At 36.9% G+C, this 72089-nt stretch overlaps 1 protein-coding gene and 1 pseudogene across 1 annotated transcript in view; one reads left to right on the top strand and one right to left on the bottom strand.

Annotated features, from left to right (window-relative positions):
* Positions 1–310, top strand: part of LOC131150324 (probable WRKY transcription factor 17) — a 2454-nt gene extending 2144 nt beyond the window's left edge. Inside the window, exon 3 of the mRNA XM_058100963.1 lies at positions 1–310. This exon is cut by the window's left edge and continues 18 nt beyond it. Within this exon, the coding sequence (XP_057956946.1) occupies positions 1–160 (160 nt within the window). The 3' untranslated portion in view covers positions 161–310.
* Positions 311–28710: 28400 nt separating this feature from the next.
* On the bottom strand, positions 28711–56610 carry LOC131151489 (uncharacterized; annotated as a pseudogene).
* Between the last annotated feature and the right edge of the window lie 15479 nt (positions 56611–72089).

The raw sequence follows: 72089 nt of genomic DNA, 5'->3' as shown, positions 1-72089 counted from the left end.
CAGCGTGAGGGGGTGCCCGGCAAGGAAACACGTAGAGCGGGCCCCGGACGACCCGACGATGCTGATCGTGACTTACGAAGGGGAGCACCGGCACTCGCAGGCCGCCATGCAGGATAATGTTGCCGCCAGGGTGGGCCTCATGTTCGAGTCGTCAAATTGAGACTTGGAGAGGGGTTTAATTGAAAATATGGAAGAGAAAGAGAAAAGAAATAAAAAAAAATGTAGACTTTTGTAGTATTGAGATAGTTTAGGGGTGTTGGATGTAAATTTCGAAAGAAATAGAATGAAGATCCTACAATCTTTTGTTAAATTAATTCTCATTTTATTTTTATTCTTATTACTAGTAGTCTTTTATTTCTTAATTATTAATGACTGATTTGAGTAGTAATGATATTTAATTAGAATTAATGAGCTGGTTTTAAGAGAGGGTTAGATGGGGTTGTTAGGATAAAGGCAGGTGGACAGCTTGTCTTTGTTATTATAATATATATATATATATATATTTTAAAATACATATATAATTTTTTGTCATTCATGCTTTGGTGATTGAATTTGGAGATTTTTTTTAATTTGTTAAAATTGAAGCCGAAAATTTTTCATGGGTTTGAAGGAGATAGCATTTCGATGCTATACTAAATTTGAATAAAATAAATGAAACACAAATACACATACCATGATAGTATGAGTCTTAGTTTTCTTTGTACATTTATGCTTAGAAAAAAGATTTGCTCATAAATATTTAGAATGCTCGGGAAAAGAATTTTATTTATTTATTTAATGTGCTATTGATATTGAATGTAAGAATTTTTTAACTTGGTATATTTTTTCAAATGGTATTATTAATACGTGCATGTATTTATCGAATGTTTTTTTTTTAATATAAATAAATTCTCTTGAAAAACTTCTAATACATGGATAGAAAGTCTCGAGGACCTGATACAAAAAAAAGAGTTTTTTTTTTTCTTTTCTAATGACTCGAGGACTCTAACCACCATTGCGCCACATTAGACATCTTAATGCGACACCAAATTCAGAGATATTTAGCAGACCTCACCACCAACATCCTGTTAATATCTTGAGTATGATCTCAGAGACAGCGAGCTTGAACCATCGACATGTGGTAGACAAGACTCTCACCTTACCACCTGAGCAACCCCAAAGGGGTTTACATACAGGGACTAATTTATGTTTCGAAAATGAGGATACTTAAATTTACATTTCAAGTTGTGAAAAATGATAAAATTATTTTTTAAATAAAATAAATAACTTAAACAATTCCAAATTTGCATGTCATGTTAGCAAGGAACATGTTTTCTAAATTTTAAAGAGCAATTGAATCTACAAATTTAGCTAATGTACACAGAAAAAAAATAGTCAAAACATGACTCTTTTAATCAACAATACAAATACTTCTTTCATTATCTTTGGTATTCCCTTCCACTCCCTATTCATTTTCCATCCATTATCTTTCTTCCTAGCAAGTGCTATTACATCATTGGAAAAAAAAAGAAAGTACACACAACATTACTTCATTGCAAAGAAACTTAACCTTTAAAATAAAGAAATATACTTGGCCCATGCTCACTAGTGGCTCACCATAAATCCATTTGAAAAAGGATTTCTTAAAATAATCATAGTGTTCATGCAATGAAATCATAAGAAGAAAAAATATAGTGAATTTGACCAATTTCCCCCATCAACTTCTCTTTTTCAAAAATAAAGATGAATATAACATGTTTGGTAAGTAATTTATTTATTTTTTTAATTTTAGACAACGTTTAAAAATTATAGATTTTAATATTTTAAAAGGTAAAAATTAACTTTTTTCCCAACCAATTATTATATTTCATTATCATCCTTAATTTCTTTTTAAAAATATTAGTAAATTATCAATGCATTAGTTATATTTTTTGAAAATATAGATTTATTTTTAGTTATTTTAGATGCTTATAGATTTCTTGTAACTTTTTTATCCAATACTTAAAGCCAACTTTTTCATTCTTCAACTCCTTGTTTATAGGGGAACCAACCAAACAATTTTTAAAATAATATTAATAAGTTCTTTTTCATAAGTTCCTTTTAAAAGATCCCTTTAAAAAACTCATAGCGGGGCCAAATCAAATGCTTTTGAACTGTCCAAATAATATAAGTTTAAATTTTCATTTAAAAAATCAGATTGATGAATCTTGTGTTTCAGAGTATGAATTTTGGATTTTAAATTGAAACTTACGTGAATTTAGATCAAGATACGACACAAAAGTATAATGAGTTTTGTTTAAATTTCATACAAATTTAAATTTGAGATATGAAATCTATGCTCTCAATACAACTTAAATGAAGAAGAAGAAGAAGAAGAAGAAGAAGTTGGGTTATGGATTATTTGCTTTGATTGTTTGGTGCCTCTTGATGACCACCCCTTGTGGTGTTGACGTATTTTAATTTCATCACTATCTCTCTTCAATTCTGCCTCAATCACATTTATTGATAGGCCTTAGTGGTTTGATCAAGGATTAGTCTCACAACAAGAATTTTAATTTTTAACAACCAATATTTAAGGATGAAAGCAAAATATCGTTGTAAAAAATTATAAATAATGACGGTATTTTTGAATGGTTGTTAAATAATATCCTATTAACGAGGACTCTAAAAACTCATCGTTAAAAATATATAAATCTCATCATTAAAAGAAATAAAAAATGAGGGTGGATTTCCCTTTAATTGTTAGCTCCTAAAATTTGGGTGCCCTAGAATTAGCACACAGTTGCACGCAAGAGGTCGTACATGCGTTGGAAAGCCACAACAGGAAGGGGTATACACAACTAGTGAGCAAAGGGGGATCCCCAGCTAGCGTTGAGCGGACACAATATGGGGCTACGTGATCGTCACCCAAGGATCGATCATTGGAGATCATTGTAGAGTGTCAAGAGCTAAACATTTCACACCTTTGTGAAATGACTATGCGGCACTAGCTAAAGTCCTCTTATTTAACCAGCCAACCTAGAGTTTACCATAATTCACCAACAAAATACTTTCATTGTCATTCAAGAAGATATAAGCAAAAACAATAAGCAACTTATGAAAGCAGTGACACTTAAAGCAGTAAACACTAAGTAAAGTAATTCATTATCAATACCTCCATTAACAATGTGTGTCTAGCAAGGGAGACAAGTAGGCTAAACACATTGACAATAGCTAATGAGTTTATAAATTGATGAATACTCACCCTCCCCTAAAGAGCTTTCTATGCTATTACTCTAGCACTAGGAAACATCAATATGACGGAGGAGTCGTACTCCCCCTTTTAGCCTAAGAAAAAACTATTTCTGAAAAATAACCCTACACTAGGTATTTACATGATGAAAACCCATCCCAAATGCACGAGACAAGCAGTCATAGGCAAGCATAATGCCCTGAACAAACTCGATTTGAGACGCTCCCCCACCTATGTGGTAGATGTCCTCATAAACTTTGACGCTAGGTACACTTCAAATTTGTCCACAAAAGATTGCATATCTTTTGCAGAAACCCAACTGATTTCATTGTCGTCAAGGCCTTTTGATGGGGATCAAAAATCCCCAAACATAACATTCGCTGAGATGGTGTCACGTGGATACATTCGTTGGGATGAAGGCAACTGCGCACCTTTACAAAAAAAATGCATAACTTCATCTACAGAGGCCCAAATAACCCGATTACAATTGGGCTGGAAAGAAGACTCCCATACCATTCTTTGGGTATAGGGAAAACCATGAGGTTCAAATTGTGCGTGACTTGGCAACCCAATAATAGTAGTCATTCGTCCAGAAATTTTGCATCACATGGACAATTGTACACCTTCACCAAATAAGCTCTAACTTTCTCAAAAAAAATCTAAATGGAATGGTTCAAAGTGTGTTGCAAATAAGACTTCCATATCTTTAATTTTATATATGGTAGGTGAGCTAATTCAAAGTATTGAACATTTGGAAGGCCAAGGAATGAGACTATTTGTTTTGAAATTTCTACATTTTTGACTTTTTGGTTTCACTTTATCATTTTCCATTCAAAGCTTGTTATATTTTATTTACTTATGGTTGGAGGGTTGTTCCAACATCTCTATATATAGCTGGGCATGTAAGTTATTAGGAACATCAAGTATTTTGAATTGAATCAAGAGTTATTACCTTGTTCTTAAGCTTTAAGCTTGTTCCCTCTTTGTGAGTGAGTGGTGAGAGACCACATCCCTTCTCCTTTGGAGATTGAGTGGTAAGAGGCCACAAGATTACCATTCTTCATCTTACCATTCCAGTAGCTATTGTGTGAGATTATTACTTCAACAATCAAGCAGATCAATCATAACCTCAAGTAGCACAGAGAATCATCATTCGGGATATCGAGCAAGGTTCGAGTGTGTTGTGTTCATCATTCCGAATAATTTCAGTAAGCTCATTTCAAACACTTCCAAAATACAGCCTAAATAGTTAATATAATATTCATCTTCCAGTAGGCTTTTCAGAATATCCATTGCATGTCTTTGAACAATCCCTACAGACAAACTCTTCAAAGTTAAGAAGATTTTCATACTTGAATGCTTGATTGTGTCTTATTCTAAGGATATATAATTTGCACGTTTAGGCTTAATTCTAAGGCTTGAATCTACCATCTTTCAAGTGATTATCTTATCCTACTTGATTAGGTCCTTAAGGACAAGTTTACATGTGTAATGACCCGAAGAATAATAGTATTTAAATAATAATTAAGAAGGTGGAAAATGGAAACAAGAAGAGAAGGAGGCAGTAGGCCACGTCGACGAACGTAAAGTGTTCTTCGACGAAATTGTAATTGGGCTTGTCGATGAGGTGACATGTCTCATTGACGAGGAAATACCGAGAGAGGTTTTGGATAGTTTGAATTTCATCGACGAGGAGTGGGATTCGTCGACGAAATTATTAAAGGACTCGTTGACGAGATGACATTGCTCGTCGATGAATCCAGCCCTATAAATAGTGAAAAACTTGGATTTTTGATGAAATTCAGCGCAAAAGCTCCCTCTCCTTCTCTCTTCGATTTCGGGCCAGATTTTTGTCGGTTTGACTATCTGAAGTCACTACGACGCTCCTACAGAAGTTCTCTCCATATTTTCCGGAGCGGATCGTTAGTGGAGCTGGGTTGAAATTCGTCCCTAAGTTGAGGTAAGAATTTTTATGTCAAATTTGGTTTTACCATAGTTGTAGGAAATGATATTTATAAAGAAATACTGATGTTTAATTCTGGGGGTTGTCATTTTTAGGGCATTGATCAGGAAACCCTGCGGGTGTTAGATCGAGATTTTTAGGGGCTTTCTCAGTAGTCAAGTAAGGGAATAAACTAAAACAGTTATTTTTCACGCAAATTACTATTATTTATGAGCAAATTGATTTTCTGAAAAATATGTACGATATTTGAATATTATGGAATAAATGTATATTTGGGAAAATACTGCTGTCGTACGGGAATTATGATTTTAGAATGAAATGTATGATTTACCCAGCTTTGTATGGCATGAATGTTATTTTTCATGAAAAGTATTATAATATAAAAGATTTTATGAGTAAAGCATGTTTTCAGGAATTATGAAATAATGCAGTACATTATAGTTTTGAAAACACATGATAATTGATTTATTTATGAAATGTTCGGCACGATGCCGTACTTATGAAATGTTCGGCGCGGGATCGTATTTTTGAAATGTTTGGTGCGAGGCCGTATTTATGAAATGTTCGGCGAGAGGCCGTATTTATGAAATGTTCGGCGCGAGGCCATATTTATGAAATGTTCGGCGCGAGACCGTATTTATGAAATGATTTCGGCGCAAGACCGTATTTATGAAATTATGAAAGATGCTATAATATCATGTATTATATCTTATCAGAACCTGGATGTTAGTTTAGTTCAGTTCAGGAGCATGGTACCGTAGCTTATAGATCAAATATTTATAATCAGATTGTTGCTAACCACCCCACGAGGGGGTGAGAGATGGATAGTCGATGTGGCTTTTAGTAGAGTATGGACGTCCGCCTGGCAGTCCGAACCAGGGTGTGGCGGGCCCATTGTACTTATAAACATTTTTTACTCCGCAGTGGTCGGCCAGCCATTGTTGGGTCCCGCCTTCAGGCTGCACAACCCGTCATAGGGGGTAATACATGACATCAGTTAACTATTCATCCTGGGTATGTTTTCAGTGTTATCAGATATAATAGACAATTTATGAATGATATGAGTTACTAAAAAAATATGAAAGTATATGATTATTCAGTATGTTATGACGAATGTTTACAGATATATGAAATATATTGTATATGTATAACTGCATTATATATTCATGTTGCCACACAGTTGCATTTAATTTATTTTCCCTTACTGAGATGTGTCTCACCCCTGAACTTAATTAATTTTCAAGAGACCCTGAGAGACCGGCGGGTTGTGGTTGCCGTTGAATGAGCAAGCTTCGTTGCTAGAAGGGTAAGCTTTGATCTAAGATCAGGAGATTTTTGTTGTAAGATCCTAGGTCTATTTTGATGTTTTGGAGATTGTATTCAAATACTGTATTTTGGGAATGTAGTAGACTCTGGTATTATGTAATTAATGGTTTGATGGATGTAAATTAAATTTACTACTGCTTAGGTTTCCGCTGTTTATGTCAGGCTATTCCCCGCTACCCACGGGTTCAGGTTATTGTTATTATTATTTATGTTTATTATGTAATAAGTTAAGCAGGTCGTTACAACATGAATTTTGTAACTTTTTGAATTTTCCACAACCTGTAGTTTTCACATATAATTTATATTGTTCATTGTGGTTAATTAAATTCTCATCTTAAAGTGTATCTAGTGTGTGCACATTTGTGAGAGGGTCTTTGGTAGGACTAGGGTTCCTAGAATTGTCCTACATCATATTGGTATCAGAGCCTAGGTTTGGCTAGGTTGGCTAGTTTACATAGCTCGACTAGTGGATTGACTCTCCTTTTCACTTTAGCCGAATGCCCCATTGGGTGTTCCTTGTGTTGGCCTAATACCTATTAATAGTAGTCATTCGTCCAGAAATTTTGCATCACATGGACAATTGTACACCTTCACCAAATAAGCTCTAACTTTCTCAAAAAAAATCTAAATGGAATGGTTCAAAGTGTGTTGCAAATAAGACTTCCATATCTTTAATTTTATATATGGTAGGTGAGCTAATTCAAAGTATTGAACATTTGGAAGGCCGAGGAATGAGATTATTTGTTTTGAAATTTCTACATTTTTGACTTTTTGGTTTCACTTTATCATTTTCCATTCAAAGCTTGTTATATTTTATTTACTTATGGTTGGAGGGTTGTTCCAACATCTCTATATATAGCTGAGCATGTAAGTTATTAGGAACATCAAGTATTTTGAATTGAATCAAGAGTTATTACCTTGTTCTTAAGCTTTAAGCTTGTTCCCTCTTTGTGAGTGAGTGGTGAGAGACCACATTCCTTCTCCTTTGGAGATTGAGTGGTAAGAGGCCACAAGATTACCATTCTTCATCTTACCATTCCAGTAGCTATTGTGTGAGATTATTACTTCAACAATCAAACAGATCAATCACAACCTCAAGTAGCGCAGAGAATCATCATTCGGGATATCGAGCAAGGTTCGAATGTGTTGTGTTCATCATTGCAAATAATTTCAGTAAGCTCATTTCAAACACTTCCAAAATACACCCTAAATAGTCAATATAATATTCATCTTCCAGTTGCCTTTTCAGAATATCCCTTGCATGTCTTTGAACAATCTCTACAAACAAACTCTTCAAAGTCAAGAAGATTTTCATACTTGAATACTTGATTGTGTCTTATTCTAAGGATATATAATTTTCATTTAGGCTTAATTCTAAGGCTTGAATCTACCATCTTTCAAGTGATTATCTTATCCTACTTGATTAGGTCCTTAAGGACAAGTTTACATGTGTAATGACCCGAAGAATAATAGTATTTAAATAATGATTAAGAGAGTGGAAAATGGAAACAAGAAGAGAAGGAGGCAGTAGGCCACGTTGACGAACGCAAAGCGTTCTTCGACGAAATTGTAATTGGGCTTGTCAACGAGGTGACATGTCTCATTGATGAGGAAATACCGAGAGAGGTTTTGGACAGTTTGAATTTCATTAACGAGGAGTGGGATTCATCGACGAAATTATTAAAGGACTCGTTGACGAGATGACGTGGCTCGTCGACGAATCCAGCCCTATAAATAGTGAAAAACTCGGATTTTTGATGAAATTTAGCGCAGAAGCTCCCTCTCTCTCTCCTCCCTTCGGCTCCCTCTCCTTCTCTCTTCGATTTCGGGCTGGATTTTCGCCGATTCGACGATCTGAAGTCACTACGACGCTCCTAGAGAAGTTCTCTCTATATCTGTCGGAGCGGATCGTTAGTGGAGCTGGGTTGAAATTCATCCCTAAGTTGAGGCAAGAATTTTTATGCCAAATTTGGTCTTACCATAGTTGTAGGAAATGATATTTACGAAGAAATACTAATGTTTAATTTTGGGGGTTGTCGTTTTTAGGGCATTGATCAGGAAACCCTACGGGTGTTAGATTGAGATTTTTAGGGGCTTTTTCAGTAGTCAGGTAAGGGAATAAATTAAAACAGTTATTTTTCACGCAAATTACTATTATTTATGAGCAAATTGATTTTCTGAAAAATATGTACGATATTTGAATATTATGGAATAAATGTATATTTGGGAAAATACTGCTATTGTACGGGAATTATGATTTTAGAATGAAATGTATGATTTACCCAGCTTTGTGTGGCATGAATGTTATTTTTTATGAAAAGTATTATGATATAAAAGATTTTACGAGTAAAGCATGTTTTCAGGAATTATGAAATAATGCAGTACATTATAGTTTTGAAAATACATGATAATTGATTTATTTATGAAATGTTTGGCGTGAGGCCGTATTTATGAAATGTTCAGCGCGAGGCCGTATTTATGAAATGTTCGCTGCAAGACCATATTTATGAAATGTTCGGCGCGAGGCCGTATTTATGAAATGTTCAGCGCGAGGCCGTATTTATGAAATTATGAAAGATGTTATATTATCATATATTATATCTTATCAGAACCGGATATTAGTTTAGTTCAGTTCAGGAGTACGGTACCGTAGCTTATAGATCAAATATTTATGATCATATTGGTCCTAACCACCCCACGAGGGGGTGAGAGATGGATAGTCGATGTGGCTTTCAGTAGAGTATGGACGTCCACCTGGCAGTCCGGATCAGGGTGTGGCGGGCCCATTGTACTTATAGCCATTTTTGACTCGGCAGTGGTCGGCCAGCCATTGTCACGTCCCGCCTTCGGGCTGCACAACCCGTCATAGGGGGTAATACATGACATCAGTTAGCTATTCATCCTGGGTATGTTTTCAGTATTATCAGATATAACAGACAATTTATGAATGATATGAGTTACTAAAAAAATATGAAAGTATATGATTATTCAGTATGTTATGACGAATGTTTACAGATATATGAAATGTATTGTATATGTATAACTACATTATATATTCATGTTGCCACACAGTTGCATTTAGTTTATTTTCCCTTACTGAGATGTGTCTCACCCCTGAACTTAATTAATTTTCAGGAGACCCTGAGAGACCGGCGAGTTGTGGCTGCCGTCGAATGAGCGAGCTTCGTTGCTAGAAGGGTAAATTTTGATCTAGGATCAGGAGATTTTTGTTGTAAAATCCTAGGTCTATTTTGATGTTTTGGAGATTGTATTCAAATACTGTATTTTGGGAATTTAGTAGACTCTGGTATTATGTAATTAATGGTTTGATGGATGTAAATTAATTTTACTGCTGCTTAGGTTTCTGCTGTTTATGTCAGGCTATTCCCCGCTACCCACGGGTTCGGGTTGATGTTATTATTATTTATGTTTATTATGTGATAAGTTAAGCAGGTTGTTACAACATGAATCTTGTAACTTTTTTAATTTTCCACAACCTGTAGGACTAGGGTTCCTAGAATTGTCCTACATCATATTGGCATTAGAGCCTAGGTTTGGCTAGGTTGGCTAGTTTACATAGCTCGACTAGTGGATTGACTCTCCTTTTCACTTTAGCCGAATGCCCCATTGGGTGTTCCTTTTGTTGGCCTGATACCCATTAGAAGGCAACTAGGTCTGGAAATGCATACCGAGGTCATAGATCTGATTATGAACGGGATAACATCCTTGATGACCTCCAAAACAAGTCCTTAGATTGAATAGGGACCTAGAAGAGGCCTTAACTAGAATTGAGAGGTTGGAAACTCAAAACCCACAAGACCCACCTCAAGGAAGCATAGAGCAACCCTTAGAACAAGAAAATGAAAGCCAAGAGAGGCCTCCATCTAGGGAACAACCTCTGCCCCCGAGGATTCGACCTCACTTTCCAAGAGGACGACCTCCTTCTCCACCAAGACGACCTCCTCCACAAGCTAATTATGGGAGATCCCAACATCATGATCTTTATGAACCATACTGGGATGATGAGGAATATGACTTGGATGGATTTCAAGGTCAGAGACCACACCATAGGGACCAACATGATCCTTACGAGGACATGACTAGGAGGGTGAAGATAGAAGCCCCTACATTTGATGGTCAAATGAATCCCAAACTTTTTAAAGATTGGTTAGCTGAGATGGATACCTACTTTGAGTACTACAAGATGATTGGCCCTCATCGGGTCCAATTCACTAAGAGGAGATTGATTGGACAAGAGAAACTCCATTGGATGAATGTGGAGAGGCAAGAGGGTCACCTACGTCATAGGCCTATTAAGCATTGGGATTTGATGAAAGATAGGCTCACTGAGAAGTATGTGCCTATTAGATACCAAGAGCGCCTTATGGATCAACTCTATAGCTTGCGCCATGGTAATATGACTGTTTTTGAGTATATGACCCAATTCGATGAGTTGTCTATTAGGTGTGGAGTTGATGAGACAGAGAGCCAACAAATTGCTAGGTTCTACACTGGGTTTAGGCCTGAATTAAGGAGAGAGATGTTTCCCCATCATATAAAATCTCTTGAACAAGCATTTAATCTAGCTCATGACTTTGAGCAGATGAACAAAGGGCAAATGGGAAGGTGGTATGGCAACCCCTCACATGAAACCTATCCTAGGAAAATCCAGGGCACTGACAAGTCTAAACAAGAATCTGCAGAGCAAGTCACTTCTCGTGGGAGCAACCCTACAATCCAACAACCATTAGACAAAGGGAAAGCCCCGATAACGGGATCCTCTCGCCAAAATTCTAGAATAGAAATACGTTTCAAGTGCCACAAAAAGGGACACTTTGCCAGGCAATGCCCTAATAGGAATTTAGAAATTGAGAAAGAAGATGAAGAGGAAGAAGATGATGCACCATATGATGCTACAAATGAAGCGGGTGAAGATGTGCCAAGTAGTGAGGATGATGAGAATGTATAGCTAAGTGCGATGAGATGTCTTATGGTAATGCCTAGTGGAGAAGATTATTGGCATCGTACTTCTATTTTCTACACTTATATCAAGTGTGGGAGTAAAAGCTGCAAGATGATCATAGATGGTGGGAGCTGTATGAATGAAAAGTCAGCAGTTGAAAAGTTGAGATTAAAAACAGAGCCTCATCCCAACCCATAAAATGTTGCATGGGTCAATGCAACCACCATGCCAGTAAGCCATAGGTGTTTAGTCCCCATTAAGATTAGAGAGTATGAGGACCAAATTTGGTGTGATGTGCTCCCTATAAACGTTGCTCATATTCTATTTGGGAGACCTTGGCTATTCGACATGGATGTCTCACATAATGGGCGTGCTAACACCTACTCTTTTAAGTGTAATGGAAAAAGAATCATTCTGAGTCCACTTGAGTCTAAGAGTGAGAAAAACAAGAAGAAAGAGGAGACGAAAGGAAAACAAGTTGGTTAATCCTTACATATTCTGAACAAGAAGGACTTTGAGTTTGAGAGTCAAGAAACTCAGGTCGTTTATGTGGTTGTTTCCAAGGAAGCCGAGCTAAAGAGTCTTGAGCAGGAGACACCTCCGGAAGTATTCCCCATACTTTCTTAGTTTGAAGACGTCATTTCTGAGCCACCAAGTGAATTGCCTCTAATGAGAGATATTCAATATGTAACGACCTGCTTAATTTCCATGTTTTTTTTTTAAATAACATTTAAAATGCTTTGATACCAAATTGTATCCTCAACCTAAGCAGCAAGAAGCAAAAATCATATAAACATAACCATAAATCATTACATACAATACCAAAGTTCTGAAATGTTTTCCAAAATATACAAATATAACTGTATCCCCAAAATACCCTCAGCTAGCTAGGGCTATACAAAAATACTCCCACAATACTCACTTTACTGTCAGGGCAGTACTGAAACCCCTCTATCTACGAGCTTGGTATGCTCACCTACTTGGATCACCTGAAAAATGGTTCAACACTGGGATGAGCCAACGCTCAATAAGACAAATTATGCTATTACTAGTGTGTGGCAAACAAGCTATAATATTAGGAAAATCAGTTTTCATATAAACATGTATAACTGAATATGTAAATACAGTATAAGTAATAAAATTCACCCCCTTTCCATGTTGCTTAACATAACAGTATTGTAGGTTACTATTCAAAATACTTCTATTATATATAAGTATGTTCCTTGTTTATGTAAATCTGTACATATGTAATCGTAACTGAAAATTTCCCTTGTGGATAACTATGTGTCATGATTTAACCCCTTATGATAGGGTTGTGCGGCCCGTAAGCAGGATTTACATTGGCTGACCGATCAGGGTAAATCACTATACTCCATCTGTCTGATCTGCCCACCTCAGCCCATATCTGATGGGGAGCTTGTCCACGTCAAGGGCCTAGGTGATCAACCTACTACCACGTATTATCTAAATAGGTGGTTGCACTCATAACATAAATATCTGTAGCAACGGTACCATGCTCTGTAACTGCATAGTCCAATAGGGTATGATATTATATAGTATATCTCTATATAACACTATCTGATTTACCATGATACTGCATAAATTGTAACTGTAATACATACGTCATAGTCTGAGAACTGTATAATCATAACACTGATAACTGCATAATCATAGTACTGAAATTCGTATAATCATGGTACTAGAATTTGTATAATCATGGTATTGAAATTCATAAAATCGTGATACCGAAATCCATAAAACATATCTCTGTACTATATTCATATTCTCAAGTCACACCATACTTTAATACATAATTTTCATAATTTAATAAACTGTATAATACTTTAAAATTTCCTTACATAACATATTTCCCTTACCTGACTACAAAAAAGCCCCTATGGTATATTGGCCTAACACCCGCAGGGCCTTCTACATAACACCCTGAAAACAACATTTTTCAAAACAAAATATCAGTATTTCTTCACTTACATCATTTTCTATACTGTTAGAAGGCCAAAAATGGGCTAAAAGGCCTTATCCTGAATTTGAGATGAAATCCAACTTCGTTTCACCAACGATCCGCTCCAACAGACTTGCAGAGAACTTTGCCAGGAGCATCGTGGTGACTTCGGATAGTCGATTCGGCGACTGGTGGGGCCGAAATCGAAGAGAGAAGTGAGAGAGGATGTAGGAGAGAGAGAGAGAAGAGAGAGAAGAGCGCTGAAAGTGAATAAAAATCTGAGTTTTTACTATGTATAGGGCCAGATTCATCAACGAGACACGTCACCTTGTCGATGAGTTCTTCAGTAAATTTTTCGATGAACCCTACCCTTTGTCGACAAAATTCAGAGTTGCCCAAATTCGTCTCTCGGTATTTTCTCATCGACGAAATCTTGCCTTTGTCGACAAGGTCTTGAAGACCTTCGTCAACGAAACCCTATATTCGTTGACGAATTTCCTTATACACTCGTCGACGAACTCTTGTATTCATCAACGAGTCTTGGAAATTCCTTAAAATTATTATTATTATTATTATTATTATTATTATTATCTCCAAAATGTAATGTCGTCGACGAACGCTACTGCCTTCTTCTGTTCCTTTTTCCACTTTCCTCCCTCTTTATTATTAAAATAATACTATTCTTTGGGTCACTACACAACATGCTATTGATCTTGTTCCTGGTTCATCTTTACCTAATTTGCCACATTATAGAATGAACCCAAAGAAACATGACAAGCTAAAGAGGCAAGTAGATGAACTAAGGGAAAAAGGTTTTATTCAGGAGAGCATGAGTCCATGTGCATGTCTTGCCCTTCTCACTCCCAAAAAGGATGGCACCTGGAGGATGTGCATTGATAGTAGAGTTATCAACAAGATCACCGTCAAGTATCGATTTCCCATACCTAGACTTGACGACATGCTTGATTAGATGGTGGGATCCAATATATTTTCCAAGATATATCTTAAAAGTGGATACCATCATATTAGAATCCGACTAGGGGATGAGTGGAAAACTGCTTTCAAGACAAAGGATGGGTTATATGAGTGGTTAGTGATGCCCTTCGACTTAACTAACGCACCAAACACTTTCATGTTTTCATGGGTTAGCCACATTCTGTAGAAGGTTCATTAGAAACTTCAGCACTATTATGACTCCCATTACAAACTCCCTCAAGAAAGGTGATTTTTCATGGTCAAAATCTACAACTAAAGCTTTTTTTGGATATTAAGGATATGATGACCAAAGCACCAGTGTTACGTCTCCTCGATTTTCAAAAACTATTTGAGGTTGCATGTGATGCATTGGGAGTTGGTATAGGAGGAATGCTTAGTCAAGAAGGTCACCCGATTGCATTCTTCAATGAGAAGTTGAATGAGGCAAAACAGAGATATTTCACTTATGACAAAGAGTTTTATGTTATAGTGCAGTCATTGTGACATTGGAGACATTACCTCCTTCCCTAGGAGTTTGTTATATACTCTGACCACCAGGCCCTTAGGTATTTGCATACTCAAAGGAAGTTGGGGCATAGACACATAAAATGGGTCGAGTACATACAACAGTTCACCTTTGTGCTCAAATACCGAGCTGGTGTCGAGAACAAAGCAGCTGATGCTTTGAGCCAAGTCGTAGCCACATTGCAGACACTTCATATTAAGGTTATTGGTTTCGAAAGAATCAAGCATGAATACCCTCAGTGTCATGACTTTTCTAACATATTCTTTGATCTACTTCAGGTTACATCTATTGCTCACCCTGATTTTGTCATTCATGATGGGTTCCTCTTCAAGGGAACGAGATTGTGCATCCCATCCATGTCTCTGCGTGACTAGTTGATTGAAGAGTTACATGCGGGGGGCGCCGCAGGTCTTTTTGGTAGGGACAAACAATTGCTATGGTAGAAGATAGGTTTTATTGGTCTAGTATCAAGAGGGATGTTGCCAGAATTGTTTCCCACTGTCGCACATGTCAGACAGCTAAGGGTAGGAAACAAAACACTGGGTTATACACTCCATTGCTAGTACCACATGTACCTTGGCAAGACATTAGCATGGACTTTGTGCTAGGACTCCCTAGGATTGTGAGGGGAAATGATTCAGTATTTGTTGTTGTGGATAGATTTTCCAAGATGTCACATTTTATTCCATTCAACAAAACACATGATGCATCTAAAATTGCCACCATATTTTTTTCGAGAGGTAGTGAGACTTCATGGTCTTCCTAAGAATGTTGTTTCTGATAGAGATGTTAAATTTGTTAGCTACTTTTGAAAAACTTTGTGGGCAATGCTAGGTACCAAGCTCAAGTTCTCAAGTGCATACCATCGCCAGACCGATGGACAAACTAAAGTAGTAAATATGAGCCTTGGTAACCTACTGCGCTGCTTGGTTGGAGAGCATATCACCACATGGGATTTATGTCTTCCTATGGCAGAGTTTGCATTCAATAGTTCAGTGAATAGGACCACATGACTTAGCTCTTTTCAAATCGTCATTGGTTATAGTCCCAGAAAGCCTATAGACCTTATTCCATTGCCACTAGAGTCTAGAGTTAACGAGTTAGCTGATACTTTTGCAAAACACATACATGACTTACACTCTGAGATTAGAATGAAAATTAATTTGAGCAATGAGCATTATAAATCTATGGCTGACATACATCACAAGTTGCAAGAATTTTCAAAAGATGATATGGTTATGGTTTGGATTCGTCCTGAACGAATTCCTTTAGGAAGGGTAATAAAGCTTCATACTAAAAAGATGGGACCATTTAAAGTCCTAAAGAAAATAAGATCTAATGTATACATGTTAGATATTCCTCTTGATTATGACATAAGCAATGTATTTAATGTTGAGGATCTAACCCCTTTTCTTGAAGCCAATTCTTTTTTAGAGCCTAGCCATACTAACCTTGCAGGTGATCTTTCCCTATTTATAGACACAGATACTATGAAAGAACCAAAATTGCCTTTTCCACCACCATTTATTCCACCCAAGAAACCTGAGCAAATTGAAAAGATTTTGGATGATAAAACAACACACACACACGAGCTGGATCATATAAAAAATTCTTGGTCAAATGGAAAGGCAAGCCCTTATTAGAACGAAGTTAGATCTTAAAGGAAGAAGTCCTGCCTCTTAACCCAGAATTATACACTGAGTATCTTCAACAAAATTCTTTGGGGCAGAATTATTCTCGGCCAAGGAGAGATGATGGGGATCAACAATCCCCAAACATAACATTCGCTGAGATGGTGTCACGTGGATATAATCGCTTGGATGAAGGCAACTGCCACCTTTACAAAAAAAATGCCTAACTTCATCTACAGAGGCCCAAATAACCCGATTCCAATTAGGATGGAAAGAAGACACCAATACCTTTCTTTGGGTATAGAAAAAACCATGAGATTCAAATTTTGCATGACTTGGCAGCCCAATAACAGTAGTCATTCATCCAGAAATTCTACATCACATGGATAGCTGTACACCTTCACCAAATATGCCATGACTTTCTCAAAAAAAGTCCAAATGCAGTGGTTCAAAGTGTGTTGCAAATAAGACTTCCATATCTTTAATTTGGTGTATGGTAGGTGAGCTAATACAAAGTATTGAACATCTGGAAGGCCAAGGAATGAGACTATTTGTTTTGAAATTTCTACATTTTTGACTTTTTGGTTTCACTTTATCATTTTCCAATCAAAGCTTGTTATATTTTATTTACTTATGGTTGTCGGGTTGTTCCAACATCTCTATATATAGCTGAGCATGAAAGTAATTAGGGACATCAAGTATTTTGAATTGAATCAAGAGTTACTGCCTTATTCTTAAGCTTTAAGCTTGTTCCCTCTTTGTAAGTGAGTGGTGAGAGACCACATCCCTTCTCCTTTGGAGATTGAGTGGTGAGAGGCCATGAGATTATCATTCTCCACTCTTCATCTTACCATTCTAGTGTCTGTTATGTGAGATTATTACTTCAACAATCAAGAAGATCAATCACAACCCCAAGTAGTGCCGAGAATCATCATTCAAGATATCGAGCAAGGTTCGAGTGTGTTGTGTTCATCATTCCGAATAATTTTAGTGAGATCATTTCAAACACTTCCAAAATACACCCTAGATAGTCAATATAATATTCATCTTCTAGTAGCCTTTTCAAAATATACATTGCATGTCTTTGAATAATCTCTGCAGACAAACTCTTCAAAGTCAAGAAGATTTTCATACTTGAATGCTTGATTGTGTCTTATTCTAAGGATATATAATTTGCATGTTTACGCATAATTATAGGGCTTGAATCTACCATCTTTCAAGTGATTATCTTATCTTACTTGATTAGGTCTTTAAGGACAAGTCTACATGAATCTTATAACTTTTTGAATTTTCCACAACCTATAGTTTTCACATATAATTTATATTGTTCATTGTGGTTAATTAAATTCTCATCTTAAAGTGTATCTAGTGTGTGCACATTTGTGAGAGGGTCTTTGGTAGGACTAGGGTTCCTATAATTTTCCTACATCACCTTTCCACTTCACTAAGAACTTCCACCATTTCTTCCTTGAGGATGTGAACTCTCTGTCAGCAAGAATGCATTCAACTTATCGTCTGTCTAATTGCACTGTCTTCAAATTTGCTTTGGTTGGCTGCCTTCTGCTTGGATCTTCAATGTCAGCATTGAATGGCTTAAGGCAGCTAACGTGAAACACATGATGCACTTTCATCCAAGCTAAAGGGTTAATTCTGTGAGAGGCCTTCCCAACTTTGGCCAAGATGGGGACTGGTTCTTCATATTTACAAAGTAGTATCTAATCTCATCCCCGTAGTAACCTGAACTATTTAGGATTGAGCTTCACAAGCACCAAATCACCTACATTGAAGTGTTGCAGTCTTCTCCCCTGATTTGCTCACTTCTTCATCTTCTTAGAAGCTTTCTCTATGTAGGCTTAGGCAATCTCTGCATTCTATCTTTATTATTTGGTCAAGATGTATGCTCTGGGACTCTTTCCTCTGTATGACTCATCCACCGTGTGAGTTAACAGCGGATGTTGGCCTATAACAAGCTTGAAAGGACTATTCTTATTTGTTGAGCTCTTTTGAGCATTAAAATAGAACTGAACCACATCAAGTAGTTGCACCTAATTCTTCTAGTTGGCATTGATGAAATGGTGCAAGTACTCTTCTAGTAGCCCGTTGAATCTCTCCATCTATCTGTGGATGGTATCTCGAAGAGATGTCAATCTATGAATTGAGGATTCTGAAAAAAAATCTATCCAAAAGTTTCTTGTGAATCTTGAGTCTCGGTCATTACGACCCCCAAATGTCCACATTAGCTCACAATTATTTTGTAGATGCTTGAAGAATTTTCAGTGTAAGAAAGACCCGAGTAGAGATGCTGAAATAAGTCCGAGTTCAAGACCCATGTAGGCCCCACATGGTGTTGTGGGCCCCACACATGGCTCCATTCAGCCCCACACAAATTGGGCCTCCCTTTGACTTTTATTTTATATTTAATTTGTAATCTTGCAAGAAAACTTGTTTGCTTGCATGTGCATGTCATAGTAAGTTGTGTGTGTGTTGTAAGTTGTATTAGTATTTATTATGTCTAAAGAGTTGGAGCATTTATTTTGTTAGTAACTTGTAAAAGTCATTAATGTGTCTAGTAAATTGGTATATTTATTAGTTGTGTCTCCCATGCTTGTGTGGGAATTGTTAGTTGTTTAATTTGTTGGAATTGGTGTATTCCCAAGAGAGGGGGGGGGGGGGGTGAATTGAAAATTTAAAAACTTTTCCTCCTAGGTCAAATTAACTAGTAGTAGTAATACATACCCTAGGGTCTGTCTAAGTATTTCCCAATATCACAAATAATCTGTAGTAACTTGACCCAGGAAATAAAGAAACAAATAAATAAAGGAGAAGGATGGAAAATTTAGAAACAGGGAGAGCGTGGGCTCGTCAATGAATCACAGTTTTCGTCGACAAGTGCCTTTCTAGGGATCGTCAACAAAGTTAGGTCCTTGTCGATGAAGAGATACCAAGAGTCCAGAATAATTTCATGCTTCAGGTTCATCGATGAAGCCTTGTGGTCATCGACAAATGATCTTTAGCGGCTCGTCGACGAATGCTCCACTTCATCGACGAAGGCAGCTGGGTCAAAGACTTAAAGGAGAAGAAACATAAGATATTTTGAAAAAAAAAAAAAACATCTTTTCTCTCTTTCTCTCTCTCTAACCTACAAACTATACTCTCTCTCTCTCTCCTCGATTTTCTCGCCGATCGTTGTCAGATTCAAAGATCGGAAGCTATCACTAAGATCTAGGAGTATTTCTCTACAATTTTAGTGGAGTGGATTTTTTATCTAGGCATTTCGGGTCCCACTCCAAAAGGCTAGGGTTTCGGCCTTTGGAGGCGTTTTTTAGGAAAATAGGTAAGGGGATTATATTATGTCAGCTAATCTTACGGATTTTACTGATTTAAAATGTTGGAAATGTTTATATATGTAAAATTATGGCTTTTCTAGGATTTTCGAGCCTAGGGTTCAGTTAACCAACTTTATTTTCAAAACCAACCGATTAAATTCAAATATTATATTTTTAAATTAAAGTACTCAACTTTTTGAACATTTTCACCGGTATTTGGGATTTGAAACCATAGGGGTATTTTATAACGAGCCAAAGGCGGTATGGTTGATTATCTCTGTTTTTTTTGCATTTAGTTATATATCTATATTTTTTTAGTAAAATAACAACTTAGAGATACTCATACCCCTATTTTCAGTATAGTATTTATTTTCTCAAGCAAATGTGTATTTATGAATTACCTGATGAAAAATTGTGTGGCATGAGTACATTTTTAATTGGCATAAATGAGCAAGTTTTGTGTAATATTGGTATGATATGACGACTATATGCCAATATGTAATATGACGACTAGATGCTGAGTTTATGATATGCTGATTTTTACCAAGACAATTTATGACAAATATGATATGCTGGCTTTTACCCAAACAGTATACAACAAATATTTTTATAGAACTATTAACAACTATTGTTTTATGTAGTTTCATTAAAATGAATTATGATTTCAGTTTTATACGATATAAATTGCCATATATGACTGTAGAGCCTTGTTGATATGATGTTATATTATGAGCACGGTATAGTAGCTATATATATGTGATGACCTGCTTAATTCTATCATATATATTTTTTATATAATAAAATTAATATCACAAAACTCAGCAGATCATAATCCACCTAGACTCGTGGGTACCAGGGATACATCAGAACACATAACGGAAGTCTAAGCAGCGGAAAACATACTATCATAATATCATAAGTACAAAACCATCCATCATAATACCAGAGTTACTACATCCATTGTATTTAAGGATATACATCCCAAAAGAAAGACCTAATGACATTTTTCACAAAATCCAACCATCCCTACCAAAACTTACCTTTCAGAAAGGGCAGATCAACAGTACTAAATCAGTGGAGCTTTACCCGCTCTCCTATCAGGGGCTCCTGAAATGTTTATGAAATTTAAGGTGAGACACCTCTCAGAAAAGGAAACAAACTAACACTAGTGTGTGACAACATGAGCATTTTTGTGATATATATATATATATATATATATATAATCATGAACATAACCAGTAAAATTGTATCTATTTCTTGGAAAACATATATAATCACATGACAGAACATACTGTATTCTCATAGCATAACTCATCTCATATGATAATAATACAAAAACATTCTTGGTAGGTTAACTGGTTGTTGTCATGTATTACCCCCACATAACTGGGTTGTGTGGCCCAAAGGCGGGACCTGACAATGGTTGGTCGATCACTGCCAAGTTAAAAGTACAGTCTGTAAGTCCAATGGGTCTGCCAGACCTAGTCCGTACACTAGGGGCGCTCTCACTTCTTAAAACCACATCGACCATCCAATCTCACACCACTCCATACACTAGGGGCGTTAACACAAATATCATGATGAATCATGAACACATACTATCGGTACTGTGCAAGTGCTAGCCTAGACTAAGCCAACTAGGTTCTGATAACATATAGCATATAATTAAACTGTGATACATGAATATTTCATACTATTAATTGCCTAATCAATATCATCATGTTGTTTTGCATATATATATATATATATATATATATATATATATATATATATGTATATCATGAAAATCATCGGCCTGTATACCAATATTTCACATTTTACCATAGTTCTGCCCGTACGCTGGCAAATCATATCCATAGCTCAATCCGTATGCTGGCAAATTATACACATAGCTTGGCTCGTACGCCGGTAAATCATATACATAGCTCGGCGCCTACGCTGGAAAATCGTACACATAGCTCAGCCCGTACGCCGGCAAATCATATACATAGCTTAGCCTATATGTCGGTAAATCATATCCATAGCTCAATCCGTATGCTGGCAAATTATACACATAGCTTGGCTCGTACGCCGGTAAATCATATACATAGCTCGGCGCCTACGCTGGAAAATCGTACACATAGCTCAGCCCGTACGCCGGCAAATCATATACATAGCTTAGCCTATATGTCGGTAAATCATATCCATAGCTCGGCCCGTATGCTGGCAAATCATACACATAGCGCGGCCCGTACGTTGGCAAATCATATACATAGCACGGCCTGTACGCTGACAAACATATAAAAATCTTGGCCCGTACGCTGGTTTTTCATTTTAAAAATCCTTATCCTTATCTTATTTCCAGAAAACAGTATTTCATTATAATTTCCATTTATGCCACACGAAATAGGTTTTTCGTATATTTAACATACCATCCTTTTTAGCATTATTTTCCAAGTATAAAACATATATAAATATATTTATTTTCCTAAAATTAGATGCTGTAATAACATACATACATTTTCATAAAATAACTAGCTTTAGTTTATCACCTTACCCGAGTCCTGAAAAGCCCTTAAAAAAAATAGCCCCACACCAGCAGGGTTCCCCATTCAACACCCTGAAAACAACATTCCCCAGAACTAAAGTTTAATATTTCTACGTGTACTACACTTCCTACAACTGTCAAGAAACCAAATATTGAGTAGAAAGTTTTACCCTAGATTTGGGATGGTTTCCAACTCAGCCCCATCGACGATCCGCTCCGCCAGACTTGTAAAGAACTTCCCTATGAGCGTCGTGGTGGCTTCAGATCGTCGAACTGGTAGAAAATTGGCTCGAGATCTTAGAGAGTAGGGTAAGGAATCGAAGGGAGAGAGAAGAAATTTTTGCGACCAAAATCCACCAAAAAATGATGTTTAACACTATTTATACACTGGCCTTCGTTGATGAGTCACGTCACCTCATCGACGAGGTCATGAAGACAACTTGTCGACGAACCCTTGTTGATGAAATTCAGAACCTCCCAAAACCTTTCTCAATATTTTCTCGTCGACGAAACGTATCCTCGTCGATGAGCCCAATTGTAACTTCGTCGACGAACGTGAATTCGTTTCCCATTTCTATTTTATCCCTCTATATTATCAATAAATTATTATAATTATTTGGGTCACTACATTCTCCCCTCCTTATAAAATTTCATCCTTGAAATTTACTGTTCTTGTAACTCATCATCCTTTAAAAGATAAATGGTCTACTTATTTTATTACATACCCTCACTTATGGCGGAGGAATACCGTGGTTACATTCCAAGTCTTGGGAGATTACATATACAAAAGAAAATTCTCCCGAAACTAAAATAGCACTTCCTAATTAAACTATTACATGTACCTGCAAAAAAATATTACCTAGCTACTTACCTTTTGCCTTGGTTAAATTTCTTGGAATAAGTGTGGATACTTCTGTTTCATCTGCTCCTCGAACTCCCAAGAAGCCTCTTCAACTGCATGATTTCTCCACAAAACTTTTCCCAAATGAATCTTCTTATTATGTAACTCCTGTACTTTCCTATCAAGAATCTGTATTGGTACCTCCTCATACACCAGTGAATCACTGAGCTCCAACTCACTATAACTGATAATATGAGAGGGGTTTGGGACGTATTTCCTCAACATGGAAACGTAGAATACGTCGTGCATCTTGGACAATATAGGTGGCAAAGCTAACCTGTAGGCAACCAGCCCCACTTTATCTAGAATCTCAAATGGACCGATAAACCTAGGGCAAAGTTTACCCTTCTTCCCAAATCGCATAACCCCTTTCAATGGAGCTATTTTCAAAAATATGATCTCCAACTTCAAATTCTAAATTCCTGCGGTGATTATCAGCATAACTCTTCTGTTGGCTCTGAGCTGCACTAATTCTGTCTCTGATAATCCGAACCTTGTCACATGCTTGCTGAATGAGCTCTGATCCCACTACTCGCCGCTCACCCACTTAATCCCAAAATAAAGGAGAACGATATCTTCTGTCGTACAATGCTTCAAACGGTGTCATGCCAATACTGGTCTGGTAACTATTATTCTATGCAAATTCTACCGATGGTATGAATTGAGTCCAATTACCCCCAAAATCCAATACACATGCTCGAAGCATGTCCTCTAATAACTGTATCGTCCTCTCAGTCTTCCCATCTGACTGGGGATGAAATGTCATGCTAAACGATAACTGAGACCCTAGAGCTTCCTGCAAGCTCCTCTAGAAACGTGATGTAAAACGAGGGTCTCGATCTGACACAATCGATACTGGCATCCCATGAGAACGAACTATCTCCTAAATATAGATCTCCACTAAACGGTGGAGGGAGTAGCTAATCTTGATAGGTAACAAATGGGTAGTCTTAGTCAAAAGGCTAACAATCACCCAGATGGCATTCTGGCCATGCAACACTATTGGCAGTCCTGACACAAAATTCATAGATATTTGATCCCATTTCCACTATAGGATAAATAATGGCTGCAACCGCCCTATTGGCCTCTGGTGCTCAGCTTTTACCTGCTGGCACGACAGACATTGGGCTATATACTCTGCGATCTCTCTCTTCATACCACTCCACCAGTACGACGCTCGCAGATCCCTGAACATCTTCATGCTACCAGGATGAACTGTATACAAAGATCTGTGAGCCTCCTCTAGAATGGTCCTCCTAATATCCACATCGCCAGGAACACATAATATGGAATGGAACCGCAAAGGTCTGTCATCTGCAACCCTGAATTCCTCCTTCTGACTACTCTGCACTCTGTCTATCACCTCGGCTGATTCTGGGTCTTCTTTCTAAGCAGCTTTAGTTCTTTCCTACATGATAGGTTACACTACTAAACTAGCAATGTGAGCCTGAGAACCACTCTTAACTAATTCGATGTTGAGTCTCTCCAAATCCATCGTGATCGGATACTGGATCTCCATAGTCGCTGACTCGTTCTGAGTTATGCTTCCAAGTGCAGAAGTGTCAAGTTGTATCAAGGATGAGTCCAGGATCGTATTCCACCGGGACCACTGAGTATCAAAGTATTTATGCAAGTTTAGTGAAATCCTGTTGCTGAAAAATAGGGTTTGAAAATCTTTTTGGTATTTTATGATTTTGAAAACAGTAAACAAAGTGGGAGATGCTTGAGTAAACTATCAAAATGAAACTGAAATTTTATCAATTTTGCAAAAATGTAAATCTAATAACGCAACCAAAACTAAACAAATTAACTGAAACAGTTTTACCAAACACTCGGGTTACGGGTCAATGTCTACTTGCTTCCACCATTTACTAATTTCCTAGGCCTTACTCCTCTTCTTGTTAATCCAATCAAGGCATTAATAAGATGAAATTTTGTCACTAAAAATCGAGTAAATTGGCCACATCCAAACGGAAGAAAATAAAAAAAACTCTTATTACGCATCAACCGAATGTCGTGTAAATTAGTTGATGAAAATCCTAGATTAAATCAAGGTTTTGATGTGCCTAACGTCAACAACAAAACAAGAAGCAAGAGCTAGCGATTTATCAACGATCCCTTCAATTTTCGGTTTTAACTAAATAAAAGTTTAACAATGATATCATAGGATAACTAATAAACCATGGAACGCAAACGACATCGACCCACACCCCGAGTTACCGAACTTAGCCACTCATGCTTGCAATAAAAAAAATGGAAATCCTACGTCTAATCAAGTAAGTATCAGAATTCACGCTAACTAAAGACACTAACTTTGAACACGAAATTAAACCACGCACCAATAAAAACTCAATGAAACACATACGTAGACAATAAAAACCGAACCTTTAGCAAAAATTACGAACAAAAATAATTAATTTAAAACGAATAAAATTCACTGCTAATATTACTTGAGAATTCAAATAAATAATTGAAATACAATAACATTCAAAATCAATTTTTTTTTTTTCAAATTACTTCACTAAATAAAAACATTAATCATAACCACTTTAATAATAAAAGAAGACATAAAAGAAAAAAACAAAGGGAGAGAGAGATAGAGAAGGAAAAAGAGAAAAAAGAAAAACAGAGGGAGGAGTCACAGCTGGCCGTTTGTAACTCTGTGGACAGCCGTGGAGTCTGCTGCCGCTGGAGATGCTGGTATGAAGTGAACAGCCGTGCAGGAGGGACTTTGGGCTTGCAGAGGAGCTGGGCAGGGGGTGTGCTCGGCTGGCAGTGATGAAGTTGCAGAGGGGGCTGCGGGTAGGAGTTGCAGCAGAGGGAGCCTGAGGAGTTTCAGCGCTACTGTGCTCTGCTGTGTACCTGCTGGAGAGGAGGCCAAAGGGACGGGAAAGGATAAAACAGGGGAAAGAGAAGAATGGTGCCGCAGGGGGGGGGTCGTGGCTGCTGGCTCGCGGCTGGTTGGCTGGAAAAAAAAACATGAAGAAAGGTTGGGGAGAAGAGGGGGAGAGCAAGACAAGAAAAAAAAACTAAAATAATAGAAGAAGAAGAAGAAGATGAGGAATGAAGAGAGGAGAGGAGAGGAGAACAGAGGAGCCGTCCAGCCTCCTTAGAAGCAGCGCTGGGGAAGTTTAAAAAGAAAAAAAACCCTACCCAAATTTTGCCAACCCGACCCGGCCATGCATGGCCGGGTCACATCAAATTCCCTTTCATATATATATATTTTTTATTTTTTTTCATTTTATTTGCTATCTGTTCATCGCAAATTCTGCTCTTCTGGGGCCCGTATCTCACAAAACTCAAAACACGAAAGTTGTAGATGATCCTTTCCTCTTTCTCCAGAAATTTGAATCGTCTCAATCGGAGCTCGGACGAAAAAGTTATGCATGAAATACGAACAGGTGTCGGTTTTGTTTCCCGGGATTTTTCCTGCGACAAAAAATTATCAAAAATTCATAAATTGTGCAATGAAACTCAAGAATACTAAATTCGACACTTTATTAAAATATTAGACTTAATTGGACATTTTAATTAAAAATATAAGCCGTAAAGCCCGGGTTAACACGCCCAATTACGCAGTTTTGACTAGTAATCACACCCCCCAACTAACATTTTGCTAGTCTCTAGCAAATTACGTGAATGAATCTTAGGGTGGTGTCTACAACTACATACTCCAGTAATCATGAAATCAATGCACATGCGGCATAACTATACCACTTCACATACAAGAACATAACTGAATTTCACACAAGCTTGTTCATATTCAATGCACACGACTCCAAAGCACGTCACTCATACAAGTTTCATCGTTTATATGTGATTTGAGAGTAGTATACTCACATGAAGTTAATTAGTGGCACATTTAGAGTTAATGCACTCATATAAGTTCGAGTATAAACAGATAAACTCTCGAGGTGTGTGTGATGTGTGTGACTCAGTACACCTAGGACGCCAGTGGACACCTACAGAACGGTTGCTTTGACTCGGCCTAACTGGTATACCCTCAAAAACACTCAAAAAGAAAGAAGTGGGTTCACTCATTATATGTGAGGAGGAGTGTTGCGATCAAACATCCCACATATTAAAAGGAACAACGCTAAGTATATGGAGTGGACTAGTCTAGAAAGGATCTAGCCTATCTATGAGGTGTCAGGTCCTTCACCCTAGCATCTTCTCACCTACTCGCCACATCCAACTGAGACCACCCTAGATCAACTTATTCACAAACTCGTCATGAACACATCTGAGGCATTAACTGGTTGAAGACTCTTCGTACGTAGAGAACATGTGTTGTGTCCTTGACTTTTGGTGATATTTCTGTGGAGCAGACATTAGTATTTCATTTCACGCGCATTTTTATTTCTTATCCTTTCTTCTGCTCATTTTTCATTTCCTGTCTTTTCTTGATCAATTAAGACAATCATAACACTTCTTTTGTAATCTTCAAACAATCAATGGGAATTGAGCTCGATAGTGGTCTCTGAACTAAGTCTATCTCTAGGGGTGGCTCAGCTTTCATATCTTGAGTAGGCTACAAGACCTAGGTTTCTATCTCCCCACTAGAAGTCACCTCTAGGCTAGCAAATCAAAACATAGACTAGTGTACAAGGAATCATCCAGAAAAAAAATTGAGTTCCATGAACTCTGATTTGATATTAACGCTCAAAAGGACGATAATAGCTCAAGAGTATCTCACAAGGTGTCATAGTCTCCACGGGTGTTCTCTCGATGCTCACAGGAAACCCTAAGTGCAATGAATCACGTGAATGTGTTTATTTAGTCTCGTGAGATGCCGTGTAAATACAGGAAATTATATAGCCAAATTAACACGAATGTACTACCAATCGACTCTTCATGGAGTCATAAGATCATATAAAGAGAAAACTACGCATGATTGACTCAAGTGTGTAGTTCTTAGGTTATATGCAAGTATGTGAAGGGTACGAGTTAATGTTAAAAATGGGATAATGCAGTGTAAATCTTCAATGCTCTTCTTTATTTCTCTCTTTCTTTTTGATTTTTGAATTTTTTTATTATTTTTTTGTTTTTTGTTTTTTTTTTATATAACACCATTTTACCAAGGCAAACCACATATGTTTAAAGCACACAAACCACAGGGTAAATTCTCTTCCACCCCCCAACTAGAATGTAGCATTGTCCCCAATGATGCAGGAGAATTGAAAGAATTTACCCAAGAGAGTATTTAAACGTAAAGCAAAACAATTCTAAAAATATAAACGAGAAAAAGAAGAAGTACCTGAACCGCTTTGAAAGGAATATAACGCTAGAGAATAAGAAATAACAACTACAGATCAAAGGAAAACAATGAGAAAAATAAAAATATAAATGAGAAAAAAAAAAACACAAAAAGGGAAAAGAAAAGAAAAGAAAATGAACTATACTAAGTGGGATCAAGCAAATGTAGAGTAGATTCCTCAGGTGCAAAGTTAGAAATAAAAGGCTTGAGCCTTTGACCATTAACCTTAAAAACATTACCATTTTGAGGATTCAGAATCTCTACAGCACCATGAGGAAAAACAGTCTTCACCACAAAAGGTCCACTCCACCGAGACCTTAACTTACCAGGAAACAAGTGTAGGTGAGAGTTGTACAATAGCACCTGTTGGTCGGGCTCAAAAGTCTTACGCTGAATGTGTTTATCATGAAAGTTCTTCATTCTCTCCTTGGACAATTTAGAATTATTGTAGGCATCCATCCTCAGCTCGTCCAATTCAGATAACTACAATTTTCTCACGCAACCAGCATCATCAATGTTAAAATTGCATTGTTTAATTGCCCAATACGCCTTATGTTCCAACTCTACAGGCAAATGGCAAGCCTTACCATACACTAATCTATATGGAGACATGCCTAAAATGGTTTTAAAAGTTGTTCTATAAGCCCACAAGCTATCAGACAATCTCAAAGACCAATCCTTCTTATTTGGGTTAACAGGTTTCTCAAGGATGTGTTTAATTTCCCTATTTGCTAATTCAGCTTGCCCGTTGGTTTGAGGATGGTAGGCAGTAGAGATTTTGTGATGGATACCATACTTCTTCAATAAGGCTGAAACATGTTTGTTGCAAAAGTGCAGGCCTTGATCAATAATTATGGCTTTAGGCATGCCAAACCTTGCAAAAATGTTTTCTTTCAAAAATTTTACAACCACTTGATGGTCATTAGTTCTGCAAGGGACTGCCTCAACCCACTTGGAAACATAATCAACGGCAAGCAAAATGTATAAATAGCCAAAAGAAGAAGGAAATGGTCCCATGAAATCTATACCCCAACAATCAAAAATTTCAATCACTAGTATAGGTTGTAAAGGCATCATGTTTCTCCTAGTGATTCCCCCTAATTTTTGACAAGGTTCACAAGCTTTACAGAAACTCAAAGCATCCTTAAACATATTTGGCCAATAAAACCCACTTTGAAGAACTTTAGCCACTGTTTTGTGGGCGGAAAAATGCCCACCACAAGCCTCTGTGTGGCAAAAATTTAAAACACTAGAAATTTCATTGTTAGGCACACACTTTCTAATGATCTGATCTGAACAATATTTAAAGAGATAAGGATCATCATAAAAGAAATTCTTAGCTTCAGTCTTCAACCTTCTTATGTCTTGAGCATTCCAACGAGGTGGCATTTTCCCTGCAACCAAGAAATTTACAATATCAGCATACCATGGTAAATATTCAACGGCAAATAATTGTTCATCAGGAAATTTATCAGAAATTAAAGAAAACTTCTCAGAAACTTCTGGTTGAAGCTGAGAAAGGTGATCTGCCACCACGTTCTCCACTCCTTTTTTATCTTTTATTGTGAGATCAAATTCTTGAAGCAGAAGTATCCACCTTACCAGTCTTGGCTTAGTGTCTTTTTTTGACAGTAGAAATTTCAAAGCTGCATGGTCAGTGAATATTATGACAGGAGAACCCAGAAGATAAGATCTAAACTTATCCAATGCAAATACTATAGCTAGTAGTTCTTTTTCTGTGGTGGAATAGTTCTTTTGTGCCGCATTTAAAGTTTTACTAGCATAGTATATAACATATGGCAGTTTATCTCTTCGTTGTCCAAGAATAGCCCCCACAGTGAAGTCACTTGCATCACACATTAATTCAAAAGGAAGTGACCAGTCAGGAGATCGAATGATAGGTGCAGTGGTGAGACATGTTTTCAATTCATCGAAACCATTTTGACACTCTTGGGTCCATTCAAATTTAACATCATGCATCAAAAGTTTGCAAAGAGGTTTAGAAATAAAGTTAAAATTCTTTATGAATCTTCTATAAAAACTGGCATGCCCTAAAAATGATCTAACATCTTTCACATTTTTAGGTGCAGGCAAATTTGAAATCAAGTCTATTTTAGCTTTATCCACCTCTATGCCTCGAGAGGATACAATGTGCCCCAAAACTATTCCTTGTTGGACCATAAAGTGACATTTTTCCCAATTTAACAACAATTGCTTTTCTTCACATATTTTCAAAACAACCTGCAAATTAGACAAACATGCATCAAATGTTTTTCCAAAAACTAAAAAATCATCCATGAATACTTCTACACTGTCCTCAATCAAGTTGCTAAAAATACTTAACATGCATCTTTGAAAAGTAGCCGGGGCATTGCATAGCCCAAATGGCATTCTCCTAAAGGCAAAAGTTCCAAAGAGACAAGTGAAGGTAGTCTTCTCTTGGTCCTTTGGAGCTATTTCTATTTGATAATAACCGGAGAATCCATCTAAAAAATAGTAATATTCATGCCCTGCCACTTTTTCTAGAACCTGGTCAAGGAAAGGCAAAGGAAAATGATCCTTCCTAGAGGCAGCATTCAATTTCCTATAATCTACACACATCCTCCAACCTGTGGTCTCTCTAGTAGGCACCAATTCTCCCTTATCATTTTCTACAACGGTTATGCCAGATTTTTTTGGGACAACTTGTATTGGACTAACCTATTTACTGTCAGCAATTGGATATATGATGCCTATGTCTAACAATTTCAAAACTTCCTTTTTTACCACTTCTTTCATTGTGGGATTTAGTCTCCTTTGCATTTCTCTAGAGGGTTTCGAATCCTCTTCCAAATATAGCCTATGTGTACAAATGAGAGGACTTATACCTTTAATGTCGACAATGGACCAACCAATGGCTGATTTTTGTTGTGTCAAAATTCTCAACAACTTACTTTCTTGGTCAGGAGTCAACAATGCAGAAATCACCACTGGGAATGAGTTCTCTGGTCCAAGGTAGGCATATTTTAGTTCCGGCAGTAGTGGCTTCAATTCTAACACTGGTGCCTTCTCATCGGATGGTTGTGCGGGGGTTTGTATTGCCGATAATGGTTCAAATTTAAGCTTCCATTGCATCTCAGTTGAGTCACCTGCAACACAAAGCGAAGAAAAATGATCAGTGGACTCAGTTAAATCAAGGGAATCTTCTAATTCCTCCCATTGCTCATCACAATCATAGTTTAACCAAGGAGTGTCTACAATTAAAGATTCCAATGAATTGACTTCTTGGATTTCTTCATGTTCTTGAGGTTGCCTGCACAAATTGAAGATATTTAGTTCTAAAGTCATATTTCCAAAAATCAATTTTAAAACACCACTCCTACAATTGATTATGGCATTAGAAGTTGCTAAAAATGGTCTTCCCAAAATCACCGGTGGTGATGAATTTGCACGGGATGACACTTTCATATCCAAGACCACAAAATCCACAGGGTAGTAAAATTTATCCACTTGGACCAAGACGTCCTCAATGATACCCTTAGGTATTTTTATGGATCTATCAACAAGCTGCAAGATAATGGATGTGGTTTTCAATTCCCCTAGCCCCAATTGTACATACACACTATAAGGTAGCAAATTAAGCCCCGCACCTAAGTCTAGCAAGGCCTGCCCTATCTTAGAGTTTCCGATGACACATGAAATAGTAGGTGACCTAGGATCCTTGTACTTAGGTGGTGTGTGATTTTGAATAATAGCACTAACTTGCTCAGTGAGGAAAGCCTTTTTCTGCACATTCAGTTTTCGTTTTACAGTGCATAAATCCTTTAGAAATTTAGCATAAGCAGGAATTTGTTTTATAGCATCTAGAAGTGGAATGTTAATCCTAACTTGCTTAAAAATTTCCAAGATTTTAGCATGCTGTTTATCCTTGTGCAAAGAAACCAAACGTTGTGGAAACGGTGCAGGTGTGGAACATGCATCATTATATGAATTTAAAGTTCTCGACTCACCACTATCAAGAGGAGGATTAGCATTTTTACCTAAACTCCCTGCACCATGGGCAGGGTCACCCAAAACCTTACCATTCCTCAAAGTTGTAATAGCTTTCACTGATTTCACGTTGCTCCCTTCACCTGAATGCTGAGATGATCGATTGTGCCCTTGTGGATTGGGCTGGGGTTGAGCTGGAAACTTTCCTTTCTCCTGGTTACTCAAAGTGGTGGTTACTTTGGTGAGAGTCCCTCTGATGTCATTGATAGCCTGAGAGTTTTGGTTATTGATCGTGCTCTGACTCTGCATAAACTGTTGCAAGCTAACAGTTAGCTGTTGTATGGAGTCTTCCACTCCTCTTCTTTGCATTTGGGGTGGCTGATTTGGAAAATGAGGTGGCCCCAAGCCTTGGCTAGCGACTGCATAAGGATTATACTGACTTGGTCCCTGCGTAGATGGCCCCACTTGGTCATTTTTCCAACTGAGATTTGGATGATTTCTCCAACCTGCATTATATGTATTAGAATAAGGTCCAAGAGAATTCTTAGAAACCATATGCACTGGGTTAGATTGATCAAGCAAAACTTCCTTAAAAGCAGGAATAGTTGGACATGCATCAGTCACATGCCCTGGATCCTCACATATGCTGCATTTTTCAGAAGATGATGGCAAAACGTTGCATTTCATTTACCTTCTTAAGTTCAATGACTCTAACCTTTTAGACATAAATGCAAGCCTAGCATTCAAATCATCAACTTCTTTCAATTGATACTTACCACCCCCACCAATGCATTTTTGCTTTCAGATCTATCATACACATCAGAGACATCCCAAGATTGGGCATTTTCAGCCAAGTAATCAAAATAATCAAAAGCTTCTTCAGGCCCTTTATTGAAAAACTCGCCATTGCACATTGTTTCTACAAATTGCCTCATCTTTGGTTGCAATCCCTCATAGTAAAAAACTGATGACCCTCAATTTTCATACCCATGGTGAGGACATGCATTTAAGAGATCTTGAAACGTTCCCAACACTGATAAAATGTCTCCACATTCCTTTTGGCAAAAATTCATTATTTGTCTTTTTCAAAGCATTAGTTCTTTGCATGGGAAAAAAATTTCTTTAAAAACTCCGTTTGCATTTCTTGCCAAGTCCCAATGGATCTTGGTCTTAAGGAATTCAACCAGGTTTTTGCTTTGTCTTTAAAGAAAATGGGAACAATTTCAATCTTATTACCTCCTCAGTGCATGTTCTATCCATGAAAGTGGAACAAACTTCTTCAAACTCTTTAATATGCAAATATGGGTTTTCAGATTCACAAGCCATGAAAATGAGGTAACAATGGAATCATCCCAGGTTTAAAATTAAAAGCATTTGCATTCAAAGGTAGAATAATGCAGATGGGTGCTGGTCCTAACAGGTTGCAAATATTCTCTGAGTGTCCTATTAGGGTTCTCCATATCGTGAGGTTCATTTTCAGCCATGATGCTACACGTGTCAGATGGTGATTCAAGTGATTCAAGTGAAACAGGTTCACTCGATGATGAGATGGATGAGTCTGTCCTGACTAGTCTAAACGTGTTATCTCTAGCCCAACCAGTCATACAAACTTAGTATAAATGCAATAAAAGCAAACAGGTCAAAGGAGAGGAAGTAGATATCACCCAGGCTGTGAAGACGTTCACAGCTCGAAAACACCTCTCTGAAATCTAAGAAACACTTCGATGACACCAATTAGTCCCCGGCAACGGCGCCAAAAAGTTGACTCGTTCTGAGTTATGCTTCCAAGTGCAGAAGTGTCAAGTTGTATCAAGGATGAGTCCAGGATCGTATTCCACAGGGACCACTGAGTATCAAAGTATTTATGCAAGTTTAGTGAAATCCTGTTGCTGAAAAATAGGGTTTGAAAATCTTTTTGGTATTTTATGATTTTGAAAATAGTAAACAAAGTGGGAGATGCTTGAGTAAACTATCAAAATGAAACTGAAATTTTATCAATTTTGCAAAAATGTAAATCTAATAACGCAACCAAAACTAAACAAATTAACTGAAACAGTTTTACCAAACACTCGGGTTACGGGTCAATGTTTACTTGCTTCCACCATATACTAATTTCCTAGGCCTTACTCCTCTTCTTGTTAATCCAATCAAGGCATTAATAAGATGAAATTTTGTCACTAAAAATCGAGTAAATTGGCCACATCCAAACGGAAGAAAATAAAAAAAACTCTTATTACGCATCAACCGAATGTCGTGTAAATTAGTTGATGAAAATCCTAGATTAAATCAAGGTTTTGATGTGCCTAACGTCAACAACAAAACAAGAAGCAAGAGCTAGCGATTTATCAACGATCCCTTCAATTTTCGGTTTTAACTAAATAAAAGTTTAACAATGATATCATAGGATAACTAATAAACCATGGAACGCAAACGACATCGACCCACACCCCGAGTTACCGAACTTAGCCACTCATGCTTGCAATAAAAAAAATGGAAATCCTACGTCTAATCAAGTAAGTATCAGAATTCACGCTAACTAAAGACACTAACTTTGAACACGAAATTAAACCACGCACCAATAAAAACTCAATGAAACACATACGTAGACAATAAAAACCGAACCTTTAGCAAAAATTACGAACAAAAATAATTAATTTAAAACGAATAAAATTCACTGCTAATATTACTTGAGAATTCAAATAAATAATTGAAATACAATAACATTCAAAATCAATTTTTTTTTTTTCAATTAACTTCACTAAATAAAAACATTGATCATAACCACTTTAATAACAAAAGAAGACATAAAAGAAAAAAACAAAGGGAGAGAGAGATAGAGAAGGAAAAAGAGAAAAAAGAAAAACAGAGGGAGGAGTCACAGCTGGCCGTTTGTAACTCTGTGGACAGCCGTGGAGTCTGCTGCCGCTGGAGATGCTGGTATGAAGTGAACAGCCGTGCAGGAGGGACTTTGGGCTTGCAGAGGAGCTGGGCAGGGGGTGTGCTCGGCTGGCAGTGATGAAGTTGCAGAGGGGGCTGCGGGTAGGAGTTGCAGCAGAGGGAGCCTGAGGAGTTTCAGCGCTACTGTGCTCTGCTGTGTACCTGCTGGAGAGGAGGCCAAAGGGACGGGAAAGGATAAAACAGGGGAAAGAGAAGAATGGTGCCGCAGGGGGGGGGGTCGTGGCTGCTGGCTCACGGCTGGTTGGCTGGAAAAAAAAACATGAAGAAAGGTTGGGGAGAAGAGGGGGAGAGCAAGACAAGAAAAAAAAACTAAAATAATAGAAGAAGAAGAAGAAGATGAGGAATGAAGAGAGGAGAGGAGAGGAGAACAGAGGAGCCGTCCAGCCTCCTTAGAAGCAGCGCTGGGGAAGTTTAAAAAGAAAAAAAACCCTACCCAAATTTTGCCAACCCGACCCGGCCATGCATGGCCGGGTCACATCAAATTCCCTTTCATATATATATATTTTTTATTTTTTTTCATTTTATTTGCTATCTGTTCATCGCAAATTCTGCTCTTCTGGGGCCCGTATCTCACAAAACTCAAAACACGAAAGTTGTAGATGATCCTTTCCTCTTTCTCCAAAAATTTGAATCGTCTCAATCGGAACTCGGACGAAAAAGTTATGGATGAAATACGAACAGGTGTCGGTTTTGTTTCCCGGGATTTTTCCTGCGACAAAAAATTATCAAAAATTCATAAATTGTGCAATGAAACTCAAGAATACTAAATTCGACACTTTATTAAAATATTAGACTTAATTGGACATTTTAATTAAAAATATAAGCCGTAAAGCCCGGGTTAACACGCCCAATTATGCAGTTTTGACCCGTAATCAGTCGCCAATATTGATTCCCCATATTTCTTGCTCAATACATCAGCTACCACGTTTGCTTTCCTCGGGTGGTAATTGATGGTACAATCGAAATCCTTAATTAGCTCCAACCACCTTCTCTGCCTCATATCTAATTCCTTCTGATTGAAAAAGTACTTTAAACTTTTATGGTCGGAGAAGATCTCACACCGCTCGCTATATAGGTAATGCCTCCAAATCATCAATGCGTATACTACTGCAGCCAATTCAAGATCATGAGTAGGGTAGTTCTTTTCATATTCTTTTAACTGCCTGAACACATACGCCACCACCTTGCCATGCTACATTGATACACAGCCAAGTCCCTTTAAGGATGCATCACTGTTAATGACATATCCCTCACCCCCTGACGAGATGATCAACACTGGTGCTGTGACTAGCCTCTGCTTCAATTCCTGGAAACTCTGCTCGCAGCTGTCGTCCTATTCAAATTTGGCATTCTTCCTAGTCAATCGTATCAGAGGCCCTGATAGAGCTGAGAATCCTTCAACAAAACGACGGTAATAACCAGCTAACCCCAAGAAACTTCTGATCTCCTAGACGTTCCTTGGTCTAGCCCAATTCACTATTGCCTCGATCTTACTAGGATCCACAAAAATACTATCTCCATATATAACATGCCCCAAAAACACAATCTTCTCAAGCCAGAAGTCACATTTACTGAACTTAGCGTACAATCTCTTTTCCTGAAGCGCCTGCAGAACCTGCCTCAAGTGTGTCTCATGCTCCTCATAGCTCCTCGAATAGACCAATACATCATCAATAAAAACAACAACAAACTGGTATAGGTATTGGTGGAAGACTCTGTTTATCAAGTCTATAAATACCGTAGGAGCATTCATCAAACCAAATGGCATAACAAGAAATTTGTAATGCCCGTACCTGGTCCTGAAGGCCATCTTCGAGACATTTTCTATTTTCACTTTCACCTGATGGTAACCTGATCTAAGGTCAATCTTCGAATACACCCGTGTACCTTGGAGCTGATCAAACAAATCATCTATGCGGGGTAGAGGATATTTGTTCTTGATTGTCACTTTATTAATCTCCCTATAATCTATACACATCCTCATAGATCCGTCTTTCTTCTTCACAAATAGAATTGGAGCTCCCCACGGAGATACACTAGGTCATATGAAGTCCTTATCAAACAAATCTTGCAGCTGATTCTTTAATTCTGCCAATTTTACTGGTGCCATTCGATAAGGTACTTTAGAAATCAGCGTTGTACCTAGAAGTAGATCAACAGAGAAATTTACCTCATAATCAAGGGGCAAGCCTGGTAACTCATTTGGAAAAACATCTGTAAACTCCTTTACTACAGGCGTGCTAGCAAGTTTCAATTCATTCTCTGACATCTCCTTCTCTATAGCCACAAACCTCTAGAAACCACTCATTAGTAGTCTCCTCGCCTGAATAGCTAAAACTAGCTGAGGCAGGAATTGCACTCGCGACCCTACGAACTTGAATTCCGCTAGTCTCGGAGGTCTGAATATCACTTCTCCTGAATGACACTCTATGCTAGCAAAATTAGCTGCTAGCCAATTCATGCCAAAGATCACATCGAATCGATGCATATCCAGAACTATTAAATCAGCGGACAAAATTTTCCCTTGAATATCCACTGAACAACCCTAGAGTACCCTATTACACTTCACTACTGACCCAGTCAGTGTAGATACCAATAGCTCAGTGTCTAACAACTGTGTTTCTGCCCCACAAAGTCTAGTGCACTCCGAAGACACAAACGAGTGTGTGGCTCTTGAATCAAACAATGCAATAACTTTAAAAGAAAACATAATAACCATACTTGTTACCACGTCACCTACCGTCTCAGCCTCACCCTGCGTCAGAGTAAACACCATGACTGGAGCCGTATTCCTCTGTTGGCCCCCACGTGGTGCCTGATAACCTCCCCGGTATGGTCTGGGAGTTGGAGCTGCATCTAGTGGTGTAGGGCAGTATCGCACCATATGTCCCGATTTACCGCAGCAATAGCAGACAACTCCACCTACTCGACACTCTCCCCAGTGTCTTCTCCCAACAAGTCTGGCAGACTGGAGGACCCTGCACTACCTGAACCTCGCGTCCTTTAGTCTCCTGCCTCTATCCTCTACCATGATTTCCTCTCCTCCACCGATTCTGTCTATGACTCTACTGATAACCTGTAGATGCAGATCTCTTCCTCTGTCCTGATCCTCTGCATCCAAATGCTCACCAACCTCTGCCAAGGTTGTTCTATTAACTAGCTCAGCAAAATCCTAGATCCACAGCACCACCACCTGCTTGAATATACTCTGCCTCAAGCCTCTCTCAAACTGCCTCGCCTTCTTCACCTCATCAGGTACAATGTACGGGGCAAAATGAAAGAGCTCGATGAAATGCGCTGCATACTGCTGAACTGATAATTGTCCCTGCTTCAGACTTAGGAACTCCTCTACTTTAGCCTCCCTGATAGTAGCTGAAAAATATCTGTCGAAGAACAATTCCTTAAATCGATCCCAAGTCATGGTTATCGGCGTAGTCCTCTACTGCTCTAGAAGCCTCACAGCAGTCCACCATCTCTCGGCCTCTTTTGTCAATCTATAGGTGGCGAAGAGGACCCTCTGTTCCTCCGTACATTGTAACACAACCAAGACTTTCTCAGTCTCTTGCATCCAATTCTCAGCGGCTACAGGATCGACTCCTCCTGAAAAGTTCGGAGGATTCATCTTCGTAAACTTCTCGATAGTGCATCCATGGCCAACCGATGGACCACCCTGCTCCCTAGAGCTCCTAGCGATCTCAGCCATAATCTGCTGGGCCACGCTATGTAATACCGTGTTAGAGTTAGTCCTAGCTACACCTGATGGCCGTGCTCCATCACTGCCACTCGTATGGGCACTACTTCCTCCTGGATCCATCTTTAAAAACAACAACGCAACTAAGTAATCATATCCTTATAATTTACTCAACCTAGCTTCTTATTTCATTATTCTCAACTCATTCCTAACCCCAGTTCTACATTTTAGGAACATAACCCGTCAACAGTTTACTATGGTTTTCCTGAAGTCGTCACCCTAGGAAAAACGTAAAAACTACCACGGAAGTCCTGTCTCTAGACTGTAGAAAAAAACCTTAAATCATTTCCTATACGCTGGTATTGTTTCCGCTGCACTCTAAAATCTACAGAACCTAACAACCTCGGCTCTAATACGAAACAGTGACACTCTGCTTAATTTCCACATATATATTTTTTTAAATAATAAAACCAATATAAAAAAACTCAGCAGATCATAATCCACCTGGACCCGTGGGTACTAGGGATACATCAGAACACATAACGGAAGCTTAAGCAGCGGGAAACATACAATCATAATATTATAAGTACAAAACCATCCATCATAATACTAAAGTTACTACATCCACTGTATTTAAGTATATACATCCCAAAAGAAGCACCTAGGGACATTTTTCACAAAATCCAACCGTTCCTACCAAAACTTACCCTTCAGAGAAGGCAGATCAATAGTACTAAATCAGTGGAGCTTTACTCGCTTTCTTATCAGGGGCTCCTAAAATGTTTATGAAATTTAGGGTGAGACACCTCTCAGTAAGGGAAACAAACTACACTAGTGTGTGGCAACATAAGAATTTCTGTGATATATATATAATCATGAACATAACCAGTAAAAATGTATATATATTTCTGGGAAAACATGTATAATCACAACATGATAGAACATACTGTATTCTCATAGCATAACTCATCTTATATAATAATAATACAAAAACATTCCTGGTAGGTTAGATGACTGTTGTCATGTATTACCCCCACATGACTGGGTTGTGTGGCCCGAAGGTAGGACCTGACAATAGTTAGCCGACCACTGCCAAGTCAAAAGTACAATTTGGAAGTCCGATGGGTCTGACAGACCTGGTCTGTACACCAGGGGCGCTCACACTTCTTAAAACCATATTGACCGTCCAATCTCACACCATTCCGTACAGCGGCGTTAACACAAATATCATGATGAATCATAAACACATAGCATCGGTACCGTGCAAGTGCTAGCCTAGACCAAGCCAACCAGGTTCTGATAACATATAGCATATAATTAAACTGTGATACATGGATATTTCATACTATTAATTGCCAAATCAATATCATGTTGTTTTGCATATATACATATATCATGAAAATCATCGACCCGTATGCTGGTATTTCACGTTTTATCATAGCTCTTCTCATACGCCAGCAAATCATATCCATAGCTCGGTCCGTATGCCGGCAAATCATACACATAGCTCGGCCCGTATGCCGGTAAATCATATACATAGCTCGGTCCATACGCTGGCAAATCATATACATAGCTCTGCTCGTACGCCGGCGAATCATATACATAGCTCGGCTCGTACGCCGGTAAATCATATCCATATCTCGGCCCGTATGCTGGCAATTCATACGCATAGCTTAGTCCGTACGTCGGCAAATCATATATATAGCATGGCCCGTACACCGACAAATATATAAAAATCTTGCCCCGTACGCTGGTTTTTCATTTTAAAAATCCATATCTTTATCATATTCCCAAAAAACAGTATTTTATTATAATTTCCACTTATGCCACACGAAATAGGTTTTTCGTATATTTAACATACCATCCTTTTTAGCAGCATTTTCCAAATATAAAACATATATAAATATATTTATTTTCCTAAAATCAGATGCAATAATAACATACATACAATTTCATAAAATGACTAGCTTAGTTTATCACCTTACCCGAGTCCTGAAAAGCCCTTAAAACAAAAAGCCCCGCACCCGCAGGGTTCCCCATTCAACACCCTGAAAATAACATTTCCCAGAACTAAAGTTTAATATTTCTACGCGTACTACACTTCCTATAACTGTCAAGAAACCAAATACTGAGTAGAAAGTCTTACTCTAGATTTGGGATGGTTTCCAACTCAGCCCCACCGACGATCCGCTCCTCCAGACTTGTAGAGAACTTCCCCATGAGCGTCGTGGTGGCTTCAGATCATCGAATCGGCAGAAAATCGGCTTAAGATCTTAGAGAGAAGGGTAGGGAACCGAAGGGAGAGAGAGAAGAAATTTTTTGCAGCCAAAATCCACAAAAATGGCGTTTAACACTATTTATACACTGGCCTTCGTTGTCGAGCCACATCACCTCGTCGATAAGCTCATGAAGACAACTTGTTGATGAACCCTTTCCTCTTCGACGAAATTCAGAACCTCCCAAAACCTTTCTCGGTATTTTCTCGTCGACGAAACATATCCTCGTCGATGAGGCCTGCTGTCTCTTTCCTTTCTCATTTCTATTTTCTCCCTCTATATTATAATTTAATTATTATAATTATTCGGGTCACTACAATGTATATATATATATTGTAGGGGTGCAACCACACGTCTTAGATAGAGTGTGGATATCGTAAAGGCGATTGGTAGCCTGGGTAAAGTACTCCTCGATGTAGAAATTCCGGGGCTCCATCCATTGCAGTAATTCCGGGTGACCTTGCCTTCGAGCATAGGGTTGGCACCATCGTACTACTTTTTGTTTAACTTAACTATAGTCAACCAGCTATATGCTAGGTGCAACCTCTGGGCCGCACAATCCGTCATGGGGGGTGTCGCAACGTCCCCGCGAGCGGGTGTGCCCCGGGGTGGCGAAATTAAAATGTGTTTTAATTTTCAATTAAAAATAAGAATATCGGAGTCGCCACTAACCTTTAGTGTGGTTAGAACACATGATTACTACCCCGTTAGGGGTAGAATGGGCCTACGTTACCAGAGCTGGTGTCGGGAGTGCGGTTACGCGAGGGGAAGGTACGAGCACCCCTTACTCGCTTGTTCTTACGAACGGTACCTAATTAATTTAGAATTATTCCTAAGTTAATTTAAAAAGTCTTTAAATTACTCCTTTTATGAATTTATAAATACACATGAAAAATAAATAAATAAATAAATGTAATATATACATATATATATATATATATATATATATATATATTCCCTCAGAGCTTAAGGTACATGAGGCCCGAAAGCTCATACCCTCGCATTAAAATCATAGGGATGAACATACACGAAAATAAATAATACTATAAAATAATAAAAATAAATATCATAATACGTGATACAAAATATACATATACCCAAGGAACAAAAATACTAAAAATATTTAACATTAGTACTAATTAAAAGTGCTGACAATATTGACAATAATAAAAACATATTACTATAATAATAGTCCCATACTAATAATATCATATTAATATTGCGACGCTACACTATAATAGTAGTATATAAAATCACAATAATACCATACTAATATACGTAGTAAATATAATAGTAATAACAACGAATAAATAATAAAAGTAAATAATAGATATGATAATAATGGTAAGTAATAAATGATAAGGATAATAATAAATAATGATAGGAATAATAACAATATTTATGGTAATAGTAATATACATATTTTATTTACCTTAATATTGACACCCAATTAAAGATTCAATACACACATATATAAGTAATTAATTAATGGAACAAATCAAATTAAAGACAAACAAATAATGAACTTATGGAAACCTATTCAAGCTATTACAAGTATGTAAACAATGAGTATGGTAACTTCTAGACTTATAGTAATAAATCAAATCAAATTCGATATACAATCCTAAATAGTTAACATGATAATAATACAATATTACATGGTCAACCATTATATTACGTACAATACAAAATAATAAATTATATCATATACATGATAATAGAAACAATATAATAAACCCTAATATACCTAAATTATATACGCGTAACAACCTTATAACCTAATAAACCATAATAATAAAAATAATATGAAATAATATATTACCATATTACCTAAATATATACATGACAAAAATACCAATTACAACATACCCTAAAGAGCTATGACTTAAATGACACAATTTCAATAATAATATTTAAATATCAAGCAAATATCTAACATGAACAAATTGAGAATTAACACAACACCAACCTAAATTAATAAACCATAAATATGAAATAATAAAATAATATATATGTACGATATGTCAAATATCCAATAATGACAAGAACATCAACAATAATAAAACATGATAATCAAATATTCTACAACCAATCTGAAGTATACAACAATAATAATGCAAAAACTAAAATACATAACCTAAATATAATAATAATATAATCACAACCTTCTCCACCAAAACTCACCACCACACACCACAGAATTCTCTTGCCCATATAGTACAAATCAGTCCCTTTAAGCATAGAACACCATTTCACCAGCATCCGTAATCGCCGTACCTAAAAGAAAGAGCAAAGCAAAATGCAGGAAATTAGCAAGAAACTACAGGACACCCTGAAAAATGAGATTTTGACATTAACAGTGCTATGTGTGTGCACTGGGTGTTTGTGTGTTGTATGTGTGAGTTATGTGTGTGGGTGTGTGTGTTTATATGTTTACTGTGTGTGCAGGAGCCTGCCATAAGGGAATGGCAGAGTGAATGGAAAGGGAGAAGAAGACTTCCCTGGCGGCGTGAGTGTTATGGATTTGCAGTAGGTCGTCGAAGCTGCTGGGTTCGGTTGGCGGCTGTTCCACGACGGGAGAACAATAAGAGTGGCGATTGCAGGTGAGGTGCTCGGGTCTGAACTGGAGCTGTGGTGATCCGCAGTTGCCGGAGCTGGGCATGAGGGCACTGTGGGATCTTGCCGGGAGCAGGAGCCAGCTGAGGAGCAGCTAGGAACTTCGCCCCCGGAGCTGGGTTGCTGGGAGCAAGAGTGTTGGCCTCTTGGAACTGGTGTGGTGCAAGGATTGCTGTCTGCTATTCTCGTGGGTGAAGACGACGGCGAGGTTCGGCTCGGCTGGAGTTCGCTGCAGAGGATGGAGGGTGATGGAGTGATCTGGTGGGGCAGCCGTAGGTAAGAAGAAGAAGAAGAATAAGAAGAAGAAGCAGAAGAAATTTTTTTTTATTTTCTTTGGCTGTGCGTGCTGCTATGCGGCCCCCTTTTTGGCTTGTGAGAATGAGCCTATAAATAGGCTCTCTCCCCCCAAAACCCTAAAAATCTTTCCTTTTTTGTTTTTTTCTTCTTTTTATAATAATAATAATAATAATAATAATAATAATAATAATAATAATAATAATAATAATAATAATAATAATAATAAGATAGTAATAATAGTAAAATAATAATGTTACTTACAATAATAATAGTAAACAATAATAATAATAATAATAATAATAATAATAACAAAAATAAATAATAATAATAATAATAATAATAATAATAATAATAATAATAATAATAATAATAATAATATTGGGCCTGGGTAAAAATGGGGTGTCTATAGGGGGAAGCATGTCATATGTTATGTTTAGCGTGACGACGCTAAGTCAGCAGTACATGTTGTATCTTCTAGGCATATATAGGCATATTTATTATAGAAAGGACTATATTGAGCCAGCAGTATGTATTTTTAGAGATGCAGTTTTATAATGCTAGTTAAATGTGTTTAAATGTTATCAGATATATGTTCACACAAAATTTCATGTTAACCATACACTGATGATAATATAATCTGTCTTACTGAGAGGTGTCTCACCCTATTATACAATTCATGTTTCAGGTCCTTCGAGGGATCGAGTTTAGCATATCACCGGATGGTTTTGATCGTGGTTTGTTTTGTCAGAGTTGGTGAGTCATAGACAGTAGCTATATTCCTTTTGGGGGTTGTAATAGGAAAGTATGAATATAGTATGTATGTATGTATGTTGGGAAACAGTTAGAAACTCTGGTAAAGTTTTAGAGGATGTATGTTTGTTTTTCCGCTGTGTATGTTTTTATAGATCAATATATATGGAACACTCGTTTCCCTTATTTGGGCGGCTTGTATATGTATGGTATCAGAGAAATGTATGTTATGTATGTTTAGTAGCACTCCGGGTCCACCTAGAGGGTCGGGGCGCTACATAATCTACTGAGTAGATATTTAAATATATAAAGCAAACTCAATATATAAATTAATCAGAGCAATAAATAATAACATACATGTGCAATAAATAAAGTGTGAAAATTAAAGAGTATGCATAAGATATGTTATCGAGATTCGACCAACACTGCCTACCTCCCCGCCTTAAATCGCAGCTCAAGGATTCCACTAAGATTGCTCACTTGTGGGTGGAGCGACACTGTTTGCAACACCTTATCAAGATGGTGCACCTAGTTCTCCTAACCGGGTCTGAACCAGTCTGGTGCTCTCCTAATCGAGTCAAAGTAATACGAGACTATTCACAGGGCTAGTCTTTCTCTTCCAACAACCTGTCGGGAATACAATAGATAATTGAATAAAATATTTTTGTACAACAAAGAATGCTTCTATACTAAGCAGATGTGTACAACAATAAGATCAATGCCCTCACATATGATATGAATGTAAGCTCAATGTGAGAATGTGTATATTTTTCACTCAAAAATATTTCTCAATAACTATCGAGTGTGAAAAATAATTTTCTTACTAACAAAAAGTAAAAGACCTTCCAAACAAAGATATTAAAATAAGAATATGCTTAAGGTACTCTTTTCAATATGCCAAGACTTTCCCAAAACTGGTTTTTCAAATAAAGCTTAGGGGAACTAGTGTGACGACCTGAAAAATAATGGTATTTAAATAATAAAGAGGGAGAGAGAAATGGAGATGGTAACAGAAGGAGGTTAGTCGACTTCGTCGATGAATGCTTAGCGTTCGTCGATGACATTGCATTTTGGGAGAAATAACTGAGGGAATTTATTAGGTCCTCGTTGACGAACACAGGAGATTCGTTGACGAGGGTACAATAGGGCCTTGTCGACGAAGACAAATTTCGTCGATGAGAAGATACCGAGAGAGGATTTTGGGAAGTTTGAAATTCATCAATTGCCTCCTTCTGTTACAGTCTCCATTTCTCTCCCTCTTTATTATTTAAATACCATTACTTTTCGGGTCGTCACAACTAGGATTCTTGCTCAAAAATAATTTTACAATGAAGAATATATGAGCCTTTGAAGTCTTGCAATATGTGTGACGCCTCGATTTTCATAACATTTTTTTAAAAATAATAATAAACATTCAAATCAATAATACTCAACCATCGGCCACGTCAGAAACTCTGATACCGTTACACATAAACCGACCCAAAGAGGGTATTGGGTAATTAGTCCATCGTATAAACACATACCTAACAGCGGAAGACCCTATATACATACCATGTAGAGACTCGAACTAGGAAAATAAGGGAATTAAATAAGAAAAGGAAAAAGGGGAATTTTAGATGGCTTCGATAACAAAATCCATGTTCTCGTTGACGAAGTCCCTTATGTGGTTCATCGCCAAAATTCAGAGCATCATCGATGAAGAGATCCAGAACGACCATAAATATTAGGCTTAGGGTTCGTCGACGAAGGCGCCATTTCGTCGATGAAGCCGACAGAGCCAAGGATCTATAAATAGGATTTTTGTTTGCTTATTCATTAAGAAAACTAAATATCTCTCCCTCTCTCTCTCTCTCTCTCTCTAACCTGCGCCCACACTCTCTCTCTCTATGATTTCTCACCGATCATTGTTCGTATTGACGATCGGGAGTTACCACGAGGATTAGGGAGCGAATATCTACAAGTCTAGCAAAGTGGATTCTTAATCTAGGGTAAAAGTTAGGGTTTGGTTTTTCGAGCATCTCAAATCGTTTTTTAGGAAATAGGTAAGGGGATTATATTATGTCAACTATGTTTATGAGTTCTAATGGAATAAAATGTTAAAATGATTTTTAGATAAACAATAACGACTTTTCTAAGGTTTTTGGGCCTAGGGTTCGATTAATCAACTTTATTTTCGAAACCAACCGTTTAAATTTAAATATGATATTTTTAAAGTATAGTATTGGACTTTCTGAACGTTTTCACTGGTTGGAAAATTGTTATTTCAAACTATAGGTTTGTTTTAAAACCAACCAAATACAGTAGGGTTGATTATCTCCATTTTTTTTTTCGTATTTAGCTATAAATCTATATTTAGAAAAATAACAACCTGGAGATATTCATACCCCAGTTTTAGCAGCAGTATTTACTTTCTAAAGCAGATGATTTAATTATGAGTTACGAGATGAAAAATTGTGTGGCACGAGTGTAGTTTTTAATTGGCATTAAATGAGCAGGTTTTGACTCAGCCTTCGGGCACAAAGAGAGTAGGCACCATCGTACTACTTTATGCTTGACTTAACATTAGTTGCCCGACTATTTGGTAGGTCCAGCCTTCGGGCCGCACAACCCGTCATTGGGGGAAGCATGTCGCACGTGTATGTGATGGCGTGACGACGCTAGTCCTACTGACTAGGTTGTATCTTCTAGGCATATATGAGCATATTTACTATAGAAAGGGCTATATTGAGACAACTGTATGTTAGTATAAAAGTATGTATTTTTCATATATACATTCCAATATAGTTTTAAAATGCCAATTAAATGTATTTAAATATTAGCAGTATATGTACACACAAAATCTCATGTTGACCACACATTGACAATAATATAATCCGTCCTACTGAGAGGTGTCTCACCCTAACATACAAATGTTGTTTCAGGTCCTTTGAGGGATCGAGCCTAGCGTGTTGCCGGGCAGAGTTAGATAGTAGACAGTCCTTGTCAGAACTGGTGAGATACTAGACAGTGTCTATCTCTTTTTGGGATTGTAACAACAGATTACGTTTTATGTATGTATGGATGTTTATGGGAACAGTTAGAAACTCTAGTAAGTATTAAATGATGTATGTATTTCCGCTGTGTATGTTTATGCATATCAGTATGGAACACTCGTTTTTCCCTTGTTTGGGCAAGTTGTGTGTGTATGGTATTAGAGAGATATATGCTATGTATGTTTAGTGGCACTCCAGGCCCACTTAGAGGGTTAGGACGCTACATACCATCCAAAATACAAATAACCAGAGTACTAAACATCTATAAACATATATACCTATCTAACTCATCCCCAAAAATCAACTAAAACACAAGGGGAATCACACATCCCTAGATCAAAACATTCACTCTATCTATCAGGGTACCAGCTCCCCTCTATCTCGGAGCTCTATCATCTGGTCTTTCTTGGTTCCCTGAAATATTTAGATATTTGGGTGAGACACATCTCAGTAAGACGGAATAAATTATATACAGTGTGTGGCAGTATGAGTTTCATTATATCATGACATACTCTTTTAAATCATCATATCATCTGAGAAAATAAACTGGTATATGCTCATAATCATATAGATATAAAACACAAGCTTTCATAAGCTTCTAATTCTATTTTAAAATTTATTCACACGCAACCCATATTTACTAATGAAGTTCCCGAGAATAGAGGAGATTACATGCCCATACATGCAGCTTCCCTATGCTCTGATATCGTTTATATTCTTACCTGATTAACTCGGGTTTGGCTGCAACTAATGTTTATCAAAGCACTCACCTTACTCAGTAAGCCCTCAAGCGGAGTGTTTTACTTCGCTTTATTTATTTATGTTATTAACTCAAACTCTTTCGTTTCCCATTTTCATCATTCTTCCATTTCTTATTTACATCTCACCATCCAGCCTATGAGTGTCCTCGGTAACCAGTGCATATCGCGTCTATAACTCATGGATGCCCTGAGGATATTTCTCCATGCCATGCTCCCCCTATGGTCAAGTTTGTGCGGTCTGAAGGCTGGATCTAAACCACAGCTAGCCTACCTAGTTGGATCAAAATAAAAAATCCATCCATGCGTCTGTAGTACGATTGGCCTGCCATAACCCTGGTTCGGATCCAAGGGGCAAAACTACCCTTCTCACTGGCTCAATCGACTGTCATGCACATGCTTCACGAGTTCGTGTGGTTGCACGTAATCACCACTAGCAATGGTACCATGCTCATTATCGCAATCCATCCATCAGAGTTTTCATTTTCACTTTTCTACTTTCACATATCAGTATTCACCATGCAGTATTCACGTTGCACTATTCACATTTCAACATTCACATTGCATCATTTACATTGTAATATTCACATTTTCAATATTTAAAATCCAGTATACACATTTTAGGATTCACATTTCAATTTTCACATCTCAATATTCATATTGCAGAATTCACATTGCGATATTTCGATTTTCATATTCATGTATCAATATTCACAGTTCAGTGTTCGCATTAGGTTCTCATCCTCTTCTCTTTCATTCTCAACATTTCAATACACATTTCATCTCATAATATTATTTCACATTATTTGACATTTTTTAGTAAAACACTCCATCTTTCATATTTCATCATTTCTCAGAAGATACTCCTCAATATATACTTTTTTCAATGTTTCTCAATGAAACGATTCTCATATCATTTCAATTCAGCATTAACATCACTGGGTTTCCCTTATATTCATTTCTGCACAAAACATTTCAATATATGTTTTTATCATATTCTCATTATTCCCAGTGCAAATCATTTAACCCATTTTCAAACACATTTCAGTATAAATCATATGCTACACAATTTTCATTTGATATTCATATCATAATACTTTTAGGTAAAATATCATATTTCGTTTTCACATATTTCTCAACTAGAAATTCTAAAAAAAGACTGCTATAATTTATTTCCCTTACCTATCTACTGAGAGGCTCACTAATAAACCCAATCCTATGCCTGTGACGTTCACAACTCGAAACCCTGAAATTCACATTTTCCCAACTAAATTAACAAAATCCTAGAATAATTCTCATTTAGTATTTCTTAGGTTCTATATACTCCAAATTAACCATTAAACTCTAAAATACCCTACTTACCTTGGTTTTGGGATGATACCCCGAAACTCCAAATTGAAAATCTACTTCTATTAAGTTGCAGAGAATCTTCCCATGAACCTCGTGGCAGTTTTTGATCGTCAAACTGGGTTTTAATGGGGCAAAAATTGTAGAGAGAAGGTGAGGGTTTTGAATTTTAGAGAGAGAAGGAGAGAAAATATGTTTTTCTCTCGTAAAATCTTGTTTTCCACTATTTATAGATTGGTGGCCACATATCTTTGTCGACAAAACATGTGGACTCATTGACAAAACTAAGAAGGGAGTTCATTGACGAAGTCCTAGATTCGTCGACAAATCCTGATGTGCTGAAATCCTGCTCTCGGTATCTCTTCGTCGACGAGACACGTTTACTTCATCAACAAAATCTACGGGACATTCGTCGATGAAGACCCTGGGTTCGTCGACGAATTCCTACTGATCTCCTTTTTAAAATTTCCTTCCTTTTTCTTATTCTTTTCCTTTCTTTTTATTTTCTCTACTTTATTACTTCATTAATTTAATTTTTAGGGTCTCTACATTCTCCCCTCCTTATAAAATTTAGTCCTCGAAATTGTCATTCACCACCTTTTCATCCTTACGAAAAACATCCCAATTTTATTAATTATCCTCACTTATGGTGGAGGAATACCATGGTTACATTTATAGTCCCGAGAGATTACAATAATCCAAATAAAAATTCTCCCAAAACCATTCATAAACAAAATCAAACATTACATGTCCTATATTACACTATTTAAATCAAATTACATAACTTCAACCTTGAGTCCCACAGAACAGGTGTGGGTATCTCTGGCACATCTATTCCTTTAATTCCCAGGATACTTCCTCTACGGCATAACTGCACCATAACACTTTTACCAGTGAAATCCTCTTTATACACAGTTCTGGCCTCAAAATCTATCGTTCCCCAATGTCATTCCAGTATAACGAGGATCGGCACCTCTTGCCATATAGCGCCTCAATTGGTGCCATCCCAATGCTGGCCTGATAATTTTTATTATAAGCAAACTCAACCAGCGGCATAAACCGTATCCAAATCCCTCCAAATTACAGTACACATGCTCGCAACATATTCTCCAGTATTTGTATTATCCTCTCCGTATGCCCATATGTATGAGGATGGAACACTGTGCTGAATGACAATTGAGAACCCATAACTCCTTGCAAACTCCTCTAGAAATGGGATGTGAACCGTGGGTCTTGGTCTAAGACTATTGATACTAGCACGCTATGGAGTCTAACTATCTCTTGAATGTACAACTCTGCCAGTCTGCTCAAGGAGTAGTTAGCTCCGATAGGAAGGAAATGGACAATCTTCATTAATCAATCTACAACTACCCAAATGGCGTCCTACCCATGTAATGCTGGCAGTAATCTTGTAACAAAATCCATCGCTATATGTTTCCATTTCCACTCAGGGATGTAGAGTGGTTGCAATGGTCCAGCCGATCTCTGTTACTCAGTTTCCACCTGCTAGCATGTCAAACACTGCTTTATAAACTAGTCAATCTCTCTTTTCAAATTGCTCCACAAAAAAAAAAAAATCCCGAAGATCCCTATACATTTTAGTGCTACCAAGATGTATCGTAGGGATCGGTGTGCTTCTTCCAGAATAACTTTCTTAATCTCAGGGTCAGAAGGTACACCTAGCTCGGTAGGGAACCTTAAGGCTCCATCATCCAATATGATGAAATCTACCTCCTAACCATCCTGTACTTTTCCCATAAGTTCCACTAATTCTACATCACCCCTTTGAGCCACTTTAATTCTTTCCTGTAGGGTCAACTACAATACCAAATTGGCAATAAATTCCTGATGATCGCTCTCTACGAGTTCGACACCGACCTTTCTAAATCCATATGAATCGGATGTTGTGTTGCCACTGTAGAAACTGATGCTCCCACTAATTTTAGACTCAAAGCATCAGCTACCACATTAGCCTTTCTTGGGTGGTAACTGATGGTACGGTCGTAATTTTTTATCAATTCTAACCATCTCCTCTGCCTCATGTTTATTTCTTTCTACGTGAAGAAGTATTTCAAGCTCTTGTGATCAGTAAAAATCTCACACCTACCCCCATAGAGATAATGTCTCCAAATTTTCAGTGCATAAACTACCACTACTAACTCTAGATCATGGGTAGGTTAATTTTTCTCACATTCTTTTAACTGTCATGAGACACATGCTATAACTCTCCCCTGCTGCATCAGAACACACCCAAGTCCTTTATGTGATGCATCACTGTAAATTATGAACCCTCTTCACCTGAAGGAATCGTCAACATCAGTGCAGTGATGAGTCGTTGCTTCAACTCCTGGAAAATCTGTTCACATTCATCGGTCCACTTGAATTTAGCACCTTTCCTAGTTAATTTAGTCAATGGAACCAACAATTTAGAAAAAAACCCTCAACAAACCTGTGGTAGTACCCAGCCAACCCCAGGGAACTTCTGAATTCTTGTACATTTTTTGGTTGCACCCAATCTACTACCACCTCAATCTTACTCAGATCTACTGAAATACCACCCTTGGATACCACGTGTCCAAGGAAGGTAACCTGTTCCAACCAGAACTCACAATTCTTGAGTTTCAAATACAGTTTCCTTTCCCTCAGCACCTGAAGCACTATCCTCAGATGTTCCTCGTGCTCCTCTGAGCTCTTTGAATACACTAGTATGTCATCAATAAATTTCCATCACAAACTGGTTCAGATACTAGTGAAAGACCCTATTCATCAAATTTATAAACATTGCAGAAGCATTTGTTAGTCCAAATGGCCTAACCAAGAATTCATAGTGATCATACCGAGTCTTGAATGCAATCTGTTGACTCTATGAATCCAATCCTATTTTGATAATGACAAATCACTTGGTATTTGACTTGTGCAATTGAGTTTGTGAACAAGATCATGATTTAGAATGCACAAACGGTAAACTTGTATGGAAGCCATGAGGAACCTAAAGTACATATCACTTGGCTCAATCCATGGAGCTAAAAGAATGCAAAGATGAAGAAGCAAGATTCAAGTTCAAGATCCTTAATGGGAATGGGTATTTAGAATTGAATACATTTACATATTTCATATGATATACTTCAAAGCTCAAACATACCCTAGATAGACATTAGGACTCATGCATTTCATGAAAGATTCATTTACATTAGTTCTAGGTTGAATAAATTTTTTGAGGCAAATTTTAGAGGCCTCGTCGACGAACCCCTTGGCCTCGTTGACGAACTCATGAAGGCCACTTGGCGATGAACACTGTTGTCTCATCAACGAAAAATTTCGAGAGCCCAAAAAGTTTAGACAGTGCTCTCGTCAATGAGTTCTTATCAACAAACTCATGGCCTTGTCGACAAACGAGTGTTGTACACTCGTTGGCGAACGTAACCATTCATTGATAAAGGTCACGGCACAGAATGACATTTCAGCATGGACACGGACATAAAACCTTTATTTTTAAATGATTCGACGACCAAGATTTAATATGAGAGTGAGAACACTATTTAAACACATCCTAAACCCTATAAACACAAGAAGGACACTTTAGAGAGACTAATCTTGTGATCTTGTGCTAAGTGTGCCTCCACTCTAAAGAATTTTCCAATACTCTATTGCATCTATACACTTTGGGCAAATCATCTTAGCTTTTCAAAAGAATTTCATCTACACATCTTGCAAGCATTCCTTGGTGATTGAGGTTTGATAAATAAGTGGTTGGTTTGTGATTCCAATATATATATACCTCAAAGCTGTTTTTTTTATTACTCATATATCTACTATTTTTTATTGAGAAGAAAAAACCGTGTGTTATTACTTGAAAAATTTATTTGAGAAAGGATTTTGCTAAAGGTTGAATATTTGTGATATTCAAGCTTTTATTTTCATTCAAAGACTCGATATTTTTTTATTGCAGAAACTATTTGATTAAATTTTTAGAGCTTCTAAATACATATTTTTAAGGAGTATCTTTTAAGCATTTTGTTTAAATCTTTGCAAGATTCAAAGTTATATTTTTATTCAAGGATTTAAGTCTACTAATTATTTGATAGTAAAAACATAGATCTGCGTATTATTCAAGATTATTTTTAAAAATGATTTTAGTTTATATTCTTGCATAAAGTACTTTAAAATCAAACCCTATCTTTCTCCAAAGCATTTATTTATAAAATCATTTTTGAGAGATATTGATTTAAGGGTAGATTTGTGAAGCATCTCATTTTTCATATAAAGATCATAATGATACATACATATTAAGCTTCAAGCTTTTATCATATGAGTATGTACTAGAATTTTTATTGTACTCACTAGTTTGGTTAGAAGCAATTTGAGTTTTGCAGAAGTTGTAATTTTTATATTGTATTCACGGTTCATGCTGTGAACCGAGGTTGAGGAGGAAGCTACACCTCTTATAAGCAGCGGATTATAAGGGAAGCTCTGTCCCAGTTAAAGGAGCGGATTTTTAGTGGAATCCTTGAGTGGGTTGCTCAAGGCAAGGACATTGGTTGGGTTAGGCCGAACCTCGTAAAAATCGTGTTCATCTTCTTTCTTCCCTTAACTCCTTTTAATTTCTGTTTACATTTAAATTATATGTTATTGTATATGAATTAAGCAGTTGATAAGGTTGTGAGTAATTGGGTAAAATTGTATTCTTGACAAAGACACACATTAAATTGATTAATTGTGAAACAATGAGCTAGTTATTAAGTTGATTACAAGTTTGTAATTAATAATTTTCAAAATTAGAACTTGAAGGACTTAATTTTTGAAGATACCCAATTCACCGCCCCTCTTGGGATAACCCCGAAATTCACACAATCTTTAGAACATCTTGTACTTTAACCTTTACCTGATGATACCTAGAATGTAGATCTATATTTGAGAAAATCTGTTTCCCCTGCAATATATCAAACAAATCATCGACAGGGGAAGTGGGTACTTATTGTTCATAGTCACTTTATTTATTTCTTCGTAGTCGATACACATTCTCATCAACCCATCTTTCTTCTTCACAAATAATACCGGAACTCCCTAAGGTGACATGCTAGACCGAATAAATCCCTTATCTAACAGACCTTGCAACTGTTCTTTCAATTCTATTGGTGCCATTTTGTACAGCGCTTCTGAAATCGGTGTTGTCCCCGAAACTAGATCAATAGTAAACTCTACCTTTCGATAAGGAGGTAGTACCGACAAATCATAGGGGAAAACATCGAAAAATCCCTCACTATCGGGATGTCCTCTAACCTCAAACCCCCTTCTGATATCTCCTTCGCAAAGGCCACATATCCCTGATAACTCTCTAGCAACAATCTCCTTGCCTAAATGGTGGATAACAACTGTGGTGGGGTGTGCACACATGACCCCACAAATCTGTACTCCTATCCTGCTGGAGGTCTAAACACTACCTTTTTCTGATTGCGGTCAATATTGACATAGTAGGCAGCTAGCTAGTCCATCCCCAGAATCACCTCAAACCTATACATTTCTAAAACCACCAAATTAACTGGTAAAGACCTCCCCTGAACATGGACTGGACAATTCCTGAGTACCTTCCTACATATCCCTAAGGCCCTAGTCGGCGTAGCTACTGACGAACTAACATCCCACCGCTCAGTTTCTAAATCACAAAACTTAACAAATTCTTAGGCGATACAAGAATAAGTTGCTCCTGAATGAAACAAAACAATAGCTTTATATGAAAGTATTAAAACAGTATCTATCACGACATCTCTTGTTGCCTCAGCATCCCCTGGTGTTAGTGCATAAACTCGTGCCAAGGTAGAGTTCCTCTGCTGTTTGCCTCAGGGTGCCTGGAAACCTCCTCGGTATGCTCTAGGAATAGGCACAACAGCTGGCGGTGCTCAAAAATCTCTCACCATATGCCCAGGCTGATGGCATCAGTAACAAACCATCTCCCTGACCCGATACTCTCCCAGGTGTCTCCTATAGCATATGGGACAAGAAGGGGGCATTGGTCTGCCCTGTACTACTCGAACTCCCATCCCCTATCTCCAACCACCTCTGCTAACCTACCTCTTCCAAGGCCCTCGGCTAGGCCCTACCTGAAAATCTAGAGGTGCAGGCCTCTTCCTCTGACTTTGTGCTGCAGTGTATCTCTGTAGGTCACTTTCAATCACTATAGCTCTATCAACTATCTTTGAGAAAGTTTGGGTCCGGAAGCCTACAACCTGCTTATATAATCCCCGGCTCAGGCCCTCCTTAAATTTCCCCACCTTCTTTTCCTCATCTGGCACTAGATATGGAGCAAAGCAGGACAACTCGATAAATTTGTCGGCATAATGTTGCATCGTCATGTGTCCCTATGTCAAACTCAAAAAATTTGTTGCTTTTGCACTCCTATTAGTAGCAGGAAAGTACCGCTCAAAAAATATCTCCCTAAAACAGCTCCATGTCATCACTTTAGGTTTAGGCCTCTGTTCCTCTAATATTCTCATCAATCTCCACCTGTGTTTAGCTTCTCCTGTCAATTCAGAAGTAGCAAATAGGATCCTTTGCTTGTCAGTACATGGGAGGACTGGCAATTTCTCTTCGATCTCCTGGATCCAGTCCTCAACCCTGAATGGGTAGCCCCTCCAAAAAAATATGGGGGTTTCATATTCATGAACTGCTCAATCATGCAGCTCCGCTCCCCTAAATTCCTGGCCATTTCTGCCATCATCTGCTGGGTGACGCTGCATAACCCTACATCAAGATCTCCACCCCTCGTACTGGAAGGCGTTGCATCATCACCTCCAACATATGCACTACCATTCCCTAGATCCATCCTGCAAATGGTATAAAACAGTCTTAGAACTCTTTCATCATAACTCACTAACACACCCGGCAAACTAAAACCTACAAAATATTCTGCTATAACTATTTCTTTTAACATTATCAATCCCCATTTAAGATTCAATCATATCACTCATAGACAAAAATCAACAATAGTATCCATGGTTTTCCTGAAGTCGTCACCCTAGGAAAATCAGAGAAACAACCATGAAACTCTTGTCTCTAGGTCGCAAGATAGAACCCTAAATTCCTAATCTCCTCCTTTAACAATAATTGATTCATACCTCAACCTACACATCCCATATTCTCCTAAAAAATTCATTCCTATACTTTGGTATTGTATTCCGCTGGTTACTAAATTCTGCAGAACCTAGCAACCTAGGCTTTGATACCAAACTGTGACGCCTCGATTTTCATACCATTTTTTTAAATAATAAGAAGCATTCAAATCAATAATATTCAACCATCGGCCACATCAGAAACTCTGATACCGCTACACATAACCCAACTCGAAGAGGGTATTGGGTAATTAGTCCATCATATAAACACATACCTAACAGTAGAAGACACTATATACATACCATCCAAAATACAAATAACAAGAGTACTAAACTCTCATAAACATATATACATATATAACTCATCCCCAAAAATCAACCAAAACATTAGGGGAATCACACATCCCTAATCAAAACACTCACCCTGTCTATCAGGGTACCACCTCCCCTCTATCTCGGAGCTCTATCTCCTGGTCTTTCTTGATTCCCTGAAATATTTAGATATTTGGGTGAGACACATCTTAGTAAGACAGAATAAATTATATATAGTGTGTGGCAGTATGAGTTTCATTATATCATGACATACTCTTTTAAATCATTATATCATCTGAGAAAATAAATTGATATATGCTCACAATCATATATATATATAACACAAGCTTTCATAAGCTTCTAATTCCATTTTAAAATTCATTCACACGCAACCCATGTTTACCAGCGAAGTTCTCGAGAATAGGGGAGATTACACACCCATACATGTAGCTCCCCTCTGTCTAATATCGTTTGTATTCTTACCCGATTAACTCGGGTTTGGCTACAACTGATACTTATGAGGGCACTCACCTTACTCAGTAAGTTCTTAGGTAGAGTGTTTTACTTTGCTTTATTTATTTATGTTATTAACTCACGCTCTTTCATTTCCCATTTTCATTATTCTTCCATTTCTCATTTACATCTCACCATCGAGCCCATGAGTGTCCTCGGTAACTAGTGCATATCGCGTCTGTAACTCATGGCTGCCCCTTTCTCCACGCCATGCTCCCCGCTATGGTCAGGTTTGTGCGGCTCGAAGGCTGGCCTACCCAGTTTGATCAAAGTAAATAATCCATCCATGCGTCTATAGTATGATTGGCCTGCCATAACCCTTGTCCTGACCTAGGGGCAAAACCACCCTTCTCACTGGCTCAATCAACTGTCTGGCCACATGCTCCACGAGTCCGTATGGCTGCATGTAATCACCACTAGCAACGGTACCGTGCTTATTATTGCAATCCATCCATAAGGGTTTTCATTTCCACCTTCCCACTTTCACATATTAGTATTCACCATGCAATATTCACGTCGTATTATTCACATTTCAACATTCACATTGCAGCATTTACATTACAGTATTCGCATTCAATATTCACAATCAAGTATACACATTTCAGGATTCACATTTCAATTTCCACATCTCAATATTCATATTGCAGAATTCACATTGCAATATTTCCATTTCCATATTCATATATCAATATTCACAGTTCAGTATTCGCATTAGGTTCTCATCCTCTTCAATTTTATTCTCAACATTTTAATACACATTTCATCTCATTATATATATAGATTCACATTATTCGACATTTCTTAGTAAAACATTTCCATCTTTCATATTTCATCATTTCTTAGAAGATACTCCTTAATATATACTCTTTTCTCAATAAAATGATTCTCATATCATTTCAATTCAGCATTAACATCACTAGGTTTCCCTTATATTCATTTCTGCACAAAACATTTCAATATATGTTTTTATCATATTCTCATTATTCCTAGTGCAAATCGTTTAACCCAGTTTCAAACACATTTCAGTATAAATCATATGCCACACAATTTTCATTTGATATACATATCATAATACTTTTAGGTAAAATATCATATTTCATTTTTACATATTTCTTAACCAGAAATTCTCATAAAAGATTGCCATAATTTATTCCCCTTACCTGGCTTACTAAGAGGCTCACTAACAAACCCAATCCTACGCTCGTGGCGTTCACAACTCAAAACCCTGAAATTCACATTTTCCCAACTAAATTAACAAAATCTCAGAATAATTCTCATTTAGTATTTCCTACGCCCTATATAATCCAAATCAACCATTAAACTCTAAAATACCCTACTTTCCCTGATTTTGGGTTGATACCCTAGAACTCCAAATCTAAAATCTACTCCGATTAAGTTGCAAAGAATCTTTCCACGAACCTCGTGGCGGTTCTTGATCATCAAACTGGGCTTTAACAAGGCAAAAATCGTAAAAAGAAGGTGAGGGTTCCAAATTTTAGAGAGAGAAGGAGAGAAAATATGTTTTTCTCTCATAAAAACCCATTTTCCCACTATTTATAGACTGCTGGCATCATGTCTTCGTCGACGAGACACATGGACTCGTCGACGAAACCAAGAAGGGAGTTCGTTGACGAAGTCCTAGATTTGTCGTCGAATCCTGATGTCTTGAAATCTTGCTCTTGGTATCTCTTTGTTGATGAGACACATGTATTTCATTGACAAAATCTACGGGACATTCGTCAACGAAGACCCTGGGTTCATCGACGAGGGTCTTCGTCGACGAATCCCTACTAATCTCCCTTTTTAAATTTCCTTCCTTTTTCTTATTCGTTTCCTCTCTCTTTTTTCTCTACTTTATTACTTCATTAATTTAATTTTTTGGGTCTCTACAATATGTGTGTAAGATTCACAAGCAAATAGATAAGTTTTCTTTAAAGATATATATCAATGAATATATATGAAGAAAACTTTGATTTAATCACAAAAATGAGATATGAAACTTGAATAAGATATGAGAGTAAAAAGGATTTTTATTTGTAAAACAAATGCCCAAAGGAGATTTAAAACAAAGCTCTCTTGAAAGATTTTTCAAAGTATTAGTAAAGAGAGGATCGAAAATTAGCTTAGGAAAATGAAAATATGATATAGAAATTTGAGAGAATTTTCTAACTAATCATCTTACTAATTTTGAGTTATGAGGGGGTATATATAGACTTGGGTGAAAATATGACCGTTGGGGATACAAGGGGTATTTTTGAAAATGTTTAATTATTTTTAATGGAAAATAACCCTGTTTAACTATAGTAAAAATTTAACCAACCTGAGAGGTTCGATTGACCATATTCAAGGTTCGGTCGACCATATTACTAAGTTTGGTTGACCGTGTCAATTTTGAACTATGGATTTGGTCGACCATTTTAGGACAATTTTGAACCCTTCGTAGGTTCGATTGACTATGGCTAAGGTTCGGTTGACCACTCATATGGTTCGGTCGACCGTGGCTAGTTTGAACTACACAAACGGTCGGCCGAACAGTTGGGGGGTCAGACATGTTCCGGTTTGGTCGACCAAGGACGATACGTTCATTTTAGAATGGTCGATCGTGAGAAGTCAACTTGTTAACTTTGGATCGGTTCGGTCAACCAAGTCTTATACACTGCTAGGGATTCGGTTGACCAAGGCTTAGTCAACTTTTGACTTTTCAACCATCAAGGTGTTTGGTTGACCCAGCTGGTTATTACCAGAAGGGTTCAGTCAACCAGAGCTATTCAAAACATAATTTTTAACCCTAATTTTGACCCTAAAAATCTAACGTCGGTCGACCAAAGTCTAGTTTCGTTCCCTACAATCAGTCTACGACCATCCTGAGCTTATCATCCATATCATACATGCCATGCATTATTACAAACCAAAATGTAAACTAAATGCAATACAATGAAATTTAAATGTCTTCTTGATATTTTGCTCTTCACTTAATGAAGTACGCCAAGTATATGTGCATTAAGATCTGTCTTGGCCTCCATTTCCTTTAAACCTTATGTGTGCGTTGAAATATGAACCTGTTCACAAACTAAATACACACATAAGATACAGATGCTTTATCAGCATCAAAACAAGGATCATACTAAAAAAGTCAACATAATGTCTTTGTCCCCCCATGCTAGCTAAGCTTATTAATGCTTTCTCCTCCCATGCTAGCTATATATATATACCCCTTCATTGTAAGAACTATGTAGAGAGAAAAGTATTGATATTGAAAGAAAATTCCTTTGTTGAAGCTTGTTAAGCTTTGTCCAATCCTTGTGATTGTGTTGTGAGAGGCTACGTCGTTCTTCTCAGAGATCAAGTGGTGAGAGACCACTATTCTATCTAGTGACTCCATCACTGTCCCACCTTCACGACTTCCCTCCATCACCCACACGACCACCACCAAGTTACACCCAAGGCCTACAATCCACCATTCCATTATAGCATACATATTACATTTCAAAGTTTGCACAAAGGACTTCAGGAGAGTTCTATCTTGTGTAGAATATCATCAATTCAACCATCATTTTGATTGGTAAATTTAGTATTCATTTAAATCATTACATACTTACAACAGTTCCACTTCCATCATTACATTTCAAAGCTTGTTCCAAGGAATTTTCTGGCGTGGTCTAAGACTTGTGTTGAACAACGTCAAGCATCCATAGATTCTCGTGGTAACTTCAGTTTCTATTTGAACCCTTGTTACATCTTACAGCCCCCGCTACTACTAAACCTTAGTTTCAAAATTTGCACTTTCATATTTGATAAACCCTTTGCATAAAATTCTAAATTCCAAAACTTGAATAGCATATCTGAATCCTTAGACTTTCAATATTACTACTTGCTAGTCTAAATCAATTGTGGAATATTATTGTGCTAACATAAAACTTTATTCTTGAAGTATTGAAATAGCATCTTTTCTGCATTTAACTTGATTCCTTTGTGAAAGAACTCTTGGAACTTATCTTTGAACAGAATCATACACCTTTTCAAAATCCTTAAACTTGTGAACTATAGCATGATTTATTGTGTTTATGTTTGGATAACATAATTCTTAATTTAAAGTGTTTGAGTGTGTATGCATGCTTGTGAGGGTTGAATCAGTAGGACTAGGTCACCTTTTTCCATCCTACATCAGGAACGCCCCAATATTCATAATATTCTTAAAGAATAGTTGTGTTGTCTCCTCTGTCAAACAATAATTTGGTGTGGGTGTAAATATACAGTACTTAAAAAAAACCTTTCTATAACCATAGTATAAACCCTACATCTCCCTTTTTGGGTATGTTGGTGATGAAGTCCAGTGAGACACTTTCCCATGGTCTGGATGGTACCGGTAGGGGCTCCAACAACCTTGCAATCTTCTTCCGCTCCACCTTGTCTTGTTAGCAGGTGAGACAAGTCTAGGTATAATCAACCACATCATCATGCATGTGCGGCCAATAATATCTCTGCTTTAGCAATAACAAAGTGCGCTTCCATCCTGGATGTCCAACCCATATGGTATCATGACATTCTCTCAATAGTGTATTCCTTAGATCTTCAACTCGTGGCACAAAGAGCCGGCTACCATGGTTAATGAGCAATCCATCTTATATCCAGAACTTAGGTAAATTCCCCTTTTCGGTCAGCTTCATGAGGTTCTGCACAACTCGATCTCTGGCTAAATTTTCTTTGATGCGCTCTCGCATTGTTGTGGTGATAGTACTCATAGTCAAGTGTGTTACCATCTACAAGGTCACTAGCTCGGCCTTTATACTCAGTGCATCAGTAATTTGTGTTCATATGATAAATCAAATTTTGACAAGAAGTCTTACCACCAGCCTTGATTGGGTGTCAACTTCAGCTATGTGAAGAAGAGGCTAACACCTGAGTTATCTGTTTTCGCCACAAACCTTGACCCAAGTGAGTAATGATGCTACATGTAGAGACAATGTATCACTACTAGCATCTCCTTCTCCTAAGCTGTGTACTTTCGTTCTGCTTCACTAAACCTATGGCTGTCATACGCAACAAGATGTCCCTCCTGCAACAAGACTCCTCCAAGGGTGTAGTCCGATGCATCTGTTTGCACCTCGAAGGGTTTCATGATATTCGGAAGAGCAAGTACCAGATCTCTCATCATGGCATCCTTCTAATCATCAAAGTCTCTCTAGCACCTCTCTATCCAGTTCCACACCCGACCCTTTTTCATTAGTTCTGTTAAAGGATCAGTTCTCCTCGAGTACCCCTCTATGAACTTCCTATAATAGTTGGCAAGACCAAGAATAGAATGCAACTCCTTTACTATCGTTGGGATCTTCCATTCTTGTCTCGCTCTCACCTTCTCCATATCCATATGGATATGACCATGTTCAATCACATGACCAGCGAAATATCACTTATTTTTCTTCATATACAGATTGTTTTCCTTTAGTTTGTTAAACACCTTCCATAGATGCTCTTTATGTAAGGCCCCAACCCAAGTGGGTTCCTACATATAAATTTTTCAACAGATGCAAATAAATCTAAATTATTTTTAGTATGAGAGCACTAATTAGCTTTATTACAAATATATGCCTCAATTATTAAAATATAAAATTCTAAAATTTTAAAATACACAAACGTATTCTAAATTGTATTAGGTTAAATTTTTATTCTACTCTACTCTTTCTATTTCCGCCAATACACTTGCTACTCCAGATTTCTGGTACGCTCCTCAAAATGATCTGAAATGTAACATAATGATTGGGGTGAGACGACGTTTAGTAAGTAAATACGATTATTATTAGTGTATGACCAAAATGAGCTTTTATAATTTCGTAAAATAATATTTAATACTATAACTTCAAAAAATGCTTTTAAAATAAATGTAAATTTAAAAATTTCTGCATAAAAAAATTTACCATCAACTATAACAATAAAATTTTATAATCATATACTATAACTGTTAAACTAAACTTTTAAATTTTTAAAACTATAACTATAATACTCAATCATGTATATATATACTTTTCCGTATTAAATCATTAATTAGGCACAAAAATGCCCCTATTCACATAAACATATACTTTTCCTTCAACTTATCAATAGCTCTGTATACGTAATTAAATATGTATATACACGTACTGTAAAAAACTACCCTTAGGCTTGTTAATCGTAAGTCATGTTTACCCCCATGACTAGATTGTGCGGTCCGAAGACTAGACTTAACTGGCTGGTCGGCCAAACTAAATCAACGTATATCATCATTAAGTGAGATTTTCCCTATTAAACCCTGGTCCAACCTAGGTGTGCACTTAGGAGAAATCCACTACCATATAAAACCATTATGTAAATAGTGTGGGTGTACTCTGATCCATTTAAACTTTAAGTTGCGGTACTGAACATCTGTAACTTTGAACTTTCTTTGCTATAAGGGGTTTTAAAAATATTTTTATTATATAATTTGTACAATTAAAATAATATCATAAAAATCTCATTTTTACTCATATTTTTATGAAATACACAACGTAAAAAAAAATCAACTCATGTAATCTTTACTCATATTTTTGTGAAATATGTAACGTATAAATAAACTCATGCCACACAATTTTTGTATTAAAAATATTTTCTTAAGTATAAATTAATGATGTAAATTACCCGAGGGGTTTAGAACATTTCTTAACTCAAAAATAAATGAAAGTATATTAAAGATAAAATTAGTATATTTAAATATGCGTAAAAATAAACTCAAGAGAATTTTATGAAACTAACTAACATAATTGAAATTTTCTTACAGTAAACTTGGGTATGAATTTTAAATAAAAATATAACATAATCAAATTTACTTACCTCTTCTTTTACCTTGTGCTACGAACACAATAACTATCTCTAAGAAATGAGATCGGAAAAAGTGAGTGAGTGAGAACTTACTCAAAAATTCTTTCTACCACTAATTCTTTCACTCACTAATCATTCTCTTCCTTTGAAAATTTTTAAGAAAAATGAAGGTTGAAAGCTTCCTATTTATAGGAAAATTTTGGGGAAGAAAATAGAATTTGTAAAAGTATAAGGAGATGGGTGAAATTATAATTTTTTTTAATTAAAAATGGGGCATGGGATGGGTTAGGCATGGGTTAGGTATGAGATAGGACTGGGGGTCATGTGGGAGTGCTTGCCACCACTCCCCTTTAATTAATTTTTAATTAATTAATTTATTTATTTTTTAAATTATTATTATTATTATTATTATTATTATTATTATTATTATCAAGCCATATTTTAATATTTTTTTTTAAAAAATTAAATTTAAATTTTGAAAACTCATGTGTGCCCCACACAACTTCGAGACCTAAGTGGGTCCTACGTAACTCCAATAGTTTTTACATGATTTTATGAGCCCTACATAGTTTCGGGACTTATGTGGACCTCACATGACTTTGGAACTCATGTGGGCCCCATACAGTCTTGTGGGCTCCACATAGAATACCTATATTATTATTATTATTATTATTATTATTATTATTATTATTATTATTATTATTATTATTATTATTATTATTATTATTATGTATTTCTATAAATTATGTCTGTCAAAACACTATTTTATGTATATGTATTTATTTACGTGTACAAACAGTGTTTATCCTGTTTATCCTATGAAATTCCATTTTGACTAGGCCGACCTCTAGGGAGTGACTAAGCCGCAATGGTCTTTGAGTACTCGCTAAGACAAGGTCTTTCTTAGACATCAAACATGGAATCAAGAATCCTATAAAAAAACACTTCTGTATTGATATTAACTTAATGACCATTTTTATTATTTTATTATTATTATTATTATGCTTTAATCGTATATATATTTTTGAGTCATCACATTCTCCCCTCCTTATAAAAATTTCGTCCTCGAAATTTTGTTAATTTAAAATGACTATTGTATAATTGGTTATGCTATTTGAAAGAGTAAATTGATGAACGATTTGACTAAGTCTTAGAATAAATTGAGGGTCAATTTGATGAAATGTTTTATTTTGGGAACTAAAGTGTGAATCGTCAGTCTAATAGGGGTTGAAATGGAAAAAAAATTCAGAAGATGTGGAAAAGGATAATTATATATATATATATATATATATATATATATTATAGATGTCCTATAAATTAAAAATATACATATAAAATAAAATGAACGAAATCTGGCCTTTAGAGCCTTAGCTCAACGTCAACATTTATCGAAATGCTAGCGGTGTCACTGTTAACTGCTTGGGTTCTTTCTTGGCGGAGTTGACCTCTTGTAATATCATTGACTTGGGTTGAAAAAAGGGAGAGAACGCCCATTTGTTTAGCAAGGGAGGAAGAATTGCCCTCTTCCCCTTGTGGCCTTTGGTGGGGTTGCACATAACGAGCCATCGGTGGCCTATACATGAGTCTCAACGCGTATTGGATTTCTTTGCAATGGTGGAGTAGGCCAGCATTATCCGAAACCCTTAGTGTGGTGACTGTGATATTGTCATTGTAAGGGGTATGGCCCATTGGTGTGATGTTAGTTGTAAGTTTCATAAACAGAATATTGTTGATAGGAATGAGGGTACAAGTAGTTAGGAAAATGGCAGGGGCACTGCTCGGGGAGGTAGTGGCGGAGGAGGTAAGATGGATAATTTGTGGGGCAGTAGTTGAGATAGTGGCTTCTTCAACTGATCCCCGCCTACGCCTACAGTTCTCAAACCAAAAGCGTACATTTCTCAGCTTAATTGGACCATATCGTCAGAATTGTGCTGCAAGCAAGGTAGCCCGTTCCACATAAGGGAGTTCCCCTTGACTGCTGTGGAAGGCCTCCTCTAAAATCTCCAGCTGTGCCTTGCCGGGTTTCCATCTTTGGATTGGTGATCTAGTGCTGCTTTCAGCAATTGGGGAGTTGGGTGATTTGGCAACATTTTCGAGTAATGAGACACCCAAGAGAAAAGTTGGGAAGAACTAATCTCTACAAATCGAAATGTGGTTGTTCAAGATGGTAGAAAGTTGTGATGCTTAAAGTGCGAGGAGGGTAGACCATTTTTTATAAGGGAATGGCAGTGTGTTGTAAAAATCGAGAGAGAACGACGCGTGTCATGGATATCGAGCGACGCGTTTTGCAAATATCGAGGGAGAGTGACATGTGCCGCTAGAATGGAGAGAGAGCGACGCGTGTCACGAATATTGAGCGATGCGTTTTGCAAAAATCGAGGGGGAATGATGTGTGTCGCAAAAATTGAGAGAGAGTGACGCGTGCCTTGAGTGATGCACTTTGCAAAAATCGAGAGAGAACGATATGTGTAGTGACCCGAAGAATAATAGCATTTTAAATATTAAAGAGGGGGAGAAAATAGAAACAGAAATAGAAGGAGGCCGTAGACTTCGTCGACGAATGCAATTGCATTTTGGAGATAATATTAAATAATCATAAATTCAGAAAATTGCCCAGCTTCGTCGACGAACACAGGGTCTCGTCGACGAAGGTCTTCAGAATTTCGTCGACGAACACAGGGCTTCGTCGATGAGAAAATACCGAGAGAGGTTCCCGGCTGCTCTGAATTTCGTCGACGAATACAGGGCTTCGTCGACGAATACAGGGCTTCGTCAACGAATACAGGGCTTCGTCGACGAATTTTATAAAAGACTCGTCGACGAGGTGACGTGTCTCGTCGACGAATCTGGCAGTATATAAGGTGGAAACCCGAGATATTTTTTTCATTTCTCTCGCCGCTCTCTCTCTCCTCTCTCTCTCCTACGACTCTCTCTCCCTTCTCTCTTCATTTTCAGCCCCACCAGTTGTCGGATCGACGATCCGAAGCTACCACGATGCTCCTGACGGAGTTCTCCATGCCTCTACCGGAGCAGATCGTCGGGAAATTAGAGTTGGAAATCATCCCAAATTCAGGGTAAGGCCTTTTAGTTTCCTTTTGGCCTTGTGGTAGTTATAGGAAATGATACAGGCAGAAAAATACTAATGTTTTGTTCTGGCATATGTTGGTTTCAGGGTGTTTTGTAGAAGGCCCTGCGGGTGTTAGGCTTGTTTTCCCTAGGGGCTTTCCAGTAGTCAAGTAAGGGAAATATGCTATGTTAGGAAATTTCTAAATATTATACAGTTTATTTATTTACGAAAATTATATATTTTAGTATGGTGTGGCTTGTGATTATGTATATGGTACGGGGATATGTTTTACGAATTTAGTTTCCTGATTTTATGAATTCCAGTATTATGGTTATACGAACTTCAATACCATGATTTTACGATATTTCAGTACCATGATTATACGAATTCTAGTATTACGAATATGCAGTTCCATGTTATGATTATTCAGATTTCAGTATGTTATGCAGCATCATGGTTATTATAGTTACTTCAGAATCATGGTAAATCAGATAGATATGTATAGAAATGTACTATATGATATTAGACCCTGTTGGACTTGCAGCTACAGAGCACGGTACCTTTGCTATAGATACTATGTTACTTTATGAGTGCAACCACCTATTCAGATAATACGTGGTACGGTCGACCACGTAGGCCCTTGAAGAGGTTAGGCTCCCCATTCAGATATGGGTTGAGGTGAGCAGGTTGACTGACGGAATTCAGTGATTTATTCCTAGTTGGCCAACCAGGGTAAATCCAGCTTACAGGCCGCACAACCTCGTCATGAGGAGCATGTCATGACACAGATAGCCACAAGGAATAGTTTCAGTTACTATTACTTACGTATTGATTTACAGAAACAGGGATCCTACTATATACACTAGAAGTATTTTGAATTATAACCATAATACTGGTATGTCAAGCAATAGGGAAAAAGGGGTGGTGTACTTTATTATTTGTGATGTACTTTTGTACTCAGTTATTCATGTTTATATAAAACAGATTTCATGATATATAGTAGTTCATTTGCCACACACTAGTAATAGCATATTTATTCTTACTAAGCGTTGACTCATCCCAGTGTTGAAATATTTTTCAGGTGATCTAGGTAGGTGAGCAGATCAGGCTCGCAAATAGAGGGACGTCTGTAGTGCCCTATCAGAGAGTGAGTATTATTTTTGGGAGCATTTTTGTATATCCCAGTTTAGTTGAGGGAATTTTTGAAAAATAGTTATATGTGTATATTTTTGGAAACACAGTAGTACTCTGGTATTGATTTTGTATTATATATAATGGTTATGTTTGTATGATTCTGCTTCCTGCTGCTTAAGTTAATATCATGGTATCAGAGTATATTATTTGCTATTATGAAAAAAAAAAATCAATTTAATAAGCAGGTCGTTACAATATGTGTCACGAAAATCGAGAGTGACACGTGCTGCAAAAATCAAGCAAGCAAGGCGTATAGAAAAATTTGCGGACTTAAGGTTCTGTTTATGTTTCTACATCTTTATTAATATTTTAATTATAATTAATCTCATCCTTGGGTTACCACTTGGGTGGGTGACTTAGTGGTAAGGAACCGGTTGTGCATCCATGTGATCGCGGATTCGAATCCCCACTATGCCCAAATGGTCTCATGCCTTAACCTTGCTTTGGGGGTAAGTGAGCTATAACCGATGATTTCTACCCATGAGACCATTTTTTTTTTTTGCTGCGAGAGTACCCATTATATTAATATATATATATATATATATATATATTTATTTATTCTAAACTAAAATAAATATTCTAAACTACCTAATCTTACCCAAATCATGTTTTATGCCTAAACTCTAGTAAAATTTATACGCTAGAGTATGCAGAACCTATATCCTATCCTGTGATACCAATTGTAAGGAATCGAACCCCGAGTTGGTTCCTACATATAAATTTTTTAGTGGACGCAAATAAATCTAAATTATTTTTATTACGAGAGCACTAATTAGTTTTATTACAAATATATGTCTCAATTATTAAAATATAAAATTCTAAAATTTTAAAATACACAAACATATTCTAAATTGTATTATGTTAAATTTTTATTCTGCTCTACTCTTTCTATTTTCGCCCATACACTTGTTACTCCAGATTTCTAGTACGCTCCTCAAAATGATAAGAAATATAACATAATGATTGGGGTGAAATGACGCTCAGTAAGTAAATAAGATTTTTATTAGTATGTGGCCAAAATGAGCTTTCATAATTTCGTAAAATAATATTTAATACTATAATTTCAAAAAATGCTTTTAAAATAAATGTAAATTTAAAAATTTCTACATAAAAACCTTTGCCATCAACTACAATAGTAAAATTTTATAATCATATACTATAACTATTAAACTAAATTTTTTAACTTTTAAAACTATAACTATAATACTCAATCATGTATATATATATATATATAGATAGATATATAATTTTTCGTATTAAATCATTAATTAGGCACAAAAATGCCCCTATTCACATAAACATATAATTTTCCTTCAATTCATCAATAGCTCTACATATGTAATTAAATATATATATACACGTACTGTAAAAAACCACCCTTAGGCCTGTTAATCGTAAATGAAGTTTACCTCTATGACTAAGTTGTGCGGTCCGAAAACTGGACTTAGCTGACTGGCTGGTCAAACTAAATCAACATACATCATCATTAAGTGAGATTTTTCCTATTAAACCCTGGTCCGACCTAAGTGTGCACTTATGAGAAATCCACTACCATATAAAATCACTATGTAAATAGTGTGGGTGCACTATGATCCGTTTAAACTTTAAACTGCGGTATCGAGAATCTGTAACTTTAAACTTTCTTTGTCATAAGGGGTTTTAAAAATATTTTTATTATATAATTTGTACAATTAAAATAATATCATGAAAATCTCATTTTTACTCATATTTTCGTGAAATACACAACGTAAAAAAAAATCAACTCATGTAATCTTTACTCATATTTTCGTGAAATATGCAACGTATAAATAAACTCATGTTATACAATTTTCGTGTTAAAAATTAATGATGTAAATTACTCGAGGGGTTTAGAAAATTTCTTAACTCAAAAATAAATGTAAGTATATTAAAGATAAAACTAGTATAATTAAATATGTGTAAAAATAAACTCAAAAGAATTTTATGAAACTAACTAACATAATTGAAATTTTCTTACAAATAAACTTGGGTATGAATTTTAAATAAAAATTTAACATAATCAAATTTACTTATCTATTCTTTTACCTTATGCTACGAATACAATAACTATCTCTAAGAAATGTGATCGAAATAAGTGAGTGAGTGAGAATTTACTAAAAAATTCTCACTCTACCACTAATTCTTTCACTCATTAATCCTTCTCTTCCTTTGAAAATTTTTAAGAAAAATGAAAGTTAAAAGCTTCCAATTTATGAGAAAATTTTGGAAAAGAAAATAGAATTTGTAAAAATGTAAAGAGAGGGGTGAAATTATAATTTTTTTTAGTTAAAGAATTGGCATGGGATAGGTTAGGCATGAGTTAGGTATGAGGTAGGGATAGAGGTCATGTGGGAGTGCTTGCCACCACTCCCCTTTAATTAATTTTTAATTAATTACATAATTAATTAATTAATTACATAATTAATTAATTAATTAATTTATTTATTTATTTATTATTTTTTAAATTATTATTATTATTATCATTGTTATTATTTTTAAGCGATGTTTTAGTATTTTTTTTAAAAGAATTAAATTCAAATTTTGAAAATTCATGTGGGCCCCACACAACTTCGAGATTCAAGTGAGTCCTACGTAACTCCAATAGTTTTCACACGATTTTATGAGTCCTTCATAGTTTCGGGACTCATGTGAACCCTACATGACTTTGAAGCTCTTGTGGGCCCCACATAGGATACCTACATTATTATTATTATTATTATTATTATTATTATTATTATTATTATTATTATTATTATTATGTATTTCTATAAATTATGTCTATCAAAAC

This window comes from Malania oleifera, chromosome 3, assembly GCF_029873635.1.
Source record: "Malania oleifera isolate guangnan ecotype guangnan chromosome 3, ASM2987363v1, whole genome shotgun sequence".
In the NCBI taxonomy this organism is placed as follows: Eukaryota; Viridiplantae; Streptophyta; class Magnoliopsida; order Santalales; family Ximeniaceae; genus Malania; species Malania oleifera.
The sequence above is the reverse complement of the archived record's forward strand: the minus strand, read 5'-3'. Positions and strand labels throughout refer to the sequence as shown.